The sequence below is a fragment of the Cucumis melo genome, chromosome 6 (genome assembly GCF_025177605.1).
Source record: "Cucumis melo cultivar AY chromosome 6, USDA_Cmelo_AY_1.0, whole genome shotgun sequence".
Lineage (NCBI taxonomy): Eukaryota > Viridiplantae > Streptophyta > Magnoliopsida > Cucurbitales > Cucurbitaceae > Cucumis > Cucumis melo.
Genome location: NC_066862.1, coordinates 6,534,330 through 6,606,418, shown reverse-complemented (window position 1 = coordinate 6,606,418; position 72,089 = coordinate 6,534,330). Strand labels below are relative to the sequence as shown.

The 72,089-nt window shown below is 29.6% G+C and overlaps 8 protein-coding genes across 12 annotated transcripts; 4 read left to right on the top strand and 4 right to left on the bottom strand.

The window, feature by feature from the left end:
- Window positions 1–1,379: 1,379 nt before the first annotated feature.
- LOC103483989 (21 kDa protein-like) lies at window positions 1,380–3,057 on the bottom strand. Its single transcript, XM_008440877.3, has 2 exons — window positions 2,601–3,057; window positions 1,380–1,737 (listed from the first exon to the last, which is right to left on the bottom strand). Exons 1-2 carry the CDS (start codon window positions 3,018–3,020, stop codon window positions 1,549–1,551), a joined length of 609 nt encoding a protein of 202 aa, XP_008439099.1. The 5' UTR covers window positions 3,021–3,057; the 3' UTR covers window positions 1,380–1,548.
- Window positions 3,058–11,691: 8,634 nt separating this feature from the next.
- On the top strand, window positions 11,692–12,636 carry LOC127150020 (21 kDa protein-like). The gene has a single exon (XM_051086670.1). It carries the CDS (start codon window positions 11,763–11,765, stop codon window positions 12,345–12,347), a length of 585 nt encoding a protein of 194 aa, XP_050942627.1. The 5' UTR covers window positions 11,692–11,762; the 3' UTR covers window positions 12,348–12,636.
- A 12,082-nt stretch (window positions 12,637–24,718) lies between these two features.
- Window positions 24,719–25,704, top strand: LOC103504205 (21 kDa protein-like). The gene has a single exon (XM_008468661.2). It carries the CDS (start codon window positions 24,810–24,812, stop codon window positions 25,392–25,394), a length of 585 nt encoding a protein of 194 aa, XP_008466883.2. The 5' UTR covers window positions 24,719–24,809; the 3' UTR covers window positions 25,395–25,704.
- A 6,710-nt stretch (window positions 25,705–32,414) lies between these two features.
- Window positions 32,415–34,766, bottom strand: LOC103483988 (uncharacterized). 2 transcript variants are annotated; one of them, XM_008440876.3, is made up of 6 exons: window positions 34,580–34,766; window positions 34,319–34,374; window positions 33,594–33,717; window positions 33,383–33,489; window positions 32,950–33,019; window positions 32,415–32,858 (listed from the first exon to the last, which is right to left on the bottom strand). In XM_008440876.3, the coding sequence occupies exons 1-6, from the start codon at window positions 34,659–34,661 to the stop codon at window positions 32,779–32,781; spliced, it is 519 nt and encodes a 172-aa protein (XP_008439098.1). In that variant the 5' UTR covers window positions 34,662–34,766; the 3' UTR covers window positions 32,415–32,778. The 2 variants fall into 2 exon arrangements, with proteins under 2 accessions (XP_008439098.1, XP_050942628.1); XM_051086671.1 differs by lacking the exon at window positions 34,580–34,766 and adding an exon at window positions 34,473–34,579.
- Window positions 34,767–41,775: 7,009 nt separating this feature from the next.
- LOC103483986 (pectinesterase 2-like) lies at window positions 41,776–44,198 on the top strand. Its single transcript, XM_008440873.3, has 2 exons — window positions 41,776–42,799; window positions 43,325–44,198. Exons 1-2 carry the CDS (start codon window positions 41,776–41,778, stop codon window positions 44,014–44,016), a joined length of 1,716 nt encoding a protein of 571 aa, XP_008439095.3. The 3' UTR covers window positions 44,017–44,198.
- LOC103483987 (pentatricopeptide repeat-containing protein At5g62370) lies at window positions 43,101–48,625 on the bottom strand. 3 transcript variants are annotated; one of them, XM_051086668.1, is made up of 3 exons: window positions 45,543–48,625; window positions 43,774–44,042; window positions 43,101–43,689 (listed from the first exon to the last, which is right to left on the bottom strand). In XM_051086668.1, the coding sequence occupies exon 1, from the start codon at window positions 48,401–48,403 to the stop codon at window positions 46,283–46,285; it is 2,121 nt and encodes a 706-aa protein (XP_050942625.1). In that variant the 5' UTR covers window positions 48,404–48,625; the 3' UTR covers window positions 43,101–43,689; window positions 43,774–44,042; window positions 45,543–46,282. The 3 variants fall into 3 exon arrangements, with proteins under 3 accessions (XP_050942625.1, XP_008439096.2, XP_050942626.1); XM_008440874.3 differs by lacking the exon at window positions 43,101–43,689 and having other exon boundaries at window positions 43,893–44,042; window positions 45,543–45,617; window positions 45,704–48,625; XM_051086669.1 differs by lacking the exons at window positions 43,101–43,689; window positions 43,774–44,042 and having other exon boundaries at window positions 45,643–48,223; window positions 48,382–48,625.
- Window positions 48,626–56,630: 8,005 nt separating this feature from the next.
- LOC103483985 (NAC domain-containing protein 7-like) lies at window positions 56,631–60,688 on the top strand. 2 transcript variants are annotated; one of them, XM_008440870.2, is made up of 5 exons: window positions 56,631–56,723; window positions 56,834–56,928; window positions 58,645–58,826; window positions 58,922–59,193; window positions 59,890–60,688. In XM_008440870.2, the coding sequence occupies exons 3-5, from the start codon at window positions 58,667–58,669 to the stop codon at window positions 60,472–60,474; spliced, it is 1,017 nt and encodes a 338-aa protein (XP_008439092.1). In that variant the 5' UTR covers window positions 56,631–56,723; window positions 56,834–56,928; window positions 58,645–58,666; the 3' UTR covers window positions 60,475–60,688. The 2 variants fall into 2 exon arrangements, with proteins under 2 accessions (XP_008439092.1, XP_008439093.1); XM_008440871.3 differs by having other exon boundaries at window positions 56,652–56,758; window positions 59,890–60,670.
- A 4,925-nt stretch (window positions 60,689–65,613) lies between these two features.
- On the bottom strand, window positions 65,614–70,359 carry LOC103483983 (monocopper oxidase-like protein SKS1). The gene is made up of 9 exons (XM_008440869.3): window positions 69,986–70,359; window positions 68,951–69,060; window positions 68,598–68,868; window positions 68,377–68,515; window positions 67,605–67,971; window positions 67,013–67,378; window positions 66,820–66,898; window positions 66,257–66,456; window positions 65,614–66,060 (listed from the first exon to the last, which is right to left on the bottom strand). The coding sequence occupies exons 1-9, from the start codon at window positions 70,121–70,123 to the stop codon at window positions 65,952–65,954; spliced, it is 1,779 nt and encodes a 592-aa protein (XP_008439091.1). The 5' UTR covers window positions 70,124–70,359; the 3' UTR covers window positions 65,614–65,951.
- Window positions 70,360–72,089: the final 1,730 nt, after the last annotated feature.

Genomic DNA, 72,089 nt, shown 5'->3' with positions numbered 1-72,089 from the left:
CAATCAAATTGGTGTTAACTTACTCCCTAATGAAACATAAATGATCATTAAAAAAAAAAAAAAAAAAAAAAAAAAAGACACCATTTTTATAGACCTCAAAAGTAAGGGATATATAATTTGTATCTACCACTCTACTCTACTTTATGTTGATCTCTTCTCCATTTCCTTTTTTCCCCTTTATGTTTGTTCTCCATTTTGATTTCAAACTCCAATAATACAAATCCATATAATTGTAATAAAATTACTCTTATAACAAGATACATTCATATTTCTCATACGGTAGCAATAAAATTAATAATAGTGATAATGGATAATGATAATGATAACAATAATATAATTTTAAAATACAATTAGATTGATCACTCACCAAGAAAAATGCATCTTTTATTACAATATGTCAGTATAAGCACAAAACATATGCAAACAACACCGATGTCTACCACCGATCAAATATGAAATTTTAATATATTATTCTATAAAAAATTCAACAATTTTAACATTTATAACGATTTTTGTAAAGACATTTTGGTATGTGATTGGTGGTTGAGCTTTAAATGCTTAGTTTCATAATTCTTTAGAAGGCAGAGGGGGTTGCACACACAACGAATTTTATAAAAAAATAAATAATTAATGAATGATGTTTTTATAATTTTTATGAAAAGTGAGGAGTGATTTTGTAGAAAACTGGGATTATAGGAATTTTATTATATGACATGAAAAATTTGAAGGCCTTATTGCATTAAAAAGATTTTTTAGTCTCAGATTTAAAAAATTAAGGTATCGATAAAACAAATTCAATAAATAAAAATCACTATAAATTAAAGTAAATGATATTATGAGAATTTGAAGACACTACTTTCTACTTTAATATTAGATTAAATTATCAAATATTAATCGAAAAGTTTAATAGGATGCGTTAAAGATAAATTTAATTATATCAATACTTTAATATCTTTATATAGGTTGGAAGGACAAAATTAATACATAACTGTAAGAAAGAAAGTTTCGAACTTAATAGGGCAAAAATGAAAAATTTCTAAACTAACTTAAAATTGAAACTTAAACAAACGTAATTGCTCAAGATGTATGATACTTTAATCTTACTTTTAATTCAGTTCTCATGCACTTTAAAAGGTTTGTGCTCATCTTCTACTTTTTAAATAAAAATATTAAAACTGACAAATATACAATTTAAAAAATTGACATGATATATATGACTTTCCAAAGTATTCAGATCAAGCCACTAATATAAAATTGTCAATTAAGGTTATATATATTCAAAATTATATGTATGATTACCTTGAGCCTAAATCAGTTTTATGAACTAAAATTGTAATTATGTATAACCAAAGTAGTATGTATTATATATAAAACAAAACTTAATAAAAATTAAACATAGATATTGAAGAGTTATAGAAAGATTTCACATGAACAAAGAACACACAAAATTGAAGCCACACACACACACACACACACACACATATATATATATATATATATTATACTTTGAATTGGAAGCTGGAACTACAATGTGTGTCAAATTGAATTTCATTTGTAGTTGAAGTTGTTGATGAGAGATAAGGCATTACTAATCTGCCTTACCACATTTATACTACAATTCTTCACCTCTTTCTTCACCTTCTTGTTCACCTTCCACCCCGAGCCGCCGCTCAACCCGTCCGTGCATGTTATAATGTCGGTCAGTGCTGCGCTCGTCCATGTCTTAATACTATTCAACTGCGTTACGGATATGAAATAAAAGATTATATTTTACTTAACCTGGCTTTAGGGTTAGAAAGTAACGTTATTTGAATTAGCTAGATCATATCATGTGAACATATAATCTTATAATAACAGTAACTTTATTTAAAATGTTTTAAATGCATATAATACTTATTTATAGTTTTTTAAGAAGTTATTTTTATTTCCATGAATTTTTTTAAAGAATATGTGTCAATAAAGACATCTATCCATTATGATTTATTATTATTATTTTTTAAGAAGGCATAAGTTTAAATTTCACTCATGTACATTATTGATATGCACTAAAAAAAAATACCATGCAGTAGATGAACTTTCGTGAAAGGAACAAGTTTAACTTCTAAATTTCAATTGGTTACGATTTATTTTCTATGTTAATTTCAAATTGGTAACAATTTCGATTCCTTTCAACTTTAATATAAAATACAATTTTTAGAGTTTAGGATTAGGATTTGCAACAATTTAATGAAACTTCTTATCAACATAAATTAATCAAAAATTAAATTTATTTATAAGCTAAAAAAAATATGTCATTACATATTACAAATTTTTACATTATATATATGGAAATAAATTATTAGTTTTTAAAGTTTAAAACATTGAGTTTCACTCAAACACCTCAACTAAAAAAAAGATGATCAAGATGTTAGTTTTTAAAGTTTAGGTATTAAACTATTATAAATTCAAAATAATATGAACTACATCGTTATGAAGTTTAGAAAATGAATTATTAATATCATAAAAGTTGAGGATGAAGAATGTTTCCTTTTTAACCCTAAAATGAAAACGAGATTAAAACGTTATATATGGGATTATTAAGCAGTAATTATATTAACAACCTGAAAATCCACATCCTTAGAACGACTCAAGCTTTTGATGGCAGTTGAAGCTCGACGGAGCTCGTCAACAGAGTCCTTCAGGTCATCAATACAATCACCAATGACTTCGGTTTCGTAGGCAGACATCTTTCGACGTGAGAGCTTGGAGATGATGGAGGTGGCGTTTTGTGCAGCTTTGAGAGAAGAGACCATGGCCGCCCTGCATAGTTCTTGCTGGTTTCTTTTGGTTTGTGAAGCGTATAAGGAAAGTGCAGTCTCACAAAGGCGGGGATATGGCGTTGGCTTGCACGCCTTTCTGATGTGTGGTTTTACCGGCCGGACGGTGGAGGAAGACGAAGCCACGGCGGAGGGGGTGAATGTAGTTAAAATAATGAAGAAGAAGAAAAGGGTTAGTGAGGATTTTAGGATTTGAGATTCCATTTCTCTCTCAAGAATCTATTATGATTGTCTTTGTTATAATAATGAAGATAAAGAGAGGTTTTTACAATATTTATAGCCGCAAAAAGTGTGTCAAATGTTTTAAAATATAATTATTAGAATCATAATGTGATGTAAAAGATTTTATACGTTTAAAATGATTAACTACCCTTCAATTTGTGTCAAAGTGGTCATCAAAAGACATGAAAATTGTAGAAGTTAGAGGGTAACATTAATCATCGAAAATTTTTAATTCTAAAAGTTAACGTTCATCCAAAGTTTTTATATAGAAATGATGATCATTCCACATATGATTTCAGGAAAAAAAATAGAGATAATCAAAGATAAATAATTGAGATTTTCAAATTAGGGCTTTCACACATAACTAACTTATAATGAGAATGACAAACACACGTACTTAAATGACATTTTACCAACGAAATAATAAACTTAGATTAATTAATACAATGTAAAATGCTTTAACATATATAATATTAAATACTCTAGCAAACAACTATGAAGTAATCATATCCTAAAGACTTAATTGAAGAAAAATTTGAATGGTTTGTAAGTAAAGGTCCGTAATATATGGGTTTTTTTTCTTCATATGTTTATGATATTGTAAATGTTCACATACATGGCTTTAAGATGCATTGTCTTTGTCTAATATTTCAAGAAATCGGTTCATGAAAGTTTTTTATTTTTTATATTTATCTTGTTATGGAGCCATTATTTAACATTATAAATTTAAACATGAAAAAAGGAATACATATGTTTAGTTTAACACATTTCTTGATAAAATGAGTTTACATATACTGTTTAATGAATCTATGTTTAAAAAAAAATATATATGACTTTCAATTGGGTCAATTCCATATGTTTTGAAAACTAACTATTATATATTATGCCAAAAACTAAAAACATTAATACACATGGGGAGTAATAATTAACTAATTTCAACCCTAATTAAGTAATAATAATTATCCATGCTGATGGACAGAAATAAAAGTGATATAAATATTTTTCTTATGAAATATAATATAATATATTTAGAGGAAAATATGCCGATAAATATGCTGTCCTTCTCCTTCTATATCTCTTTAAAGGAACTAACCTCAAATTTGGTTTTTCTATTTAGAGATTCTTTATTTAAATATTCAATGTATGTTAAAGGATACTAATTTGATTAGGATTGGTCCACTCTTCCAAATCAATGTGAACCCAATATTGTATGATGTTTAGCTTCATATTCATTACAAGCTTACTTCAAAGAAAAATATAAATACTTCTAGAGAACAAATTAAATAAAAAAATTGGAGAGTTTTTTCTTTTTCCTTTTTAATAAAGCTTGCATAATATGATTGCTTCTAATTGAATTCAATCAATTTCCAAATGATCATGGAATCACCTGAACTTGACAGTGGTTTTTATCAAACATGTTTTCCTTTTCTTTTTCTTCTACAACAAATTTGATTGGGTTTCTTTAAATGTTGTAAAAGTGGAGCCTGGTTTAGAATTATGAAAAGAATGAGCTTAAATCCAATTAATTTTTTTTTCTTCATATGGTGAACACTTACGAGAGAAAAGAAAACATATTTGGCACATTAGAAATTATAGTAAAAATTAGGTCAATTATGTAACATTATGGAAAAAGTAAAACTTAATAAAATCATAAAAGCAAATAAATTAAAAGTACAATAAATAACATCTACTAATAACTACGAGATGTATGGTTTAAATTCTCTTAAATCTGAGTTAAACAAAGTCGAGCATATGATAGATAGTATTGAATTGGAATGGAATTGACCCAACTTCAAATTGAGTCGACAGTCATAAGTAAAGTTTGGAGGGGGAAAAATATAAATTAAAGTTGAAGGAATCTGAGACGTGCAGGTCTAGGGAAAAAGCATGTGCCCAACAAGAAAAGTCAAAGGTTATGAGGAAGATGGTGTTAAAAAGTCAAACAATCCCCCGACAATTTAGGGTATCACACGCATGTCACGTGCACTTAACAACACGTGAAACGCTGCCGATCTCACGCTCCCCTTTGTACATCAAGTTAAGCTGTACGGTAACGGTTCGTTCCGTTAATTGCTCTTTCAAGGGTAGTTTCGTCATTCACTTATCACAAATTGAGGGTTGCCAAGTCATCTCTTTATTTTGAGTTTTTATTTTAATTTTCGAAATATTATAATTTTACTTTTATGATTTGTGATTGTTTTTATTTCATCCCTACTTTTAATCCTCTTTTTTACTAAAAACTTATTTTAGTTTTTATTAGAATTAATTGGAAAATTTCAGGTGGAATTATAAATTTTATTGCCTTTTCTCCTTAAGTAATTGTGCGTTTATTTACTGAAGAAAATAATATAGGATCTTCGGGTGGTGGTCATTGTGTGTGGTTTGTGTTTCAAAACGAAGTTCTGACAATTTCTTAACAAAATTAAAAGCAAAATGAGGGAAATGTAGATATATAATATAGTAGATGTATATATATACTACATAAAATTTAATAACATATTAACCTAAAATAAAAGGTGGTGGGAGAATAAAAAAGTAAACTTGTCTGAAAATATAAATCTAGACCCTATGAAAAATAAATTTATCAATATGTATATAAATGTATAGTATAGGTAGATATTATTAAAGGTGATATTTTCAAGTGGTGTTTTCTTTGGTTCAGCAGCTCACATGGGGTTTGATTTTGAATATATATATATATAAACAATTAAGTGGAATTATTTTGGAACCTAAAACGAATTTAATTTATAATTGCCACACACCATAAACTTAAATGCTTTTGTGTCCATCTAAGAAAATCTGTCACACACCAATAATAATGTATAGACTTTTATTTTTATTCATTAATATCTAAACTTAGTTTCTTCATCTCACATTGAGAAATTATTTCCACTTGGGGTATAAGACTATAAATGCATGTGACATGTTAGCCCTAAGATTTAAAGAATGCTATAGTGTTACTCCTAATATTTCATTTTTTAAAATTAAAAAAAAAAATCTACTCTAATTGTTGTTTGAAATTAAAATAGTCATTTCAGTTTTCACTTCAAAGAAATTAAAAAGAGAAAAAAGGAAAAAGGAAAAAAGTCCCATCTACTACTTTAACTACTTATTAAATAAATATTGAAATAAAAATAGATAACATTTATTTCTTTATATGTATGAATTATAAAAAGTTAAAAAAGACACTTCTGATGTAAAATTACGTTATATTTCCATATCTTTTTACCACCACATATTTTTGTTGCTAAATGTTAAAAGAAATTTGTTGCAATATTTGCAAAAATAACTCTTTAATTAGTGGAACTATTCAATTGCCAAAAATAAAAAGTAATACCTTTTTTCTTTTATTCGAATAAATAAGACCCTGTTGGATTTTTTTTTTTTTTTTTTTTTTTAATTAAGCTTAATTATAAACATGGGTTGATTTTCATTGTTTTATTGTTTCAATTACTTTCAAAATTAAAGTAGGTAATTTTGATATTTAGAATATAGGTACCAATTCAAATGTTTACTTTCTAGAGGGTAGAAATGAAAGTAAAGATATCGACAAATTAAAATATCACCGTAGAAATATAGTGATAATGACAATTACATTTTAAACTTTTCAATTATATAATTTTGACAATCAAAAGTTTGAGGATATAATTACAACTACGAGCCTATTACCATACTTATAAGTTTTTTTTTTCTTTTTACAATTTGTCTAAAGAAAACTCAAAAAAAGATGAAAAAAAAACTCTTAAATCATTGTTTGACCAAAAACTTAAACTCGTGAATAAAGGTAGATACGAAGAATGTTCAACAAGTAAAAATCAACATTCATTGGAAAGGAAACAACAACATTGTAGGAAACCTCTTCAAACCAACTCGTTCTGTACCATCTCAAATCATCTATCGAAGATTGACCTATCTTCCAATAAAATCAAAAAAAACTATAAATATAATAGTTATTATATTGGCCTGTCTTTTGGTTAAGGGGTGATCTCACTACTCTTAGTCGCCACTCCAAAAATTTTAAAAAGAAATCACCAATAAACTTTTTAAATCAATTATATTATGAGCTCTAAAGATAAATAAAACTATCTCTAAAGAAAACAAACATAAAACTATTTACAAATTCTTCAATTATATGAATAGAGATATATAAGGTATTGATCTTAAATATAAATATCTTTAATTTGTAATGGGAACCTTAACAGAAAATTCAATACCATACCAATGATTATTAAATTTAAAAAATGATTAATTGTACAATTTAGACTTGTGCTTGCACAATTTAAAAAGTATTTTGAAAATTGTACAAGATGAATTGGTTATATATATATGTTTGGATATCTTCTAAAAATTTGCCAAAATTTCAAGTAAACACAATAAAATTAGGGAAAAAGAAAAAGAAAAACAAAATACAAAATAATTCATTACATTTAACCATTTTTAGCACAATTTATTAGATAGACGTTGAATTTGTTTAGAATACATTTTTATCACTAATAGTATTATATTTGGTACGTATTTTGATTTATTTTACAATATTTGAAAGTATTACTAAAAATAACATTTTTTCTTAAATCAAATAGAACAAGGAAATCATTTTATTATTTCGAAGATGGGTGATTTGACCTCTTAGTCCAATTTTATATTTGTTAAAATTAAACAATAATCTTAAAATATAAATCCAAAAACGTAATTAAGATGGTTTGGTTTACCTACCATTTGATGAATGTTCAATCAAACACAATGGATTGTTAACTTTTAATTATCTTGACCAACCTTATTATTAGATAACTGTATTGATTACAAGAGTTAGTTGTTAGAAATAAAATTTGTCATCTTTCTCTCACAGTTTGGAGGATATTAATCACAGTGTCCAAATCTCTAATTCCTCTTTTTAAATACTTTGTGAAAATCATTTTTTTTTCTTTTTCTAAAATTATAGCTAAAATTTATTCACATTAGAAGGGCTTTGATACAATCTATTTAATATCAAAATGTTATTTGTCTATTTTAATAAATTTGAACAAATTTTAATACTTTTAGTATTTTAAGAAAAAGAAATGGTGTACAAATTAGACTTCAATTTTTTTAAAAGAAATTTTTAAAATAGTCTTAAGTAAAGTATAGTAGCCGTCAAGAAGCAAAGTTGGAAACGGTTAGAAAATCTTTAGAAACTGATTGGTTGCACGTCATTTCAGGGACCCGCAAAAAATGAACAAAAATTTGTCATATATCAGACCCAAAATTGACTCCGTGGAAAGCTCCCTTTCTCAAATAACTTTTCCTTTAATAATACATATCCCATTGAATTTCGGGATTATTTATCCACTAAATTGCATAAATACAAACAGAGGCATAATACACTTTTAGTTTCGAGGGTTGTTTTTTTATTTGGTATGTGAGATTTCAAAAGATATCCTACTGCTTATCATACACCTACTCCAATATTTAAGTGAAAAAAAGCCAAGTAGAAAAATGAAATTACTCTCCTACAATTATAAAAATACATATATAAGAGTTTGATCTAAGTCTCTTCCAGTCAACGTCACATACTAGATTAATATAAGAAATTGAATTGACTCTCCATACGCCTCTTGGGTCACTAGAGATTAGGTCGAAAGGCCCAATTTCCCATTTTTCTCATGACCCAAACACCTCCCTTTTTTTTCAACTCTACTTTTATGTTTGTAGCTTTTAAAACTTCTACTCTTTTGATCTAAAATTATCCGTAACATAAAAAGAACTTGTTTTAGTGAATAAAAGAACCATTCTAATTAAAAATACACACCTTAGGGATAAAATCGATATAATTAATTAAAGACTTTTGTTTAAAAAATAAGTTATGAAGTCCTACGGAAATAAACTATAAATACTACAAGCAGTTTCTTAAATATAATTATTTAAGAAAATAATAATAATAATTTTTTTTTAATAAAAAATGTGACAAATAGAAAAGAAAAGAGAAAAATGCATGAGATGAAATTCATCGTGTCGGACCACCGCGTCCTTTGCGGCCAGTTGCTTGAAAGGTATATGTTGATGATATAATTACATACTTAGCTGCTTACTTTAACAAGACTGCGTCGTATTAGGGGCCACTTTCAAAATAATTTCTTACTCCTGGCCCAAATTCATGTGCTCAAGTTGCTAGCATTTATGTCCCAAAAAAAATCTCTCATTTTTTTTATTTTTATTTTTTATGGAACTTCAATAATATCTTAAACTTTTTCTTTTGATATAAAATAATAATAAATAAATAAATAATATTAAAGGTAGAATTTGCGTACAAAATCAAGTTGCAAGTATTGACAAATTACATTACATTATTTAGAAGATTGAATTGGGGGGGGGGGGGGGGGGGCGAGGGAAAGAAGTAAAGAAGAAAAGAGAGTGGCAACACAATTTGAGAAGTAATCACCATCAACTCTTTATCTAAACCTTCAATACCATATTCAAATCTCGAGGAATTAACTTACATATCGTTTTATTTATTTATTTTTCTTAAATGAAGGATTTTTTTTTATTATTATTTTCTTTTCTTTTTTCATTCGAATGGATTGAATTCTTATTCACATTCTAATAAAGTTTGTTTTAAAAGACTACATATATTCTTTTAAATTTTCAAAATTTGATTTGATTTCTAAAAACATTGGTAAAAGAAATTTAGGGGTGGAAGAAGTTTTTATAGGTTTAATTTTCAGAAATAAGAAATTTAAAACTAAGGTCTCGTTTGTTGACCAATTTGTTTTTCATGTTGAAATTTAAACTTATTTTATCACATTTTCTTACTATGATTTGCATATTTCTTAAGTAAAACCAACTTTTTAGTCAAATTTTAGAATACAGAACAAATTTTTTAAAACTATTATTTAATCTTCAAAAGTTGACTTAACTTTTGAAAATATTGATAAAAACTAGATAAAAAGGCAATACATTTAGAAGTATAGAACCAATGTTATTTATAACTTAATTTTTTAAAAAAGACATCATTTTCAATGACAAAACAACTAAATATATGTACATTTATAGCTAAATATTACAATCTATATAAGATAAAGATAGATTGTATAAGAAATAATTACGTATGAGAGAATGAATAAGAGGAAGTTGCGTGAAATAGAGATTAATTTAATAATATATAGACCACACAATATACTATAATAGTGTTAGAAGCAAAATTATAGTTTTGGTAGAAGGATTAATGATAATTAATTAGGACATCACATCAACTAAAGGTTGAAATACATTCTCAGGGTCAGCCAATGAGTTTAATTTTGCAAAAATTGTAATATTAAAACAAAACTTAACGTGAAAAACTCTTCGACTCTAGAAAACCTCGTAATCGACCAAAACAAATGTGTTTGTACATGCATACATTAAAAAATTAAAAAGAAAAAGAAAGGAAAGAAAAGTTGATGCAGAACAAAAATATCTTTGTTCATGCATTGCAATATTAAAATTAAAATTAAAATTAAAATAAAATAATAAGTAAGGAAAATGATATTTCTTTGGGTTTTTTTGGACCCTCATGTTGTCGGCTATTGAAACTTTATCTCTTTCTCAATACTCTCTCAACTTTTATTTCCCACTTTCCTCTCTTCATAAATTATTGGAGGAGACACCTCCATTTTTTTTTTAGTAAAATGCTACAACATCATTCTCGTCCAATTATTTTCAACGTTAATTCTTTTTTGAAATATTTATAAAATATAGTAAAATATTATAATCTATTTATGATAGATTACAATAAACTACCATTTATGTGTATTAATGCATATAGTAGTTTATTTTGGTCTATCATAATTCGTTGTTGATAAACTTAAATATTTTACTATAAAATGGCTCAAGATTGTCATGTTATGGAAAGTGCATACAAGTATTAATTACTACTTGTTTGATAACCATTTTGTTTTTTGTTTTTTGTTTATGTTTTTTAAAATTCTACTAACACAACTTCCAACTATAAATTTCTTATTTATTATGTGCTATTCACGAGAGATTTAAAAAACTCAATCAAATTTGAAAAGGTTTAAAATGTAGTTTTTAAAAACTTGTTTTCGTTGTTAGTAGATCGAAGCGTAGAGGAACCACACCAATCCATCCTGAACTCAATGGTTAAACTCTACTGCGATAACATTGTAAGGGAGGTCATGCCGAAAAATAGGTCCACGTCAGGATGATAAAAAGCTTAACACATTTAATCCTTATTACTTTACACTATCAATATGGAAAGAAAAAAAAATGAAAAGGTTGTCTTATTTAAATTTTTTTTGTCTCATTTAAAATTCATTATCTCCCATTTTTTCTATCTCACTACTACCTTTTGGAACGCAGTTCTTAGATAGAGAATTCACTAAGATTTTAACTATCATACCTGAACGATCATACAATTGCTAGGAGAGAAAATAAATTTAATTTTCAAAAACTAAAACCAAAAAACGAAATAGTTACAAAAAGAAGAAAAATAATCATAAAAGAAAACTTAAATGATTATTTATAGTTCCATATCAGCATAGACAACGGATAGATTTTTGAATTCACATCCTATTGGATGATGTGACTATGGCCAAATTGGATGATGACTGTTTATGTGGGACTCCTTACACAACCCTTTACACCTTTTTCATTTGCTTATATATACAAAACCCATTTCACCTCTTCCCTTCATCACTTCCCTTTCTTTCTAAATTCCTTCCATTTACATAAAAAAAAACAAAGAAAACAGAGATGGGTATCTCAAATTCCAAGAAAAGTATCATTTTTTTTCAATTAATTCTCCAATTAACTCTGATTCATTCAGCCATAACTCCACAAAGCAGCACAGAGTTCATAAAAAGCTCTTGCAGTTCCACCACTTACCCTCGTCTCTGTTTTTCATCTCTTTCAGTCCATGCCAATGCCATCCAAACAAGTCCCCGCCTTTTGGCCACCGCCGCTCTCTCCGTTTCCCTCTCCTCCGTCAAGTCCACCACCACTCAAATCCTCAAGCTTTCTCACTCCCATGGCCTCTCCTCCAGAGATGTCTCTGCTCTTAACGACTGTTTGGAAGAACTGAGTGACTCTGTCGACTCCCTCGCTGCTTCCATTTCCGAGATGCCGAAGCTCCGTGGCAGCAATTTCGATCTCGCAATGAGTAATGTTCAGACATGGGTTAGCGCCGCTCTGACCGATGAAACCACGTGTAGCGAAGGGTTTAAGGGGAAGACGGTGAAGGGAGGCGTTAAGGCTGCGGTTAGGAGTAGGATTGTCAACATTGCGCAATTGACGAGTAATGCTCTGTCTTTGATTAATCGGATCGCTGATTTGCATTAGCTGTATCTTGAAGTGCACCACCTGTCTCAAAATATGACGATGGTAGGTGAATTTGTGTGTACTATATTTTATTGGTGTGTGAGATTTGAAAGTTGCAATTGTAAGTATGATATTTAGGTTAGAGGGTGGAGTTTTTGTCATAGTATTATTTTATAATTGGTAATATATAGGTTTAAGTAGTGTTTACGTGTGGGGATTGGAGTTACTTTTGCATTATTAATTGCAAGGAGTATGTATGTATTATATTTGGATTTTGATTTTATTGAAGTTAAATTAGGCTTTGTGTGGAGATGGTTTTTATTTAGCATTTTCTGCTTCTACCTTGTTTAGAAATTTTGTACTAAAAAATTTAGAGGTATGTTTATTTGATTCCTAAATGTTTTTAAAATGATTTTAAATGGTCTCTCATCTAACTGACCCCAATTGAATGGTGATTAGATCCTTATATGGGGACTTGGTTAGATTGACATATCACTTTTGGGCATTTGTGTGATATTTTACATTTTGTATATATGGGTGGACTTTGTTTTTTCCATTTTTGTAAACAATAAATTATGAATTTAATTATTATAAATTGTTTTACCTTTTTTTGCAAGTGTCCATTTATTTGTCACATCATCAAATAAATAAAATGCTAACTCAGCTACGTCAGCCAGCGGATAACAATATACTCAAAAGTGCATTTTACCCTAAAATATATATATATATATATATAGAAAAATACAGTAAGAACAAAATAAAGTATAATATATTTGTAATACACTTCATGTGGGTTATTATAATCATGGGGGTGTGTTCATTTGGGTCCAAATCAAGGATCAATCGAACCCCTCGATTTACAGATGAACCATTAAATAGAAGAGTCCTTAGTGTATAGCGTGTTAATGATTCAGTTTAAACCCATTTTATTTATCCTTGAAGTTTTCCCATCCCTCAATAAAAAGGAAAAAGATCCTCCACCCCATGTGGCTTTTAAAGTTTTAACTGATTTATCAAAGGGATGGTAGAGTTTAAGAAATGGAAGAAAAGGAAAAAGAATGAGGCTGGGAAGGAAAAGAACATAAAGTTCGTCGAAGTATAAATAAAACTGGAGAGGAGTGGGAGGCGTGAGGTTTTAGTTTACTTTTAAATTGGGCTGAGGGTTTGTGCTATGGATTGGGCTTAACTTATCAACCTACTTAGACAGGACTGGGTTGGGCTGCATTATTATAATATGGGCAGCAATAATAATAATTAAATATAAGGTTGACAAAGAAGAATAGCAAAATTAAAGATTTACTTTGGATAAATGATAATTTTATTTTTAAATTGACAAAATAGCAGAAAATGCTTTAAATGCCCCTACCTAATTGACAAATGTGATGTACTAAATACATTTGTAATAGAATCCACAAATATCCTATAATTAATACAAACTATGCACCTACATCCACAAATACCCTATAATTAATACAAACTATGCACTCACACTTGGGACATGAATGCTCGAGAACAGGGGCTTCTTCAATGGCGAGGAGAGCATGTCCTGGTGCGGCAACGTGCTACAGAGAAGAATGGATGGTGCAACAAGCTCCATGCGAATGGGAGATTGTGACGGTGGCAACTGGGTTCGTGGAGATGCGATAACGACAGTTGGAGCTTCGTGGACAAACACCGGTTGGAGCAGACACAATCCACTCACTTCAGATTTGGACATCACGACGCAGAGGAGATGGTTGACGGAAAGGGGAGCGGCTCGTGGTGTGGCGGTTTGGGCTAACGATGAACAGAAGCTTGACAGAGAACTAAGGTGACGATGGTGGCTTCAACGGATGGAGGGAGATTGTCGTCGGAGATCTCGATGGAGAGAAGAGAGGCAGGGGCGGCGATGGCGGCGGCCATATGATTTCGAAGAAGAAGAAGATAAAGGGGGGAGGGCTGAGATGAAAAAGAAGATGATGAATTTAGGGTTTTAAAAAAAAGAAAAAAATATAATTCATATTATATATATTATATTATAATATAATATTATAAAATTTGTATCTTTTTTTTCTTTTCCTTTCCAAACTTAAATAACTTTAACACTCAACAAAATAAATTATCTAAAATTAATGAATTGTACATTATATTTGGCATAATTTTAGAAATTCAACTTAAGAATCTAAAATTAATACATTGTATTTTGTATCCTAATAATTAAGGATGTTAAAACTAATGACATATCTTTATAGATTGTTCAAACAATATAATATTTTTTTATTTAGTTAAGAATTATTGTTTACAAATACACTGTATTCGTGATATGTGATATTTTGTTTGATTTCTTTTATCTCAACAAATACACCGACATGGCAGAAACTTAACTAGCAAAGTCTATCCGTGATAGATTCTAGTTTATCAGCGATAAACTTCTATCATTGATAGACTTTAATAGATTTTGTTATCTCTACAATTTTTTTTAAAATATTGCTATATATGGAAATATTTTAAATCTAATAACTATATTTGCAACTATCTCATACAATTAAAATTAGCATATTGAAGAAAGAAATGATAAAATAAAATGTTTCATTTGAAAAAAATTAAATAGCAAAAAAAGTTTTAAAATTATAAATATGGCAAAATGAATTTTAAAATTATTAATTACGAATTAAAAATGGACCAAAATACTACCCCAAACTAATTCAACGTATATAAGATTCAAATCCTAACCACTAAGGAAGGATATGTTTGGAGCTAGAAGTGGAACGGGCCTTGTTTGGAGCAATGTTTAGTTTTAGTTAGAGATTAGGATTAGAATTTAAAATATGTGAAATGTTTTGCTATTTTTCAATCTTAGAAGTATTTGTTTTAAGGGTTAGGAAGTTTATCGATCAACTTTCGGATACCACGTCTGGTGATAGTCACTAGTCAATCTTTGACCACCACCTCTAGTGACTCTAGAGGCGAACTTCATCTGACAACCAACTCCGACGACAACAGCCAACCACCTCTGATCGCTACTGATCAACCTTGCAAATTTTTAATAAAAATATTTTTAGAGTTTAGGCCAATCTCTAATGGTCGTCGTTGGTCAATCTCCGACCACTACCTCCGTGACTCCACCGGTGAACTTTCGACAACCAACTCTAACGACCATCACCACCGATCAACCTTGAAAAATATTAATAAAACATTTTTAATATATAAAACAAACAAAAGAAACTTTGTATATACAAATACTTAAAAATTAAAAGTTTCTAAAACACATTTGTGTTTTTATTTTAGAAAGTTTTTATCAAAAGTTTTTTCAATAAAAATGAATTTTTGAAAAAAATTTGTTCGAGTCATTCTAAATACACTTTAAGTTTAATTATAATAATATTTTTTAAAAATATCCTTTCTTTCTCCCTTTTATCCTTTTTGAGGATTTTTCTAAATTATTATTAATTATAAGGTTATCTTTTAAAATTATCACTTTTTCTTTTTCTTTTTTTTTTAAATTAATATTTTCTCCATTTTGGAGGATAACGCTAGTATATACATAGTGTTGTGTGTGTATATATCAAATAAACTTCACACATGCTTCTTTTTTTGTACTAATATATTTATTTAGCCTATATGTGTAGGATCTTTAATTTAGTTTAATAACATATTTTATTTTTTTTTGATTAAATTTAACTGGCTAGAAGACATAAAATTATCTTTTAAACTTAAAAATCACAATGTTGAAAAAAACTTAGTAGCCAAATAAAAATTAAAAAAAAATACTCTGATTGTCTTTTGGTAACCGATCTTTCCCTCACCATCTAATTAAAATATCATTATAACTCCACCATCGAGTATGGTAATATAAATACTCGTTTTTGTTATGGTTCCACAACTTTATATAACTATCAGTAGTAGAAAAAGGACCTACAATGATAGTTAAATGCTGTCATTAAATGTTTTTGTGACAATTTTTTGCAATCATTGATGCGAGAGTTATGGAAAGTATTTGATGACAGTTGTAAAAAACTGTCACAAAATGCGATTTTCGTGACATATAATAAATGTCACGAATGATATATTTTATGACAAATTATAACTGTCATTATTTACTTACGATGACAGTTAATAACTATCACAATTTACATTTTATGACAGGTTGTAATTATCATTATTTGTTTTCGATGACAGTTAATAACTATTATTGTTTATACTTTATGACGGAGGATAACTGTCATAGTTTACATTTTATGACGGAGGATAACTGTCATTGTTAATATTATACGACTGATATTAAATGTCATTATTTATGATTTATGACACTTTTTAAATGTCATTATTTCACTTACCATGACTTTAATTAAATGTCAATAAAACTTTTTCGATGACAGTTTTATTTTTCAATTTAAATGTCATATTTGTGTTTTTAGTCACTGTTTTCAATAGCCCTTTTTCTTATCAAATCTTGTATTTCTTGTCGCCCTGTCATTACACATACCATTACAGACCAATACAATCACATATGGAAAAACGGTGCACGCTTTAATAGAAAGAAACACACTTTGTAATATTGTTTTAATTGTTGGTACAAATGTGTTTTGGTACGAACAAACTATTTAAATAACTACATTTAAACAAAAAAATTTCTAACAACCTACAAAAAAGCCTATACATCAATGAATTGGCGTAAATATGGCTTCATTGCTCAAATGGATTGTGGCAAAACCTAATAAGATAAGAGAAGGAAATAAAAATGATTCAACAAGACTCATTCACCCAAATAAACTCATCACATTCACTTCATGACGAACAACACACTTCAACAACATAGAGCACATACACATTTCAAGAATAATAACTTCTAAGCTTAGGTAAATTCATCCCACAAACTAAGATAAATTACATACACACTTCAACAACACTTCATGATCAACAAAACATTTTAACAACACTTCATAATCAACAACACACTTCAACAACACTTTTATAGATAGAAGTTTGCGTAAAATGAAAATTTATAGATAGAAGTTTGCGTAAAATGAAAATTTTAACTATACAAAATAATATTTATAGATAGAAGTTTGCGTAAAATGAAAATTTTAATGGTTATCAAATGGAGTAGTAGCTTTTAAAAAGTTTGCATAATTCTCATCTTCCTCTCATTTCTCATCTTTCCAAATATTATTTTAGTAACGACGAAATATATGAAAACATTTTAAAAAAAATTGTAAAGATTGTAAATATTGATATTTTTCTTAAATTGTTGTTATATGTCAATGTTTTGACTATAATTGTTATATTTATAACTATCTCTATAATATATGCTATGATATTCTACTAATATTTCATTGTTACGAATTAAACAAATTATAAACATTAAAAAAAAAAATCATTCTTATTTGTCTATTGATCTTATATTTTATAGTCCTTTATATATATATATATAGTTTCTAATGATTGTTAAAGAAAGAAAAGAAAAGAAAAAACTATAGAGACACAAAAACAATTTAGTTTGACATTTTACATTATTATACTATGTTTTAAGGAAGAGTTAGAATGGTTTTCGCAATTTAGTATAAGAATACGATCTTCATTTTCATTCAAATTATTTAGATATTGTCTGATAATTATTGTTTTTTTTTTCTTTTTAAAATTTAAATTTTATATGTTGTTCTTTTAATAAAATTTATTTGTTTAGCCAAAGAGAAAATTTTCCAAAAGAAAATACAAGAGAAAAACATTGTAACGATGAAATAGAGTTGTAACACAATAAAAATGTCTATTATAGAGAGAAATATGTATCAGTATAAAAAGAAATGGATTAGAACCTGAGTATGCAGTGAAGGATTGGGCTGGTCGGGCGTCGGTGGAACACTGGGCTGGTCGGCCATCGGTGGAAGACTAGGCTTGGCGTCGGCGGAACAATCAAAACACTCGGCTGGTCTATGCGATGGAAGAATCAGAAGAATGGTCGGGCGTCGGCGGCTTGGCGTCCGCAGAAGAATCAGGCGTCGGCGGCTTCACATCCGCGGAAGAATTGGCCATCAGCGGCTTGGCATTCCCGGAAGAATCGGAAGACTATTGGTCGGCGTCGGCAACTTGGCGTCTGCGGAAGGAATGGGAATAGTAGTGGTCGGCCGTCGACGGATGGGCGTCTGTGGAAAGAATGGGAAGACTGGGCGTCGGCGTCGGCAAAGGAATCGAAGGAGTTGGGATGGACGCGCCAATGGGATTGAAGATGAAGAGAAAAATTACGGATTTGATGTTTTTTTAATAAAATTGAGTTTTTTTTATTTTAATAAATTATATTAAAAAATCCTATACCCTTTTATGACACCTGTCATGGAAAACAATATCTGAAAACGTCTTTTCTCGCCAAAAAAACATATTTTCACATATTATGATAATTTTTTTCTTCTCTCCTCTCAATTTTATTTCTTTAGAAATATCATGGAAAGTCACTCTTCTTGTAGTGTATGTAAATAGACAAGTACTATATAGTACTTTTGAACGTTCAAACAAAATACAAAAACAAATAACAAAAAAACAATACTTGGTATTGGGAAATTGATACAAGGTTGAGTTGTATGCCAAAACACCTTCAATTTTTAGACTTTCACATTTCATCTACTTACATCTGCATGTAATTTTTAATAGTCGAAATTCCTACTCACATCACATGTACTGCTGTTAAATTTACGTATTTTAAATTCCTAAAAGATTTATGATGATAGAATGAAGAAACCTTGGAAGTAACTACTATTGACTTTTACGAGTAGTTTTATACTTCAACTCAATCTGACATATCAAAATGCTACCTCCAAAATCTCATTCAATTTCTCCATTTCAATCGCTAAAAGAACATTTTTCAATCATTAATTCACATCACTCTAAAAGATTTTCTAGTCTATTTTCGCATTCTCTTTGTTTAGAATTTTACTTTACTGTTTCCTGATGCGGTCCATATTTCTCTATTATATATCAAAATTTCAATAGTTCTTTGTTCTGTTGAAATATCATTGAATCCAATGGAGACGGTTTCCTTTTCTACTTGATCCCCTTTTTTTCCTTCCTTAAACAATAGATTATGTTTCTTAATCAAAAGACATATAGATGAACATTTACGATAGAAAGGTTTTCTTTTTAAAAGAAAATATGTAACTAATTTCTTAGTGGCAAATTAATTTGTACTTTCACGTGAGTAGAAAAGACTTCAAAGATTTAAATTTTAGTTTACAAAAGATTTGGTTATAACCGAGAGAATTTTTTAAATACAAATAATCTAAATCACTTGCTCCGCAATAGATTTGCCCACAGTTTTGAAAACATATATAAATATTGAATAGCATTTTCACTGCTCTTCATTTTCAACGTTATTAAATAAGACAAGCAACTAGTATTAACAAAAATTTGATGTTTAATTTATATTGATACAATTCTCAGAATTTATGGATACAATTAAAATCTTCTTAATAATTTTTTTTGATAAAATACAATAAAAACAATTAAACATTTGTGAGTTTTGGACGAATATTAATATAAAATAAAATAAATACATTATCAATTTCAAAATACTATTATAACTACAATTTTAGTTTTCAAGTTTTGAAGGAAGGATAAGTTCCTCTAGTTTTTAAGTTTATAAGAATATAATAGACCCATTATTTGGTTATTAATCTTCTGTTTGTTTTTTTTTTCTAAAATAATTATATAATATTTAAAAAAATATATGGTTTTTAAAAATTATTTTTTAAATTTAAAATATCATAAAATTATTTTAAATAAAAAGCCTATGGCCCAGGCTAGTTTGAAAAAAAGAAGAAAAGGAAATTAAAAGATCAGATGTAAAATATGTACGAAAAGAGGCGATATATATTGTTTATTGTTTCAATGCAATAACTAAGATATTGACATTTGAAAATTATGGTAGAGAACGTCCAGACCTTTTTACCACCCCACATTGATTCCCCTCATTTTCTTGCTAAATGCTCAAAGAAAATTGTTTCAACATTTGTAAAAACAAAATAGAATAAATAAAATAACTATTTTGTTTATTTTTTTTTTTAAATTTGACAAAAAAAAAAAAAAATTCTAACCATTGCAATTACAAAAGATACAAATATACAATAGAGAGTAAATAAACTCGAATTCCAAATCATAAAAAAAAAAAAAAAAAAAACATTATCGAAAGAGATTTAAGATATTTTAAATAAAGTAGAAACAACGTTGTTGGAAACGGTTAGCCATAATTTCAGAAGTTGATTGGTTACGAGTGATTTAGGGCTCACCAAAATTAACAAAAAGAATTGTCAATTGTTCATTCATTAAGACCCAAAATTGACTAGTGAAAAATTTCAATTCTCAAATATTCTCTTTAAATAATAGCCTTTGGTTTTTGGGATTACTTAACAAACTAAATTAAGATTTTGACTAGTGAAAAATTTCGATTCTCAAATATTATCTTTGAATAATACCCTTTGGATTTTAGGATTATTTATCAAACTAAATTAAGATTTTCTTTTTGTCACAATGAATAATATAGCTTGTTAAGAACCACAAGCTTTCTAAACGAATATTTATTTCAAATTATTTTAGGTTAAAGTTTTAATTTCAAGGGTTAAAATGATAGATAAAATCTTTAATGTTTTTTTTATGTGTCAATAATGATGCATTAAAATGAGTTTATTTGACGAGATTTATTTAACTTAAAATTATGAGAGGATTTAATTGTATTTAAACATATGAAAACCGTAAATATTTATTTGAGTTAATCAAGTAAATGATATATTTGATATGAGTGAGAGGCGTGGGTTTGGTTTCCATGAGGGAGAGAGATTGAAAAGGGTAGGTAAGGAGAAGTTTGAGCAGAAGAATAGAAGTGCAACCCCTAGGGGTGAAGTTATAATTAAGGATTTGTTTATTTATTAAAAGTTTTTAGGGCGGTGATCTTCTCCAAGCTAAGACTCCAACCACATACCCAGGGTCGTCTTTTCGGGTCACCTTCTTCGCATATATGTTAGGTTTAATTAAAGGGAGAGTTGAATTGTGATCTCCCCATGGGTACGAATGCATATGGACATCTCACCCCCAACCTACCTGCTGGCCACCGATGTGGAGGTTGAGCAAAACGCCCAATTCCCTCTTTACCATTATTCCCTCTTTAATTTTCTCACTATTATAACAAAATTTAAAAAAAAAAAAAATTCATATATATAACAAAATCAATCAAATATTTCCAATTTTTTAAATATTTCAATTTTTTTATTCTATTTGATTTTTTTCATTGTCTTTCTTCTTTTTTTTTTTTTTAAACCGTCATTTGATTCAATATGTTATATCAAATATAAATCATTTTTTTCAAACTTTTATTTGATTGTTCAATTAAATATAAAATATTTAAAAAAACGTCGGTTAAAACTATTGTTATAAAAAATAGCCAAATCTAAACGATACCAACTAAATCTAAAATAAATAGTTTTAAACAAAAATCGTTTACCAAAAAAATCTTGAAAAAATAAACAGTCGGTCATGTAAACAAAAGAATTGTTTAGCCAAATCTAAACAAACAATTATATATCCAATCTAAAAAAATCGTTTATATTTGGTAATCTCAACAATCAAAATCTAAAGAACCAAATTTAAAGTCGATAATATCGTGGTTGACGGAACAAATGTATTTTATATTGTAGGTATATGGATTTTTTTCATTTTCGAAATTGTTTTATACAATGTCCATTTGTTATATTTTCGAAGAGATTAAAAAAACTATTTTCATCTATAATAATAATTAAAGAATTAAATAGAAATTTGGATAGATTTGGTTATATTTCTAAATAGTTTTTTTTACAAAATAATAATAAAATATTAAATCTAGTATTTCCGTACAAAATCAACTTGGAAATTGACTTTGGACAACACAATATGAAAAGGACGAGTAAATGAACAATAAATATAATTAGAAAAAAATCAATATGGTTACAGTTATATCAAATTCAGTTTGGTAATCTCTTAATTTTTAGAAAGTTTTATATTTTTTTTAATTTCTTATAATGATTTGTATTTTCTTCGATAAAAGAGATTAAAATTTTAAAAAACAGAAGCACGTTTTATTTTAAATTACGTTTCTTTGATTTTTAAATTTTGTTTGGTTTTTTTCCCCTTTTTTGTTTTGAAAATAGTAATAAAAATAAATAAGAAAAATTGAGAGAGAGGAGAGAGAGAGAGAGAGAGTTATGGCAATAACAATAAGGAAGAGTTGGAGTGAAAGAGACTAAATTAACAAAAAGAATTTCCAGTAACCACATTAATGACAGATCAAAGATATCAATCACACCATTGTGCTCTAATCATCTTTCCTATGAGTTCTTCTCTTTTCTTTGGAACTTTGAAGCTGAGTTGAGTTAGTCGTATTTGTTATCCAACATTTTTAATAATCAACATTCTTTTTCTAAAATATTGTAATATTTGAATATCACTAAATAAAACTTTTCCATTGCGTATTCATCTTCCCATGCAAAAGTCCAATTGTTTAGAAAAGGAACAACGTGAAGAACTCCTGAATTCAGAGAAAAATCCAATTTATTAAGTAAAAGAATTATTGCAAACATACAAAATGCTTTTACCCATCCGATCAAATCATATAATCAAGAGTAATTAATTTTAAATGTTTGATGCATTCCGATTGTAAAATAAAACAAATTGTGTAAAGCAAAAGTAATATTTGTTGGGTTTTATTTTTGTCGGTTATGAATACTTTAGTTTTCTTCCCTCTCTTATATTCTCGCTTTCTCGACCTTCGAGAAATTGTTATTGGATGAGACCCATCAAGAACACACTGTTAATATTAAACGAAGATATTTGAGAAATTGTGGTGAATAGAAAAAAAAAATCTTTTAAAACTATTTACAAAAATATAACAGAAAAAAAAATGAAATAAAGCGAGTTTGATGATTTTTTTATATTTTATAAATAATTTCAACATTTTACTATTTTTAAGAATGTTCAAAGATATTTTAGCATATAATAATATTTCTTTCTTTTGAATGTGTAGTATAAACATCATACAAAAACTTGGTTGGTGTAACTTAAAGTGTACCAAGTATACGGAAAAAGTTTATTCGTTTGATAATCATTTCGTTATTTGTTTTAGTTTTTACAAATTAAGTTTATTTTCCATCCATTTGTATGATTCATCTTTCTTTAGTACAATGGTTTGAAAGCTTTTTTTTTCTTTTTTTTTTTTTTTTAGTTTTTAAAATTTGTTCTTGTTTTTTAAACTATGAGTAAAAAGTAGAAAATAAAGCAAGAAATTTGAAAATATAAGTAAGGTCTCTAAGCTTAATTTTTTAAAGCAAAATCATCCATTAGAATCTTAGTTTTTGGTTTTAGAAACTTAACCCTATAAACACCTCTTCTATCAAACATAGGACTCCAACCATCACTTGCTTTGATACTAATGTTAAATCAAACTATTTTTACAATAGCCTCAACTCATAGATAAATACTAGTGTTATAATATTTTTTTAAGAAAAGAAATATCATATCATATTTTATTTTTAAGAATTTTTTAAAATTTAAAATTTGGTTAAGAACTCAACTATTTTATTTGAAAAATATGACAATCATTGGAAAAAAAAAACAAGTTTACTTTTAAGCTTACTTTTAAAAAGAACACAAATAGTTTCTAAACAAGCCTAAACAACATACAAATTTTTATACAGAAAGAAACCAACTCTTGCTCCGCCCCTCACGATTTTGGTGATTGAATTGGGCTCAAGCTAAGGTGTCTTATTTAGGCCGAATGAGTACTCATAAGCGTAAGGAACGAAGATCAATGCACTTAAAATCCCCATTGGGATATGTTAACTGAAATAGGGCTCAAGCTAGAGTGCCTCCTTAATTGGATTGAATGGATACTCTCAAGTATATGAGCTTCCTAGAAAGCAAATGTGACAGAAGTGAAATGTTATAATTCTTATTTACTCACATGAAGTTATGAAACTGAAACACATTTAACAATGGGTCATCAATACAAAAACCTCTAAGCTTTTTGGTCAATTAGTGTTTTAAGATGATATTAGAGTAAATGATGCATGAAAGTCCTACGTCAAATTCTTTGAATCTTATTTACTTCTCAAATAAAATTGATTTCTATTTGTTTAATCTTTTTTCATATTTCAACCACCCAAGTAAGATGTAGTATTCAATGTCATATTAAATTTATCTTTATTCACTTACTCAAACTTAAACATTTAAATCAATCAATGATTTAAAAATATACAAATTTAATAACAACTTTTTTCCCCCTAATTTTCCCTCTAATTCCTCTTAGTTTGTGACTTTGAGGTTTAGAGCTTTTGTGTGTAAATGTAAAGGGTCATTTGCTTATAAATACAAAATCCATTCACCTCTTTCCCTTCATCAATTCCCCCTCTTCCTAAATTCCTTCATCAATTCCCCTTCTTCCTAAATTCCTTCCATTTGCAAAAGAAAAAAAAAAGAGAATAGAAAGCAGAGATGGGTATCTCAAATTGCAAGAAAAGTTTGATTCTTTTCCAATTAATTCTCCAATTAACAATAATTCATTCAGCCATAACTCCACAAAGCAGCACAGAGTTCATAAAAAGCTCTTGCAGTTCCACCACTTACCCTCGTCTCTGTTTTTCATCTCTTTCAGTTCATGCCAATGCCATCCAAACAAGTCCCCGCCTTTTGGCCACCGCCGCTCTCTCCGTTTCCCTCTCCTCCGTCAAGTCCACCACCACTCAAATCCTCAAGCTTTCTCACTCCCATGGCCTCTCCTCCAGAGATGTCTCTGCTCTTAACGACTGTTTGGAAGAACTGAGTGACTCTGTCGACTCCCTCGCTGCTTCCATTTCCGAGATGCCGAAGCTCCGTGGCAGCAATTTCGAGCTCGCAATGAGTAATGTTCAGACATGGGTTAGCGCCGCTCTGACCGATGAAACCACATGTAGCGAAGGGTTTCAAGGGAAGACGGTGAAGGGAGGCGTTAAGACTGCGGTTAGGAGTAGGATTGTCAACATTGCGCAATTGACGAGTAATGCTCTGTCTTTGATTAATCGAATTGATGATCTGCATTAGCGACGATGGCAGGTGGGCTGGTGTGTACTATATTTTATTGGTGCGTGAGATTTGAAAGTTGGAATTGTACGTATGACATTTAGGATAGAAGGGTGGAGTTTATTGTCATAGTATTGTATACTTAGTAATATATAGGTTTAAATAGGGTTTATGTGTGGAGGTTGGAGTTATTTTGGCATTATTAATTGCATTGAGTATTTATTGTTTGGATTAATTAGGATTTGGGTGGAGATGATTTCTGATTACTATTCACTACCCATTGTAAAAGCAAAAGTATAGTGAGATGAAATGGAGTATGGTATTCTTAAAATACACATCCCTAAAATACATTTGATGTAGCTTATTATAATCATTAGCGTAATGTATAAATGGGTCACGCTTTAAAAGAGAAACAAAATAGGGAGGAAGGAAGATGTGAGGGAAAGAAAGAGGAGAGAGATCATCTTACGACTAACAATTGATAAACTATAAATTAATTAAAGACAAATATAATCCAATACTTCAAAAATATTTTCCAAGTTGTCCAATATGCTATTAACATTATTGTAGTAAATTATTAGGAAAAATATCAATCTACAAGTTCATCATACAACTAGACTAAACATATAAGGTATAATTTAATTTAAAACTTTTTATTGAAACAATATATATTTCACACGATATTTCTCAAACTTCGTCTAAAGAAATGTAATTAACCCAAGTTTGGAGTTTACACAATTGTTAAATATGAATTTAAATTGAGACTATTCTTAAAGTTTGTAGATTTAAATTGAAATTAGAAAAAAAAAAAGGGGTTGATTTGTGAAGGCACATTATTATAAAATAAATAAATATTTTGTTAATTAAATTGAGGTTTTAACGAGACATTTATTTTTATATAATATAGATATCTAAAGGAGAGTATTGTAAATATAACGATATATTATAAATGTAGATATCCATAACTTACATAGGTTACAATTTTCATATAACTCTCACATTCAATTCCATATTGTAACATTCATCCAATTGAATTTCATAATATAACATATACCATGATATGTCCTATAAATAGAGAAGTGTGGTGTCTTTGTAAGACGTACCACAATTGAATTCAATTGTCTTCTCTTCTTCTTCTATTCTCGATTCTTCTTTTGTGTTCTTATCTAGTTTTTGGTTCTTTATTTCATAACACGTTATCAGCCCGATACTCTACAATTTTATTATTTGCAAAAGGTAGGTTATAATATTAGTTTGTTTTTATTGTATTTGTGAATATTGCATGAAACAATCTATGTATACATCATGCATAGTTTAAATGTTTGAGAATGTAATATTTTATACCTATAGCATGTTGTAATTTTACATATTATGTTTACATGGTTATTGTTTGTTAAAAAATATTTTTAGTTCATGATAAGATTATGATTTAGTTTATCTTTAATTTTTTTATGATTTATGTGATTGTTTATGTTTGGTTCTTATATCAATTATTTTAAGATTTATGTATAGTTTATGGGTTATTTATAATTTGTGTTTATAATTTAGTTGTTTACTTTCTATTAGTATAAGTTTTGCAATTGTTTTTATGATCTAAATGCTTTTATCAATTTACTTAAGTATGTTGTTTTAACATATTATGTATAAATATGTTATAAAATTAACATTTTTGGTGTGTATTGTTATTAATTTTTCATAATATGTATATGTAATTTTTATTTGTAATTTTAATTATTGTACATTAACATGCATATTTTGAATTATTATATATGGGTTGCATTGATTTATATATCATGTGCATAATATGATATTTATCTAAGTTATCTTAGAATGCATGTTTGACATGTTTATTAAATTTCTAATATAAGTTAGTTTATTTGTTCTTTGTTATAGTTTTACCATGTCAAGTCTTACCAAATTAGAATTTCTAACTCTTGATATCAATGGTGATAATTATTTATCATGGATTTTTTATGCTGAAATTCATTTGGATGCCATAAATCTTGGAGAAACGATTAAAGAAGGAAACACAACTTCAAGTCAAGAAAAGGCGAAAGCCATGATTTTCCTTCGACATCATCTTCATGAGGGACTAAAGATTGAATATTTTACGATAAAAGATCCCTATAAACTATGACAAAGTTTAAAAGAAAGGTATGATCATAAAAAAAGTATGATTCTTCCTTGATTGGATGCACTTAAGGTTGCAAGATTTTAAATATTATAATTCCACATTATTTAAAATTTGTTTAAAATTATTGTTATGTGGAGAAAAAGTTACTGATGAAGATATGTTAAAGAAAACCTTTTCAACATTTTATGTCTCGAATATGCTCTTACAACAGCAATATTGAGAAAGAAGTTTTAAAAAGTATTCCGAACTCATATCATGTCTTCTTGTGGCTAAACAAAATAATGAGTTATTAATGAAAAACTATGAATCTCGACTAACTGGAGCAACACCATTCCCTGAAGCGAATGTTGTATTTTTAAATAATATTAATGGTCGAGGTCGAGGTCGTGGTTGTAATCGTGGCCGACGTCATGTTGTATTTTTAAATAATATTAATGGTCGAGGTCGAGGTCGTGGTCGTAATCGTGGTCGAGGTCGTGACCGTGGTAAAGGAATAAGTAATTATACTTTACGTGGTAATAATCATTTAGATTTCAAGAAAACCACAAATGATGATCATAGAAGGAAGACTCCACAAAATAAGAAAATTAAAAGTGGTGAAAATCAATGCTTCCGTTGTGGTATGAATGGTCATTGGACTCGTACTTGTCGTACATCTAAGCACTTAGTCGACCTCTATCAAGCCTCATTGAAGGAAAAAGGGAAGAATGTGGAAGTAAACTTTGCCTATCAAGATGATGTATTTAACCCTTCCAACATGACCCATTTGGATATGGCGGACTTCTTTGAGTCTCTTGAAGAGAAAAATGATGTTAATGAAACTTATTGAGTTTAAAAGATATACGTCAAAATAGTTATCATATTGAAACTAACAATAAAAATAATATAGAATATCTTTATATTACATTTATTGTTTCACATGAGAAACGTATATTGGAAACATTGCCTGCCTTTTTTTTCTGAATTATATTACTCATATACGAGTAATTGAAACATATGCGACCATGAACCCAAAGTTCATGAATTTAAATATGTTTACTGTTTGGCATGATCGATTGGGTGATCCCGGGTTAATAATGAAGAGAAGAATTATTGAAAATTCTCACGGACATCCACTAAAGAACTAGAAGATTCTTCAATCCAATGAATTATCGTGTATTGCTTGCTCTTAAGGAAAATTAATTATTAGGCCATTACCAGCCAAAGTGTGAGTTAAGTCACCTACATTTTTAGAACGAATTCATGGTGACATATGTGGACCAATCAATCCACCAAGTGGACCATTTAGATATTTCATGGTTTTAATTGACGCATCAAGTAAATGGTCACATGTGTGTTTATTATCAAATCGAAACCTTGCATTTGCACAATTACTTGTTCAAATAATCAAATTAAGAGCACAGTTTCCAGATTATACAATAAAAAACATTCGACTTGATAATGTTGGTGAATTTACATTCCAAGCATTTAATAATTATTGCATATCAACTGGGATAAATATTGAACATCCTGTAGATCATGTTCATACACAAAATGGTTTGGTAGAATCATTTATCAAGTGTTTACAATTGATTGCGAGACCATTACTTATGAGAGCAAAACTTCTATTATCTATATAGGGTCATGCTATTTTGCATGCAGCGTCACTTATACGCATAAGACAGACATCTTATCATAAGTATTCCTCAACACAATTAGCTTTATGGCTAGGAACCAAATATTTCTCATTTGCGAATTTTTAGTTGTGCAGTATATTTTCCAATTTCTCCACCACAACGTACTAAAATGGGACCTCAAAGAAGGTTAAGAATATCTGTCGGATTTAAATCACCATCAATTATTAGATATCTTGAACCCTTGACGGGGGATATATTTACTGTACGATTCGCTGATTGTCATTTTAATGAGACAAATTTTCCAACATTAGGAGGAGGAATTAAGAAGTTGGAAAATGAAATTGCCTGGAATGTCTCATTTAGATCCTCGTACAAAGCAATGTGAACTAAAAGTTCAAAAAATAATTCATTTACAAAGTGTAGCAGACCAAATGCCAGATGCATTTATAGATATTAAGAAAGTGACCAAGACATATATTCCAACTGCAAATGCTCCATCTAGAATTGAAATACCAACTCAGCAAGTTGACACAATTAATGAATCAGCGCTGCGCCAAAAGCGTGGTAGACCGATGGGTTCAAAGGATAAAAATCCTCGAAAATGAAAAGTGACCAATAGTTGAAATGACTTAATTAACAATAGAAACATTAAAAAAAAAGTCATGGACACGAATAATGGTAAAAATTTAGAAGAGACTCAAGTATATGAAGATAACAATGAGATCTCGATAAATTATACCATGACAGGAAAAAGGTGGAATAGAATTAATGTAGTTGTGGACAACATTTTTATGTATAACATAATATCATTTATGAAAATGAGGATTATGAACCTAAATCTGTTGACGAATGTCGTAATAGAAAGAATTGGCCCAAGTGGGAAGAAGCCATCCAAGCAGAACTAAACTCACTCACGAAACGTGAAGTTTTTAAACCTATAGTTCATACACCTAAAGGTGTTAAACCTGTGGGATTTAAATGGGTATTTATGCGTAAACGAAATGAAAATAATGAGGTCACTAGATATAAAACGCGACTTGTTGCACAAAGATTTTCTCAAAGACCAGACATTGATTTACTAGTTTGAACATATTCTCCTGTGGTGGATGCTATTACATTAAGATATTTAATTAATCTAACTGTATGTGAAAATCTTGATATACATCTTATGGATGTAGTTACAGCATACTTGTATGGATCTTTGGAAAATGAAATCTATATGAAAATCCCTGAATGATTTAAGATACCTGAATCATATAATTCAAACTCTAGAGAATTATGTTCAATTAAATTACAAAGATCATTATATGGATTGAAACAATCAGGACGAATGTGGTACAATTGCTTAAGTGAATATTTATTGAAAGAAGATTATCAAAATAATCCAATTTGTTCATGTGTTTTTATTAAAAAATCACAGTCAGAATTTGCAATTATAGCTGTATATGTTGATGATTTAAATATAATTGGAACTCCTTAAGAATTTTCAAAGACAATAGAATATCTCAAAAAGGAATTTGAAATGAAAGATCTTGGTAAGATAAAATTTTGCCTTGACTTACAAATCGAGCATTTAGCCGATTGAATTTTTATTCATCAATCAACATATACAAAAAAGATTTTAAAAAGATTCTACATAGACAAAGCACACCCATTGAACATTCCAATGGTGGTTCGATCACTATATGTAAAAAAGGATATCTTTCGACCTCGAAAAGATAATGAAGAATTACTTGGTCCTGAAGTACCATACCTTAGTGCAATATGTGCACTAATGTATCTTGCTAATAACACAAGATCAGATATAACATTTTCAGTAAATTTGTTAGCAAGATATAGTTCTTCTCCAACAAAAAGACATTGGAATGAAGTTAAGCATGTACTTCGTCATCTTCAAGGGACAATTGATATGGGTTTGTTTTATTCAAATAAATCAAACTTTGATCTAGTCGATTATGCAGGTGCTGGATATTTATCTAATCCACACAAAGCAAGATTTCAATTAGGTTATTTGTTTACATGTGGAGGAACTGTTATATCTTGACGGTCTGAAAAGCAAACCATGACGGCCACTTCATCGAATCATACAGAAATTCTTGCAATTCATGAAGCTAGTAGAGAATGTGTATGGTTGAGGTCAATGACTTATCATATTGGAGAAACACGTGGTTTATCTTTAAGTAAAATTTTACCAACAATATTATTTGAAGATAATACCGCATGTATAGCACAAATCAAAGGAGAGTAAATAAAAGGAGAGTATATAAAAGGAGATAGTCATCAAAACTCTTGTATACGCATGACCTTGAAGAAAATGGTGACATTAGTGTTCAACAAATTTCTTCAAAAGACAACTTGGCGGACTTATTCACAAAAGCATTATCCACATCAACGCTTAAAAAGCTAGTGCACAACATTGGAATTTAACGATTCAAAGAACTCAAGTGATGTATCCATAAGGGGAGTAGAAATATTAGCCTCAAGAAATAGGAATACTGCACTCTTTTTCCCTTAACTATGGTTTTTCTCATTGGGTTTCCTAGCCAAGTTTTGAATGAGATAGTTATTAATGTATAAAAATGATTTACTCTTTTTCCTTCACTAGGATTTTTTTCCATCAAATTTTTTACTAGTAAGGTTTAAACGAGACATTTATTTTTATATAATATGAATATCTAAAGGGGAGTATTGTAAATATAATGATATATTATAAATGTAAATATCCATAACTTACATAGGTTACAATTTTCATATAACTCTCACATTCAATTCCATATTGTAACATTCATCCTATTAAATTCCATAATGTAACATATACCATGATATGTCCTATAAATAGAGGAGTCGTACCTTCGTAAGACACACCACAATTGAGTTCACTTGTCTTCTCTTCTTCCTCTATTTTCTATAGCTTCTTTTGTATTTTTATCTAGTTTTTAGTTCTTTATTTCGTAACAAAACGATATTATTTAATTTAAAAAAGAAAAAGAAAAGAATTAGGTTCAAAAGTAGCACGTGAACTGCAAAATCATTACTCTATAACTATTCATGATTATGAAATAAATAAAAATAATTGTAAAGGAAAATAGTTTCAAAGAAGAAAAAGATCTCCCATAATTATTAGGAAACGTCCTTTCACAATAGATTTAAAGACTCTTAACAACAGATAACCTAATTCAAATTTGAAATTAACGAAAATATTTCCACAAGGAAAAGCAACATGTGAACAAATATATATATAAATGCAAGTGGCCATCTTAATTGTCCAAAAGGAGGTTGAGAAAAGAGAAGTAGATTCGAAGAGATTTTTTAGACACAATAAAGCAATAATTCAACGTAATTGAATGCGCATTTTCAGCAATTCAAGTATAGGACAGGACTTTAGAAATTAACATATCAAATAGTTCAATCATTGTCAATCCTATCAAGTTTTTTCTTCCTAGAAAATTTTGATTTTTCTTTAAAATTTTACTCGAGCAGTTTCAACGTACAAAATTTCATCAAATTCCCAATAAGACTCCCCAAGGGAAACATTTCTTCAGAAGCGATCAAGGGAAGACAAACTCAAGCTGTCTTTTGGATGACAGGATCAAGGAGAATCAGTACAAAAATATTTCCTGGTGGTTAGAAAGAAAATAATTTGGCTCACAAAAATTTAAGAGGCACGTTTTGGAGGAGACATGTTACCAACGAGGGAAATCACTGTGCTAATTGCAAATATTTGAAGCAGAGCCCCTATATGAACAAATCAGAATCCCAATGTTAGTCTTTTGTACTTGTTGACTATATGAAAACAAATGAAGGTCATATGTGATGGAAAACTCACCAAGAGAAATGCGGATCATCTCGAAAAGTTCAAGTTGCTTTGTTTGCCAATTACTTAGATCCCCAATACTCTACATGGTTCATGAGATTCAGAACTCGGTTAGAATGATGAATAATAGACATTACCACATGGAAGCTGTGATCAAAGGCCATAGAGTTATAAATACAACAATCAACCAAATCAAATTGATGCTTCCCACCATTTTATAGAATAGATGCCAATGGTAACAAAGCTAACAATCAAAATCTCTAGAGTCTCAACTACTATACGAAGAACACGTGCTTATTAAATAGAAAGGTAGATGCCTATTTTAATTTATTGTCAACTTGTCAGCATACAAAACAATTCCAGTTGGGATGTTGTTTGATAACATTTACATTTGATTTCACTCTTACTCGAGTAGAAAATTAGAAAATGGATCGGCTTTTCTTACCTCAAATGTATAATTACCCTGAGAGACATCAACAAGAAGTAGTAGAAGTGAAAGAGATGACGCGATCACATATACTTTCAAAAAGCTTGTGCGGCTATGCCTTTGGCCTTCAACAAAACATTGGGAAAAAATAAACCATTACTGTTGAGACAGATAAAGATGTGTAAGAAATTTGGTACAAAAGGTAATAGTATCACTAGTAAGTAGCAACCTAATTCTCCAATGAACAATGAAAAGAAACCAGTGATGGCAGATGAGATAGCAAGTTTATCAGGGGTCTCTTTCTTTGATGTCAATATAAACAAGTATGCCACTCCACATAACTGAATAACAATCTGCAATAGAATCAAACAGTCCAAATTAAAGTACAACATTAGACATCCACAAGCATTGGCTCCAATTTTATTGAACAAGTAAAAACCAACATTACTAAGGCAGCATGCACACGTTATAGGATCATTAGATGAGGTAATGTTTCATGTCACTACCAAATCCTTCCAGTTTCAATTGGCCTGATTTCAAATAGTAGAGAATAAACATTCATCAATTTCAATAAAGAAACTGGGAAGCGTGTGCGTTTCAGTCAATCAAATCAAAGACGCGAGAACTTGAAGAAATTACATTAGAGCTTTACTAATCGCACAAACTTTAGACCTTCATGATACTTACTTAGGTAACAATCATAGAAATAATATGGTAGATTCCGGAATTAATGAATCTTTCTCAAGGTCAGCTGTAGAAAATTATTGATCTAGACGTGCTTGGAATTTCATTTTATTCACGTAAAGAAGCAGAGGCTTCATCGTCATCACACTATCTAATGGAAAAATGTCTCACTACTTTCATGGGTATTAATGAAACGAAATGTCCGTGCTTACACACTCATCGCAACAACGAAATAAAAGACGGAAGAAGATATGAATTTAATGAGTGTACCTGAGCTAAAATCAGAGTATGGAAACGAGATTTCCCCTTGGCAACCTTTTGATACCCTAGAATTAGAATAAACCATGATAAGAACTGAAATTTTGATTCCAATAAGAAAAACAAAGTAGGTAAATGAATATGATTTGGTAATGCTGTTCTGTACCCATGCCTGAAAAGTTAGGGCTAGGGCTAGACGATCCCCTCAAAAGAAAAACAGGGAAGTTTTTTTGGTTGGATAAGAATTGAGGAGAAGGAATTGAGGGAACTTACGAGAATCGACGACCATACGATAGGAAAAATCAGAGCCATCAGTTCCAGACGGCCTTCCGGCTGCCGATTTTCTCTGACTCATCTTCTTGGCCGGAAATGGGCAATCGGAGAATTCGGACCTTTTTGACTTGAACCCACTGACCCACAATAGGCGTTGTTAATTTGGAGAGATGAAATGTCCACATTGCCCTTACTTTGATGAGTCCTTTATCAGCATTTTTTTAACATCACTCTACGAAAAAAGACGGGAAGTTTGCAGAATACTCATTACGGATGTTTTTTTCACCGATGTCCAATTTTAATTTTTCTTCCTATCTTTGTAAAATTACTATTTTTGCATCTCTTTGTTTAGGAAATATCATTATTTTTCACTACACTTGATGTAGAATCTAAACCAAATACTTCTCTACATAAATTCTCTATGACGCAATATATCGACACAAATGCAAAAACTTTAATTATTTCCTTTTCATATGTCTACTTTACGAATTAAATTTTTTCCTAACATGACTTACATTGCAAAGCTTCTTATTCCTATTGTTCTTTTAGTTATGACTTTCTAATCCACAATATATGCAAGTCAAGGTGATTTGGAAGTGAGCCTAACAATACTAACTTAGGTTGGATGACATGGCATTCGAGAATGTTAGGGATCTCTATCTCAAATCGGGACATGTATCAATGATGTTCGAGCATTATTTCGTAATGGCCATAAATGAAAATTAAGTTTAAACTATAGCAATACAATTAAGACCATAGAACGTGAGTGTTGGCCAAAATTGATGAATCTCATGGGCTTCACACCAAAAGAAGTCGGAATTATTGAAGGTTATTGCAATATTGGGACCAATATCAATTAAGCTTCATAGCATCGCTCATTGGGAACCAAAGTTATCTTTTTAAATAAAATAATATTTGTGGGTTTTTGTGTTATTATATGTTACAGCCTATATGTGTATTAGAGTGTTTGAAGTGCTAAGGAGAGGAATGAGACCTCTTTGTGTCAAATTTAAATCATTTTAATACCCTCAATACTTCGAGGGTTTGAGCTACTTTTATGATTATATTTGTCATGAGTGTTTAAATTCTATAATTGACTCGTTCACTATCTATCAACGCCTTCTTTCTTTCTTTTCTTTTCCTTTTTACAAAACTAGTAAAAGACATGTGTATGACACGTATAATGCGTAACAATTTAGATTATAGTAAATATTGCATGTATATATTTAGGTTATACTAAATGTAAAGATACGAAATTCAAAATGTAATAGAATTAGATGTAGATGGAAAGAAGTTATAATAATTAGATTAAAATATAAGAATTTAAATGTAAGACTTGCATATATCAAAAAAAGATTTCTTTATAAACAACATTTTTTTTTTTTACAATTTGAAGATAACTTATTGTCACTGCCTATGGGCTTGATCCAAACTTTTGTTGTCTTCACTAAAATTTCTCTAGATAATGCAACATTTCTCTTATCTATGAGAAAACACATTTTTCAAGAAGATATATTCAGACATTAGAAATTGTTTGTCCTTGTGCCTTGTTAATTGTCATTGCAAAACATAAATGAATGGATATCAATTGTCATTTGGTGGGTTTAATGGTGTTCGTGGAAGAAAAAACATGTTTTCATACATGATCATCTATTGTTATTCTAGCATGTATAATATTTTTGCTAAATGTTTGACATACTAATCTTGTCTCATTACACAATCCATTGAAAGGATCCAAATTTCTCAATAACAATATTAGTAGAAAAAAAATGTTACAAAAACTTTTCAACTTTTAAGTCTTTAAATTTGTACTGTTAATTAGAATTAATTTGTAACTAATTTCTAAAATGTAAATGAAAAACCATTTAGATTTCAACTCTTCACATCCTATACTTTAATTCCACTCAACCTAAGTATAATTAATCAAAAAAGTAGTAGATAAATGAAAAACTATTTGCATTCAACTTTTCACATCGTACATACTTTAATTCCACTAAACTCAAGTAGAATTAATTCAAAAAGTAGTGAGAGAATGTGTGCCTTTTATAATTATATATATAAAAAAAAGAATAAAAAATTAAAAATGAATTTACTATAAAAGCAAACAGTAATTTGAAACATAGAAATAAACTCAAAGAATAATGAAGAGAAAAAAATTTCTCCACGTTGATGCTTTTATATATACTATAGATTAATTTGAGTGACACATACCTAATGTGATCAAATTAATTTTGAAAATTATTCACCTTTTTTTTACTTGTTTTGTGAGAGCAAAAAAAAGGAAGAAAGGCAGTAAAGCCCAAATTTGAAAATTGGGTCGTTTCTTTCATAAATATTCAAAAGAGTAATTAGAATGGATAACAATTTTTAGAATAATTATTAACTATATAACAATATTTTAAAAAAATTGTAAATATAGCAAAATCTATCAATGATAGGTTTTATCGTTGATAGACTCCTATGGTTTATCAGTGATAAACCAACATTTGCTACATGGTCTATCAGTGATAGACTTCTATCATTGATAGATTTTGACAAATTTTGCTATATTTGCAATTTTTTTAAAATGTTGCTATATACTTAATTATTTTGAATATAATTGCTACATTTGCAATTATCCCTATTCAAAAATTGGGAGTTAGGAATTACGAGATATTGCAACATACAAAACATCTATAAAAGATGATTTGAATTTAGGTTTTGTAAGTTTGGAAATTGGAACATAATTGCGTGATTTGCTAGCGATAATTGTGAGATAGTTGTGATCAAATAACAAGCGGTAGCTAAAATATTTGCACGATCACGTGTGAACCAATCCTAAGTTACCTAAAACGTGTATAAAAGGTGATTTGAGTTAGATTTTTTGCGAGTATTTGGAGGAAGAAAAGGAATAAGGAAAAGGGGATTATGAAAAAGAAATTATTATGACAATCTTTGTTTGAGAAAGGAATAAGTGAGATGATTATAGGAGATTATTTTTTATTCGAGGGAAGGAATATGATAATTTTTTTTATTATTTCCTTTTTTAAAAATTAGTACAAATTTATTTTTCTTTTAAATTCATATTGTAAATTCAATACACAAATATTCGTTTTTTATTTATCAAATTTTGAATTTTTTATCGGAAAACATGTTCTATTAGCTTTTGTAAATATAATGTCAATTTTGAATATTTTGTACGCAATTTTTCTATACTAAAAAATTAATTGATGTGTTACATGTGAAAGAAATTACATATATTTTCTTTAAATTGATGTTGTAAGTGCTATATCGGAAAATTGCGTAGCGTTAACAATCAATTTAAAAAATGATATTATTTCTTTTAATTCGTACAAATGTATTTGTTTTTAATTCGTATTGTAAATCCAATATACAAACATTCATATTTTATTTACCGAAATTTGGATTTTTTTATTGGAAAACATGTTTCATTAGCTTTTGTAAATACGATGTTAATTTTGAATGTTTTGTACACAAGCTTTTCATTCCAAAAAAATAATTGATGTGTTACATGCAAAAGAAATTACATGTATTTTTTTATAAATTGATGTTGTAGGTACAATATCAAAAAATTATGTATCGTTAACAATTGATTTAAAAAACGACGACCAACGTCATAACATTGAAACGAAATGAAATATGGGAAACAAATATTCTTTTTTCGAATGCACTTAAACGACGAACATCAATTATATCGTACAACTCTATTTTGAAATATAGTATTAAAACAATAAAAATATTAATAATAAGAATAATAATAAATTCCTTAATTTAAATAATAATAATAATAAACTTTTTAATTTAAAATAATAATAATAATAATAATAATAATAATAAATTTTTTAATTTAAAATAATAATAATTATTATTATTATTATTTATTATAATAATATCACACCTTTTTGAGTAAGAAAGAGATAAGTAAGAAAGAGAATGATCAGGAAGGAATAAGAGGATTAAATATATTCCTTTCACTCCCCTTATTTCTTACTCCAAACATGGAAATGATTATATAGTCCTTTCATTTAATTTACTTTTCCTTTCCTTCTCCCAAATATAGTCTTCAAGTTTGGATGTTAGAAGATAATTGTGAGATGGTTACAAGATAACAAACAATAGCTAAAAACTTGTTTAAACATGTACATGTCTATTTTAAATCACTTAAAACATCTATAAAAATGATGTGGGGTTATACATTTCAAGTTTGGAAGTTGAAAGATAATCGTCACATGTTGCGAGACAAAAAAGATTAGATAAAAGAACTTGCTCAAACATGTGTAGATCCACTTTAAATCATCTAAAACAAGTATAAAGGTTTATTTGTATCTGGTTGAATATTTCAAGTTTAGAGGTTACAAGATATTTGCAAAATGTCTACGAGATAGAAAAAAACAAAAGCCAAAAAATTCTATAAAATATGTGTAAAATCACCCTAAATTACCTAAAACAAGTATAGAATTGATTTGGAATTGGAGATTTCAAGTTTGAAAGTCACAAGATATTTGCAATATGTTTGTGAGATTAAAAAAAAACACTAGCTAAAAGCTACCAAAAACACGTGCGGTAATAAACCTAAATCACATTAAACAAGTAAATAGTTGATTTGAGATTAATCATTTGGGGAACAAAATGTTTGTAAGATGAAAAAAAAAAAGACTAAAAATTTTACTAAAACATATGCAAAACCACTTAATCACCTAAAACAAATATAAAATTGAATTTTTCAATTGTACATTTAAAATATAGAAGTGGTACCAAGATGAGAAAAAAAAACTAACCTTAATAAACCCAACATCAACATAACATAAGAGGAAGAGAACCAAATTATAAACACTTACCATAATAAGATTAATAAAATGCATACACTTACCATTAAATATATTAAAGTTGAGAGAACGATGAAAAGTGATTAAAAATTGTAAGGCATTGGCAAGGGAGATTTGAGGGATGCGAAGTTAAAGAGAAATTAGAGAGAGGTCCAACAAAAATGGAAGAAAACATGCTTACGTTAAAAATCACTTTAACTTCCCAAAACCTTTCTAAACTTTGATCTCTAACCATTTGCTTTCAATCTTATAACATTTTAATCCATCCATAAACTTTATTATATAACCATTTAGTTTTTATAATCTCTATATTTTAAAAATTAGTGTTAAAATTTAATAACATCTTTTTCATAAATAAATCAATAAACTAATTAGAGACTAACTTTCTTTTTACAAAATACATAGTCTACAACATAAAATAATAAAAGCTGACACCTAATTTTTTTTTTTTTATTTTTTTTTACGTTAGAGATTAAATTATTACATATTTGAAAATTTAAATTGTTATATATTTGAAAGTACACTAAAATATTAGATGCTAAGGTTCGTTGATTAAATTATTACAAAATAAAAAATACGTGGACTAAATTGTTATAAACCAAAGCCTAAGAATCAAATTGTTACTTTCATAGAAAAATAGGAACCAAAAGTATGTTTTAACCTTTTTAGCTAAAATGATTTATGAGTTATGTTAAAGTAAGATTTTTGTCTTGGAGGCTTATGACCATGTTTGCTTTACTATAGTCTATAGATCTTGAGATTACTTGGTGAATAGTATGTTTGTGTTTGCTCTACTATACATCTTTAAGATTATTCGTATTCGACTGCTATATATATATGTCTAAGTTCCTATGTATATATAATAATGGACTGTCATTGCTAATTAGGCTTTGTAGCTCAATCTTTTTAATCTATTAAAAACTAACATCAATATCATGAGTTTACTGCAACTTGTAGCTAAGCTTTAGGATTTTTTTTAACCTAACATTTGATGGTAAAAAATTCAAATTACAAACCTCAAGATTTAATAAGGTTGAATTGGTGAACTATGTAAATATTGTATTTTAATTCAAGTTCAAAGAGAATTTTAACGTCAAGATATATTGCACGTTCAAATTCTACTATGATCGTAACTCATTGTAGATTCATTTAGAGTAATTTGGAATTACTGCATTACAACTAACCATAAATATATTGATATAAAGGTGGGACTCTAATCCTTACTAAATTTGAATTAGTCGTTATACTAACTTTGATAAATTGACATCGAAGTTGGTGATAAGCTTTGATGACACAAAAGTATTTAATTTATTTGCAAACCTATATATTCCTGGACTGTAATAAATTTCGATGTAAATATTTACTTTTGTGATTAGTGTAGTTATATGTCAATTGTCAATAACCCTCCATTTGGCTAATTTAGCGAACATTATTTGAAGGAATCAAAGTTCAAACATTGTATTTTAAGCATTAATTATTAATGTTTGACAAAGATTTGATATTTTAAACCAACACGGTTTTTGGCTTCTCCATCTCCATGTGAGAAACATTACTAACAAAAAAAAAAAAAGGTCAATATATGGAAAGAAAAAGTCAAAGGTCTGTATTATTATTATTATTTCTTTGTACAAAATGACATCTTCAATATTAATGTCAATGCAATGATGCATATCACTAAAATGATATATTGATAAAACTAAATAACTAATAAACTATAAAATAAAAATGTATTGCGGTGATTAGAAAATACATATATTGTGATGGATTAGAAATGGTAGCAAAATGATACCAAATTGAGGAGTATATTGTGTCATTCATGACGTTTGTCCCAAACTTTATACAATACAGTTTAAATTTAAACAATGTTTTTATTTACACCAACAGACATTTTATTCATAAAACTTGTGGTATTTCTGGAAAAAAAAAAACAAATAATAAACATATTAACTAAGTAAAGAAGTTTATTTAATAACTTAAATAATTTCTTTTTTATTTTTTTGGTTTTAATATATATATTTTAAATATTCATGGATAGATTTTCGTAAAATTAAGACGACTTGGATATTTTCATCAAATCAGTATCTACCATAAAATAATAGGCATGACAAAATTTTAAACTAAAGGTTTTAACATAGTGGCAATGGCATATATAAGCCTTGAAAATTTCTCTATATATCATTTTTATTATTGGGAGAAGGAAATTAGAGGTTAGGCAAGAAATCTCAGCTAAGTTAGTCAAAGTCAACTTCATATATACAACTGTTTGCATGAAAGCTCAATACAATATGAAGTTTAATCGTAATTCATTTTTCTCAACGTCTAGGTAGAGAGGGAAGGAGAAGGCCTGTGAAGTGTATAGATAAATGGCACATGGATACAATACAAGTTTTGGACTTTGATTATTCAAACTCTTATTATTTTCACATAGCCAACCTGTCTCCTCTTCTTCCCCTGTACTATATAATCAAACCTAAGAGATCTATCTTAGCTTCATCAAACCAAGAAATGGCTGGTCTTTCAATGGAGACAAGCCTTGTTGGAGTCTTCCTTTTTCTTCACTTCTTTCTACTATCTTCTTCAGCCTTTTCCAAGCCTGCCTCTAATGGCATTGATTGGTGGTGCAAAAAAACCACATACCCCGAAACCTGCAAGTACTTTTTCAACCATGGCACCAAGTCTCCTCCCAAAGATATGACTGACTTCAAGAAAATGGTGATCCAATTCGCCATGGAAAGAGCTCTGAGTGCCGAGAGCCATACTAAAGGTGTTGGTTCCAAGTGTCGAAATGGAAAGGAAAAGGCTGCTTGGGCTGATTGCTTGAAGCTTTACCAAAATACCATCCTTCAGCTTAACCAAACCCTTGATTCCTCTACTAAATGTACTGAGTTTGATATCCAAACCTGGCTCAGTACTGCCCTAACCAACCTTGAGACGTGCCGCACCGGGTTTGCTGAGCTTAATGTTTTGGACTATATATGGCCACTGATCATGTCAGACAATGTCACTAAGTTAATAAGTAACAGTTTGGCTATTAATAATGCTTCAGCTGGGGTGGGGAATGGGAAGGTGACATACAAAAAAGGATTTCCAAGTTGGCTTTCGGGTGGTGATAGGAGGTTACTGCAGTCGGCTTCAACAAAGGTGGACCTTGTGGTGGCTCAGGATGGATCCGGTAACTATACGACGGTAGGAGCTGCTCTTGAGGAAGCTGCAAAAAGGAAGACAAGTGGGAGATTTGTTATACAAGTAAAGAGAGGAGTTTACAGAGAAAATCTCGAGATAGGAAGTAAGATGAAGAATATAATGCTCATTGGAGATGGAATGAGATTTACCTTCATTACTGGTAATAGAAGTGTAGGAGGAGGCTCCACCACTTTCAATTCTGCTACTGTTGGTAAGCCTCTCTCTCTCTCTCTCTCTCTCTCTCTCTCTCTCTCTCTCTCTCTCTCTCTCTCTCTCTCCCTCTCTCTCTCTCTCTCTAGGTTCATAGGTTGACTGTTTATAAGATAACTAGCCTGCATCATAACAACATTTGAGCATGTCAACCTGCATATTTGTCCCATTCCAACTCCACCAAACCTACTGACATGACATGGCAGCTTTGTCATCTAAAATAAAGTTTCTTCTATTTCAAGACACGGTGATTAGACTTTTCTCCTATCCTCCAGTTCCAAATAAAAATTATAAAATATAAGTTTCTCAAAGCTAGAATTATTTGTGGCCAGCATCCCAGCTTTCTTTGTCAACATCAATATAAAAATGGCAACATATATATACCGTATTTCATACTATACATCATATGGCTGCAAAAGTCAAATACTTGTACACGTTTTCACTTTTATTTATACATTCCTAAAACAGCATTGTGAAATCAAATATGAATAACGAGAAATACTTGTTTGTATTTCGTGACAATCAGCGGTGACTGGTGAAGGATTTATAGCTCGCGGCATCACATTCCAGAATACCGCTGGTCCGGAGAACCATCAAGCAGTTGCACTCCGATCTGGCGCTGATCTTTCTGTTTTCTACCGTTGTGCCTTTGAAGGGTATCAAGACACCCTTTATGTCCATTCACAAAGACAATTCTATAAGGAGTGTTATATTTACGGCACCGTAGATTTTATATTTGGCAATGCTGCAGTTGTTCTACAGAATTGCATGATTTATGCAAGGAAGCCAATGAATGGTCAGAAGAACGCAGTCACTGCTCAAGGACGGACAGATCCAAATCAAAATACTGGCATTTCAATCCACAATTCACGAGTCATGGCCACAGATGACCTAAAACCAGTGGAGAGCACAGTGAAAACCTACTTAGGAAGGCCATGGAAGGAGTACTCTCGAACAGTTTTCATGAAAACTTACATTGATAGTTTGGTTGATCCAACAGGTTGGTTGGAGTGGGATGGTGACTTCGCGTTGAATACCTTATATTATGGAGAGTATAACAACATTGGTCCTGGATCACCAATTAGCCAGCGAGTGAAGTGGAAAGGTTACCATGTTATAAGCAATTCAACAGAGGCATCAGAGTTCACCGTCCAAAATTTCATTGCAGGGCAGTCGTGGTTGCCAAACACAGAGGTCCCATTCACTCCTGGACTCTAGAACAAAAAGTTTTCTTCAATCTTCCTCTGAAATAAATATAGCCAAATCATTTAATTCATCATTCATGGTCATATATATGTCAAATGAAAAGTTATATTAACCAATTTCCCAATTAAACTGAAAATCTATATTGATGAACTTCAACATACTTTTTCTAATGGGAAACCAAGCAATTTTCATTATATTGTGTAAACAAAATAACTACTGAGACACCCGAGAGTAAATAACTCACTCAAATCTTTACTAATAAGATTATGCATATAAATAGCTCCTTAGTGATACAAATTGATATAAGTGGACTCCAACTAACTAATAACAGAAAAATTACTACAGTAAGAGCACAAGGAGAATACATTAAAAAAAACAAAATGAAAAGGAAAAACTCCCAAAAGGAGGCAACTAACAAGGCAAGGGGATTTAATCAAGCAAATAAGAACGTACATAAAGCTTCACACAGCTTCAAAAAGAAAGAAAGAAAATTGAAAGCACAATATTTCGAAATGAACATCATGCAACTCTCTTCTATTCGTTGCAAAAAACTAGCGATGCACTTCTTACAACACATTTATAACATGAGCTATGTTATAGCATAGGCTCCTAGAGGTAAGCTTGAAAAGGCCAGTTGTTTAGTGGATGAAAATGTTCATTCTTCACAATGAATGCAGTTTCATATGAAAAATTAACTTGCTGTGTGAATTGCAAGAGACTTCACTTGACCATGGAAAAGCTTCGATACTTGAGTTCAATTCAACTAACAAAAAAATTCTAGAATTAAAATATCAAGCATCAAAAGTCGAAATTAACTAACACATTTCCTCCAAGCTATTCCATGCTTAAGAATATGCAAATTCAAAACGAGGGTAATATATAGAATTTAAATTTTTTGAAGGTTTCCAATAATGCAAAAGGATTACCATTCGAATTCTTCTGTTATTGTGGGGTTGCCGCACACTTTAGAATAATCTTAATTGCACAATTTAAAGTCATAGTTTTATTTAATTATAACTGTTTACTGAATTTATTGAAAACAAAGCTGTAAAATAAAATAGATATAGAAAGAACATATTATGATGCATAAACTCTAGAAAAATTGGGTTCTGGATTAAAACTTTGAAGCAGAGTGCCTTCTAATCTAGTTGATGGTGTTGAAGTTGATTGAACCTTCAGAGACTACAAAGGCCCACTAATTCTGACAGTACCAAAAAATTCGTACTCAAGCAAATAAACAATCTAATTTCCACAGGGACAAATTAAACAAAGTTAAACACCCTAAAAATACTTCGAGTGAATTGTGATGTGACAACACTAGTAGGGGATAGAGATCCGCGAGAACAAACAAATTGTGAATAATTTGTTGAAAGTATTTGTTGATAGATGAAATTGTAGTGCAGAAGGAAACGATGCGAAGAGTGAATGAAAGAAAATGAAAAAGGGAAAACCAAGGACTGGATGAGAAAATTTTGAAGAACAATAAGTTTGCTTCACATGAAAGAAATATTGACCGAACTACAGAGGAAGACTATTACCAAGGATGTGGGCAGCCAATTTGCATCATTTCCAATGAGGTAAGAGTTGATCATGGGCATCAATTCCTCAGCAAACTTGAAAGCACAGCCACTTGAATCACACGCTCAAGAAAAGTTTTATTAATTATGATAAGCTAGTATAAATGGAGTTGGGGAAAAACCTTCTTTTACGCATTGTATGTGAGAGTGATAATCCATCAGAGAGTCTCTCTCCTTGAGAAAGGCCTTTCAGAAAGGTGTTAAACGCAACTTTAACCGAAATACACCCATCTACATGCATCTTATCAAACAACCCAATAAAAGAGTTAACATCGCCCACAAGAATACGCCCGTTCATAAGTATAGTGAAAGTAACATGCTTTGGACGCAACCCTTCTTTTTGCATTAATTCCAAGTGCTAATTGCCACCCAACATCCCATCTGTCTTACAATGTACACATATGCAAGTTAGGCATAATGCTTACATCTTGAAACTTCTGAAGAAGTTTCAATGCCAAGGATTTCATTTCCTAGGTAGAATTTGTGGGAACTATCTTATTATTATCCTTGGGAACAATAATTGTTTCATGGAGCAGATGAAACAACGTAAATTTTGCCTTTTCATTATCTTTCTCTAGCAGGCACCATTTTTTCTTGCTGACACTTAAATTTTTGCAAACATCACTGACCAATGTGATATAGAAGATAACAGCGGGTTCAATGTGGCTCCTTTCCATCAAATCAACTAATCAAAAGGCATATTAAACCTCTCCTACCTTTAGGTAATGGTTGATAAGAGAGGAATACAATACAACATTAGGTAAAAACCCATCTCTTAACATCTTGCCCAGATATAAACATCCCTTATCAGTCATATTTTTCATAACCAAGCCACGAATCAGCGCTGTATAAATATGAGAGCTTGGTGGGACAGAATTCTCAACCATTTGCTCAAACAATTCACATGCTTCAAGAATCCTTCCATTTTTACTATAGCCATTAATCATCGTCGAATAGAACTTCTTATCAGGATCCACACCAGCCTCAAGCATCATCTTGAAAACAACTTCGGCTTCAAAAATTCTCTTTTCCCTACTTAAACACCTGATTATTGAATCATAAATAGCAACACTTGGTTTCAATCCACCCTGTCTCATTTTCCTTAGAGTATAGTATGCTGCTGTAACATTACCCTGCCTACAGTATTCGTTTACGATAATCAAATATGTTGCGGTATTCGGAAACAAACTATAGTCTTTCATGTGATCGATTAGAGACATGGCATCCTCAAAAAGCCGCTCCTTGCAAAGACGCCTAATCAAGGAATTATAAGTAAAGAGCAGAGGCTTGCATCCTAGGCTTACCATATCATGCAAGTAATCCAAAGCATAACCAAATTTTTCTGTCTCACATAAAGCACAAATCACAATACTAAACGCCACACCTGCTAGGTTCAAGTCGCTATTTGAAATTTCTTTCAGAAGTATTTCAATTTTTTGCTCCAGATTGCTTGATGTTTGCCACTCTGTACTGGCTAAGATTACAGAAGGATCACACCCACGCTCATTCTTTACAATTGTCTCTAAAATATTTAAAGCAAGCTGAAGTTCATGTCCCTTTGGATACATCTTCATAAGTGTTAAAAACAACACATGATCAGGTATGATTCCATTGTCCAACATACTTTTAAGCAATCCATTGACTTCTTCTAACCTACCATTCCTGTAAAGCGCACTACTCAAAACTGTATAACAATGAACGCTAGGAGATAAATTGGAGCTGACCATACTATTCAAAATCATTAACGCAGAGTCAACCTTCCCTACCTGACAATACTTAACGATCATGATGTGAAAAGTTACTACATCAGGCTGGATTCCCCAGTCTTCCATAAGCTTATATACCAACCAACCCTTCTCAACTAGACCCAGCTTCGCAAACCCATGGATCAATGAATTTAATGTAAAAGTATCGGGCTTACAGCCTATTTTTACCATTCTAAACAACGCTTGCATTGCCATTTTCATTTTCTTATCTCTGCAATATCCATGAATTAAAGAAGTATACATCGTCTTGTCAGGATATAGACTTCGAAACTCCATTTCTCTGATCAACAACTCTGCCTCCACTAACCATCCACTCTTACAAAGGCCATAGAACAATGTCTTAAACAAATGCAATGTAGGAGGATAACCATTAGTGCTTTGCATTATATCAAACAATTCAAGAGCTTCCCCCATAAACCCCTGATTGCATAGCCCATCCATCAAGACATTAAAACACCAACATCCCAAGTAAATACCAGCTCCATTGACTCTCACGAAATAGTCAAACGCCTCTAAAACCCTTTCTTGTGCGCAAAGCTCTCGAAAGATCGCATTAAATGAAACTTTACTTGGGACATAATTCAACGAAAGGAGTCGATTAAAATGGCTCAGTGCCTCCTCAAATTTTCCTAGCCTACAAAAGCAGCTTACCATAGAATCCAAAAGTAACACATCTGGCTCAGCACCTCCAACTACAAATTTCCTATTGTACAGAAATTCAGACAACTGTGGTTTAGAGTAAACAAGTTGCCGGCAAAGCAAACCATGGGTAGCCAAATCAAGCTCCAAACCCCATTCGGCAGCAAAATTAACAATCGAAATAGCTTCAGAAATTGAAGAAGATTGTGTTACAATTCGTTGTATCACTTGTTGCGCCTGAAAAAACAAGCCACGACGAATTAGCTGCTCCACTAAGGAAAAGCACAAATTTTTATGTTCGCTTGCAGAAGAGAAACTAGAAGTAGTTGGAGGATCAAGTGGGACAGTACAAGTCGTAACCAAGTTTCTGAAGTTCAGAGAAAGATAATACTTACAGGACGGTCGTCCCCGTATCATTTCTCAATCGGAATGCTATTGACAAGAAGCAACAGCAAGAAGACATAAGGTGAAGACTCTTCTTTCAAAACAGGACGAAATTGCAACACTAACATTCGGTACAAATGATGGGTCTGAGGGATGAAGTAAAACAGAAACTGAAAGAGAACGAGAACGAGAACGAGAATACAAGAGTACATGGAAGAAACTCCGGCAGGTCTTGACCGGAGATTGAATAACGAATGTGGGAGAAAAATAGATAGAGAAGAAAAATAGGGCAAAGCCCAATGGAAATTTTAATCCAATACCCAAATTGAGACCAAAGCCCAATGGGCCTTCAAGATAAACTACATAAATTATTGGGGCAATTGTTGGGAAAATATACAAACAATAAATATATATATATATATATTGTAACATGGATAGAAAATTGTTGAATACTAAAAAACTAATAGAATGCAAAAAGAGAGAAGAATAAATAGTTAAATCACAAGTTTAATCCATGAATTTTTGAGTTTTTGTCTCTGAATCTTTAATTTAATAAATTATTGAACTTTTATTTTTGTGTCAAGTTGGCCTAACAACGTGAATATAAAGAACTTATAGAAATTTTTTAAATGTGTTTATTACTTTATCATAGAATAAATGTTTGTAGATATCTAAGTAGTTTCTAAATTGTTATATTACCAATGTCTAATTTGATACTTATTAAACACAAAATATAAGAAGAATAATGGTAATGGAGTAGATTGAGGTATGGAGTTAAAAAATAAAATGAGTGAGGTGATAAAAAGAAACATCTATCCTAAATTGAAAGGTTTAATGTTAAAAACAAGCCAAAATTGGTGGAGGCTGGATTGAAATAAATAAAAGGGTTGATTAGCATGCATTTACGAATGTTGATAGATCATTATCATTGTTTTGAACCAACAGGTTGATGTTGAGATATATTTAATTTTTGATATGATCATTAACATGCATACTCTTGGTGGTGAGATGTTTGATAACAAAAAGAAGGGTTTGGTCCCTTACATCCACATCTCAATACAAAAATGTTTAAATCGTATTGATATGCTTACTATTGGAAGTTGAGTACTGATGTAGCAATTTATGGTTCTAAACTATTGAAACAAATTCAGATGTCTAAGGGGTGCTTCAAAACCATTTGAGGCAAATGTGTTTGGTCGATTTAAAGTCATGTCTAAATGTTAGGAATTTCTTGAAGATATGAGAATATATGTCATGGTCTTGAGAACCTATATCTTCCCTCCACGTTTCAAATATTATGGTTGAACCTAACTGTCTAGAGGATACAAATTTGCTAAACAATGAAGTTGTCGTTTTGATTGAAGTCTTAGCTTTTCCGTTATTGAGGGTGCTAAAGTTAGGGTCAATGATCTAAGGTTGCATCCTCCTCTCATGCTCGCCATTGTCAAAATGCGTTGGTGCATATATGAAGTTTTGGAGGATCAACTCTTTATTCTTCTTATTTTGAATTCTTTAATTATCTATTTGGAGGGATTTTGTGGTCTATAATTATTTGGTTGTTTGTATTATTTCTCCTTTAAAAATATTGAAAATATTGTACTAAACAAAATAAAGAGATCATCCCAAGTAACATTGCCTAATGGGGTCTTATTTATGAAAGATAAATGTAATTCTTATCCTTTAATATCATTAATGAGGTCATAAACAAGAGAATCACGTCTCCAAAGTAACCCTAATATGTAAAATCAATTAAGTAATTTTGTAATGATTTAAGATATATGAGCACTTTCTGAATTAGCTAATTTATTTATTATTTATATATCTAGATTATATAATCCATATATATAATCGCAGTTATAATTGGTATAATTATTTTGAAGGCGACCCATAAACCAAAATGCAATCATAAATCCTCCTATTTATGTCATTATTTTAAGTTTAAGTAACAAATCCCATTTCACTAAAAGTGATCCAAACTTTATATACATTAAACTTGGATTTACTTAATTCTCAATTTCATTCATTACCTCAAAAGTCAACACTATTGATTTTAATTTATAATTAGTGATGTTTAGATATGTATTCTCTGATCTCATAAACATTTATCTAATTCGATGTGTTTTAATGTTTTCAAAAATAGCATATTGTATTCTTCTTTCTAATGATATATTAAAATAGACATTTAAAGAAAAATTAAAAGTTTGATTATATATATAGAATGTATATATATTGAGAGAATGGTTGGCAAAACATATCATCTTTTTCCCTCTCCATATCACAACAACAATAAAATATTAAATTAAATTAAAATATCATTTTTTTAGATTTTAAAATTTATTTAATTTTAGTCCTCATCTCCCTCCTTATAATTTCAATAAATCTTTAGATTTAGTCCGATCACCTCCAATTTTTATCAAAATAAAATAAATTTTATGTAGAAGAAATCCAATATGAGTTAGTAAATAACAAAACGTTTTTTTAATCGACTAAAATTAGGAGTAGGAGATTTTTTTTATTGAATAAGAGTCACCTACCATCGTACTTTTTTAAGAAGATAATTGCGAAATTTTATTTAAGCACCCGCACGGAATAAGATGATTCGAGTGTATTAATTTAGTTTAATGTATTTAAATTTTAACTTAAATTAAAATATTGTGTATTTAAAATTAATTTAAATTAAAATCGTACAATATACTCTTGGTTGGAGTATTCTTCAAAAAATACATACATTTCCACATTTGTACTCCTTCTCTTCGTTTCCTAAGAAGATTCGAGCGTTCAAACAATTACCTTTTCTTTTATTTTCTTTTCTTTTCTTTTTTTTTTTGTAAAGGTTTTTAAATAATAACTAAAGTCTTTGACATTCTAGAGAGATTATCTCCTGTTTAATCAATCAAATTTTATTTATCAAAGGTATATAGCTTGGGATTGGATCAACTCATTTTTCAATCAATGTTGTTACACTTCATTTAAATAAATTCAGTAAAATTATTATTGTTAAAAATAATCCATTAATTGCTTTGTTGTTGTTTCTCAATTATTTAAAGCATAATTTAACCAATTATATGACATTAGTAAGTTCTATTTGTTAGAGATTAAAATCCCTTAAGCTTTTTTGTCTTGCAAGAAAAATATAACATGTATATATGTTATTAATTTGTTAGTTATATATGATATTTTTTAGCAATGAGATAAAGAACTTCGTAAACCAAATAAAGGTAGAAAGTTCATAATTCCAATTATTTGAATCAAACCCTCTATTAAACTTTAACTTTTAAAACACACTAAAATTTAGTTTTAAAAAATGGTTTGCGATGATTTTATCAAACATAAACTATTTGTAAAACCTTAAAAATGTTTAAAACCAAAATTAAAAGAAATACCTAATTACTTTTCAAATGATAGAAATTAAATTTAGTACCTAAACTTAAATTAGGACTAAAGTAATATATGAAAATAGCAAGGGGGGAGTGATGATGTTGGCGGAAAACATGTGATGTCACCATGGGTCCGACTGAAGATGGGGTTTCAATCGGTAGCCATCCAGAAGATGCCACGTCATAAAAAGAAAAAGTGGGGCCGCCCAAAATGTCGGGCACGGAAACTCATAATGCTCATAATCCTCATCATTCCTACCCTGGGACCGCCTTCATTGGATCCTTACCCCACCACGCTACCCTAAACTTTGTTTTGTACTTTTAACACTTTTTTTTTTCAATTTTATTTTATTTATTTATTTTAATCATTTCTTCATTTTCTTTATTATTTGTTCATAAGTAAGATATGATAATTAATTCATTCAAATCAATGTCTCTTTTCTTTATTTAATATTTTCTAACTTTTTGAAGTTTTTGATTTTGTTTTCCTTCCTTTTTGTTTCTTACCTTCCAATTTTAATGACTTCTATATTTTCATTATATATGGATTATATTTTATGCTTACTTGTAATTAATAAACTCAAAATCAACCTTGATTATTAATTATCATGATTTATTTACAATATTTAGCCTAATATAGTTTTAAATAAACAAATTTAGTAGAAGTGATATTTGTTTATATATAACACAATTGTATGCATCTATATAAACGACAAATTTCCTACTACTTGTATTTACCTAACTTATATATATATATATATATATATATATATATATATATATATATATATATATATATATATATATATATATAAAAGAAACTATGTGTATATATTTTTTTGTATCAATTAAATTTGTAATATGATGGTAATATTAAATAGAGAATTTGTACTTTTATTGTTTGTGTTTAGGTATTTGAGTTTGTTTGAAACTTATAGTTTCACATATAAAATATTAAAAAAAATTAATAAACAGTGAAATTTGCATTATTCTTGAAATTAGAAAATTAGTGAAGAAAATTAAACTCTAACAAAACTATGAAGCTTAAATCCTTAAGTTTTTCATTATAATTAATCTGTAAATTTTGAAAGAAATGTTTATTTATTCAATTAAACACAAAAGTAAAAATTATTAAATTATTAAAGACTAAAATTTATGAATTTATTTGAGACAAAAAAAAAAGTTGTTCATTTTATGAAATTATTTTTAAAATTTGTTTACAATATTACAAGTATAGTATAAAGATTGAGTACAAGCAAAATGTAACAGACTTAGCAAATACATCTCTCAACATGAATAGACTATAAATACATACTTTTTTTTTTAAAAAAAAAATCATTTTTATCTATTTTTATATATAAAAGGGTCGCAAATACTTCAATTATTTAAAAAATAACTTATTTTAAAATTAAACAAACAAACCCCTTAAACTTATTGTTTATTATGTTTTTGATATAATATAAAATTAGAAAAATGGGGGAAAGAAGAAAGAAAGAGAGAGAAAAAGAAAAAATTAATCCCACGTGTTAAGGGGGCTGCCGGGACCTACTTAGAATGAGACAACAGACGAAAGAGGGCACCACACGAAGAAGCCATGTGGCGGACCCCGCCAGCTGGGACAGACAGAAAACCTTGCTAGTTGCGAGGTCAATGATTAATGGCTAGCCCACGCCGGACCCGTTCCCGCCACGTATACTCAATAATTCCTTTCTCTTACTGGCTCCCACCCCCCACACACACCATTTCAACCTCACCTATTCCAAAATTTATTATATACCACCTCTACATACCTTTAAAACTTTGGTAAGGTTCGCTGATATTAACCTGAAATGGAGTAACATTTATGAAAACAAATTCAGTGTGTGAGTTTAGAGAATACAGTGCTCTTACAGAATTAGAAATTTTCTAAAACTTGTTTTAATTTAAGATCAAAACCTCTCCAATTAAAAATGGTTGAGTAATCAAAAGATCGATAAAGAGACATGAAAATTTTAGCTGATAATTTAAATCTCATACTCTAATTATTTTGTATTTTAAAAAAGTTTAATACTGTATTTTGAACTTTAATTTTTAGTAAAAAGAGAAATAAAAAAAATAGCTAGAGCTCTCACAGTTGATTTGATTAAAGACATTGCAAAGATTTGATAAGCAAATAAAACGTGGAATATATATAAAATATTTTTATTCATTTATTAAAATTATCCTCGAAATATAGTGATTTTGAAATTGAAATAAAGCAAAACAAAAAGAGTCTGTTAATCATTTCCACGACATACATATTCTATACTTTTTAAAATATTATTGAATAGTTCGCACATAAATTTAAAATTACTGTGAATTAATTATACTCAAAATCAGGTCATGAAATAATTTTTTTTAATACTATTACAATATTATTTAACATATTTAATTTTGGAGAAAACAATCAAAAGTTAATTATATATTATTCTCTTTCTCAAAAAAGAAACAAAAAATTTGTAAACCAATGCATGTTTCATGTCAACATGATGGTTGCTATCTCTCCTTTCTATTTGGGAGATTAAAGAGATATCGTTTTGGTTTTCTTTAAGCAAATTTATACTTTCTTAGAAAAAAAATACAATCCGGGAATTTTCTTAAATTGTGATCTAAATACGTTATTCTCGTATAAACATACTTTAATCCTACAAAGTTCTGATAGAACAAGAACAACACTGCTCAACGTGAATAAGAACATAAGTTAACTATTTTGGTTGTTTTTCCTTCTTCATTTTGATTGTGCAGTGAATATTTACAAACAACAAAAATCTAAGTTCTTTTTTCTCACAAACATATAAATAAAATACATTTTTTCTGATGGTTTGCTTATAAAAGGCATCGCAAATATTTTACATTTTCATATATATCAAAATGGAGCACACCTTTAGATATATTATTGATAGACAATGATTTTGTTATATTTTTAATATTTTTTTTATTTACAATAATTTCTATATTAAAAATATCATGATATAAAATTATAAAATTCTTAAGTTTTAATATTTAAGAGAGAAAAAGACGTTTCCAAGATCTGTTTTTATTTTTTACTATAAAGTATTGGGGCACACACACTACCCTCCCATGCACAAGGTCGCATAGATGGCTTAAAATTGGGTACTCGATGCTTATTATCGCTACACTATGGTAGACGTTTTTTTTTTTACTATAAAACCCAAAAACAGTAAAGACATAACCAACCAGGCCCTAAAAATTCATGTACTTTATGGAATAATTTTGCAATTAGGTATGAGTTATAAGTGCACTAGAGATCAATTCCGACTCTCACGATTCCATTCAATAAAGCTCTCAATGAAAGAATAGAGGATGTTGTTGTCAGATAGCTCAAAAAACACAGAGAACAAAAAGAGGTGGCAGAAGGATAGTCATAAGGAAGAGGAACATAAGATAAATTACATAAAAGCATCCCAGGTTCAAAGAAATCTTTAAAATGTCATCTAATTTCCTAACCTAATATGGTTAACTTTTTATCTTTTATTTTTAATAAGTACGTTACTGAAGAGATTTGAAAATAACTTGTTACATCGTTAATATATATATTTTTAACTAAATTGACATTTCTATAATTATTTTACAATTTAGGGGTTTCGTCTATTATAATTAAAAGACGATTGTTAATTTTCAAATTAAAAACAAGTTGAATATGACATGATGAAGATGTTAAAGAGATGCCAACTTAGTTGAGATATGTGGTTGCATCACATCGATTCCTCTTGTCTTATAATTATTTAAAAAGAAAAAAGAAAAACATTATACAAAGAGAATGAATGATGATAGCTTGTAACAGAAAATGTAAATGTGGTTACTAAGATATTTTGTAGTGATGAGACATAATTGAAAGAGGGCAATTGTCACACTCATAATTTTGAAAGCAGAAAAGCCAATTAATATGAGGAAGACAAAGTAATGAGACCACCTTAAAAGCCAATGAAACTTCATAGGAACATCAAAACAAATGGGAATTGAGCCTCTCTCATCACCCCTTCACCACCGCCATCATCATCACACCATTTATTTCTCTATGTTTCATTGTAGTTTGAGACTCAAAGAAGAAGATATCGATGGTGGGGAAAAAATGGTAGGGACTAGCAGGGATATCAAGATTATTTGGGCCATCTTTCAGGGCCACTCGTTCCATATTATCACTTTAGTTGAAGATATATCTTTAAACTTCTAATTTTTTTGGTTGAAGAATCAGTAAAATTCTGAGAAGAAGTTTGTCAAGTTCATGAAATTTGTAAACTAAAATGGACGTATATAGACCGAGATATTTAAACTAAAATTTTAAAGGTGTTCTTGGTCGAAGTAACTTGAAAAAACTCCTCCTCTAAACTCAAAAGGTTTTCCTATAGCATATATGTATGTACGTATGTGTATATATATTTGCATACATATATGATATGTGTGTATAAAAATCTCGTACCATCCCACCAATGAGAACTAAACTCAAGTTCTCAAACTTAACTTTGTTGGCTAGCTGTTCCATTACGTCACACACCTCAAAAAGAAAAAAGAAAATCCAATTTAAAAAAGGGTTATGTTTTGGCAAATTAAAGTTTTGTCCTGTGACTTCCTATAACACCTTCCAATTTGCTTAAACTCTCTCTATCTTTCATCTCTTCAATACAAAAACACCTTTAAAATTCATTCCTTCTTCATATATATTTTCTTTTCCCTCTCTCTCTCTCACTTGGGTCTTTTTCAGCTTTCTTTTTCAGCCTTCACCACCAATTCAGCTATCTCTCTCTCTCTTTCACTCTCTTTCTCCCTAAATATTTTTAATATATCACTTTCTATATATATATATATATATATATATATATATATATATATATATAGACACATAAACAAACCCTAGCTTGCTTGTTCTTCTCCATTCTTCCACCCCTCTCTTTCTCTCAAAGATCTGATCCAACAAACGATCACCCAACCGCCACACGGTGATCAAATCAATTCCCCTAGCTAGAATATCTCTGTTCGTGTTCTTGTTTCTTTTCTTGTCGGATTTAGGGTTTTTCTTAACAAAATCTTTGTCTTTATATCATTGCAGAAACAAAAGCTAGGGTTTGTATTCTTCATCTCTGGGGGTTCATTTATCACCAAAAAGCTAAGATCATTTCTTGGTCATCTTTTCTTAATTACCTTGTGAGCTCTCTCTATTTTCTCTCTTCTTTTTTTCCTTCTCCTTTTTCTCTTCTGCCTCTTTTTTTTTTTTTTTTAATGTTTGGGTTAAAAAATAAATATATGAGATTTGACTTTTTGAGAAAGACAACAAATTAAAGTCAATTACCACAGTTCAATTTTATTACATTTTATTTTTTTTATTTTGTTTTTGGAAGTTTTTTTTTTATCAAACAAAAATGTTGGAGAAGATTCCTAGAATGTTTTTTTTTTTCTTTTTTTTTTGGATGATTGATTGGCAGCCAAGAAAAATCAAGTAGGTCATCACCTAAACTTCTCATTTTTAGAATTTTTTGTAGCAATAAGATGAACTTCCATGATTACATTTTACTTTAATGATAAAAATGGGTATATATATATGTGAGTGGATGACACATTCTCTTCTCTTAAATGGGCTTTTTTTTTTTCACTTCACACATTATGAAATTAATTATGCCTTATAATCCAAATGTAGCTTACAATTTATTACAATCTTAGGATGTGTGTGGAATATTTAATTTTATTATTGTTATTCATTAAATACTATGAAATTAAATTAATTAAAGTACTTTCAATTGAATTACTTGTTTAAACCTGTAAAATTATTGTGTGAATATAATTGATGTTTCAAAACCTCTATTTGTTTGAAATGATTTTTAAAATTTAGATTATTATTTAAGATATTGATTTTGTTCGTTGTTATACATATATTCATCATAAGAGAACACAAACCCTATCTGAAAACTATAGGGTGTAAATATTATTGCTAATTATGAATTGTACAGATAATTAACTTTGTGTTATTCTCTTGCTCTAATTCCTCAAATGATATCCATGTCTAATTTTTCCTTGGTTGTAGTATTTTCTAATTGTCTTCTTCCCCTTCTTATTTATTTGTATGTCATTTTAAATATTTAACTCAATTGACATTAATAGAAATTTAATTGAAATTAAGCTAACAATTTTTTTTAGGTCACCTCAAATGCGGTATAAGTGTGAGGAGATGAACTTTCAACCTCCAAAAACAAAAACTATTTATAACTTATATATTCGTTAAAGAAAAATTTAAAACATTACGTATTATATATCTATTAAAATATCATTTTGTTCTATATACTTTAAAATTTGTTCTACTTTAATTTTTGTGACTAAATTTAAGATTTATTGATCATAAAATAACTAAAATTCGATAATGGAAGATATGAGCGCTAAAATTGAACAAACTTTTGAACGTAAGAAAATAAAATGATATTCTAATCAAATATAAAGATACTAAAATGGAATGCAAATTATTGACTTCAAAATAGGATAAAGTTGTTAAGGAAAGTGTCATTCTAGTTAAGATGTCACAGTGTATCTTTGACGATCCCTCCCTCCCCTCTAGTATCATGTTAAAAAAAATCAATAAAATAACATGCAAGACATAAAATGGAAACAAATCCTTATTAAGTATAATATTATTTGGCATAATGTAAACAATATTTTAGAGCAATAATATAATACTACTTTACGTGGGTTATTGAATTTAATTTCTTGTTAGAGAACTTACATTTTTTTTTAGATTTGAACTCTTAGCCTCATTAAACTCTTCAATGTCACATGTGTGTATGAAACCAATCCTAGCTAGAAAAATCAAAATTAATTAACTTTAATTAAAGACAAATATAAACATTTTAACGTTGTAAAAAATGAAAATTTCAGGATTTATATAACAGAATATAGAATGAACACATTCATACATGTTCCTCCTGGTTTTCGATTCCACCCAACGGATGAAGAACTTGTGGATTACTACCTTAGGAAAAAGATTTGTTCAAGAAGGATTGAATTGGATGTCATTAAAGATGTAGACCTTTATAAAATTGAACCATGGGATCTCCAAGGTAATATTATATATCAACTATTTTTCTTTTACCTTATAGAATATTCAATTACAATAATTAACTATATATATTTTGATGTTTGAATATATATATAGGGATATGCAGTCTTGGGACAGAAGATCAAAATGAATGGTATTTTTTCAGCCATAAGGACAAGAAATATCCAACAGGAACAAGAACAAATAGGGCAACTGCTGCTGGATTTTGGAAAGCAACAGGCAGAGATAAGGCTATCTATTCTAAACACGATTTGATTGGTATGAGAAAGACTTTGGTCTTTTACAAAGGTCGAGCTCCGAATGGCCAAAAGTCCGATTGGATCATGCATGAGTATAGGCTTGAAACGGATGAAAATGCTACACCACAGGTAAAGTTTAAAAAACCTGATCGAATAACATGTTTAAAAGTGATTTTAAAAGTTAGCTAGATCATGTATTCAAAATCACAAACATGAAAAATATGTCTTTAATTATTAATCGTTCAAGATTAATTAAATATAATTTGATTGTTTCACTTTTAAATATGGTTTCCATGGAGTGATTTTAAGCATGAAACACAAATAATTTAATTGTTTCAAGACAGTAGTAGGGATTATTTGGAAGTTGAATAATTAGTTGTTATATATATATAGTTTGTGGCTTATAATAATATGTGTTTGTGATGTATATTTTTTAGTTTTTGTTATAATAGTCAATTTCTGAGTGTAGAATATTTAGTTTAGGTTACATAGGAGAGGACGAATATGATTGCAAAATAGTAAATTTCCTAGATAACAAGGATTATTTTAAATAGATTTTTCACCGTAACTAAATGTATTACGATTAATAATTTGAAACTTCAACTATTATTATACAGAGGAAAACTCAAACATTAGAGTGACTCTAATTTTAATATCCTACTATACTTAATGCAAGTTGGTGACCCAAATAGTCCCGCAACAAAAACAAGGACTATTAATATTTCTTTAATGTTGTTAGTGTTCATTTGTGTTTTCTTATATAACTTTATAATCTTGTATATTTCTTGCCTACTTCGTATCATTTTTCTCGATTCTTTCATCCAGGAAGAAGGATGGGTAGTTTGCAGGGTGTTTAAGAAGAGAATAGCGACAGTAAGAAGAATGAATGAGCACGAATCACCGTGTTGGTACGAGGAACCGATGTCGTTTATGCCTGACCTAGACTCTCCAAACCAAAGCTCACATTCAAATTTCCCTCACCATGTTTCTAACTTCCCATGCAAAAAGGAGGTAGAATATTTGCCCTACCAACAAGCTCAAGTACCCCAAGACAACCATAATTTCCTTCACTTACCCCTTTTGGAAAGCCAAAAGTTGGCCAATACCTTTGCCCTAGACGTCAACTTACAAACCCCCAACTTCCAACCATCAGCTCCAAAACAACAAAACATCCCACAACAACACTCAGACCAAAATTTGTTGTTTTTGTTCGACAATAACAACAACAGCAGCGATGAACAAACAATGGATGAGCTCACAGATTGGCGCGTGTTTGATAAATATGTTGCTTCTCAGCTCAGCCAAGAGAATGTTAATAATAATAATGCTTCTAAGCAAGAAGTTATGGTTCCACAAAATGCTCCCACATCCACGACTTCAACTTCTCCTATTGATCAGCTTTGGAAGTGAAACCAAAAAAACTTTTTCTCTTCTTATTAAAGGGTTTATTTCATATTATTATTATATTATAATTAATTATAGAATGTTATTAGAGTTCAAAAGGGTCTAATTTGAAGTTGTTTCTAATCAAGATTTATGTACATAATAAAGACTTATATATATTGTTGTACCATTCGATATACAATATACACACAAGTATACGTAACAGCTCTTTTATGTGTCTTATGTTTTGGCTTTTTGGTTTGCCTAATTAATTTTACCTCGTTTGTGGTTTTATTTGGTTAGAAAGAAATTAAGAAAACAACCCTTTTAAAACATATTTCGGAGTAATTTTGAATATATTCTCAAAGTTCTAAAAGTTAGAAAAATAGGTAAAATGATTTACTTGATACTCATGTTTTTTAATTTTTATCTATTTAGTTTTTGAAGTTTTAAAATTAAATACTTCAATCTTTAAGATTTTTAGGGGAAAAAATTCTAAATAATCCCTTCACGTTATTATAAAGAAAAACAGATAAAATGGTACTAAGAATTAATGTCAACCTAGTTCAAATGTTCAGGTGCGCTTTTCCGCGTTTCTTTTTATTCTTTATTTTCTTGCTAAAAAATCTCATGGACTACATGTTGATCGTAGCCTTATTCATATGAACGGATCACTTTGTATGATTTGTGAAAGTGTAAAATAGTTTGTAACGTGGATTTAAAAAAAGCATAGAATTTAAAAGGTCGTTTTTATATTGACTTAAGAAAAAAATTGTTTAAAATACACTTTAAAAAATATTTGGCCACCAAAACACTCCAATATATTTTTCTTTTCAAAATAAATTATTTATTAAATTAAATACTTGAAAATATATTCAAAACAAATGTGAATAATTATATTGCCTTAAATATACTAATGAGGAGCCACAAAACAATACTATTTCCTCTTTTTTTTACTGATTTTTCTATATTCTATATATTAATACTAGTGCATGTCCATTTTTCTTAATCATTTCATAAAATTTTTCTCGTGCAAACCAATCTCTAAATATATTTAGATACCAAACAACATACAAAATAATACACTTACCGATATTGTAAATAACTCAAATAGGTAAGACAGTTGTCTATTTAACTAAGAGATTTTTGGTAAATCTCCACACCCATGTTATTGTTTAAAAAAAAAACTGAAAAATAATGAAGAGGAGAACAAATGGAAAATAGTATGAAATTACCCATGAATATATATATAGAAAGGTTTTTTTTAACTTAATTTTATAAATATAGAAAAATAAAAAGTACATATAGTGAAAGATGTATAGTCAATGCAAATAATGAATTCTATATATATATGAGTATATGGGTATATACAAGGGTTATATATTCATATATATATATATATGGGTATATATAAGGAAACTATAAGTGAGTTTTGCTAAAAACAAAAACAAGACAAGGAATCAAAGTCTTAGAAAACCCATCTTGCCTTTTAAGCCAAATATCCAAAGCTAACAAAAGCATAGAAAAAAAAAAGAGAGGAAAAGTGGAAGAAAGTAATAATATATAGACCATTCATATATATGGAGGCTTTGCAGTGAAGTTTAAACTTAGGCCTAAAATTCCCTTTAGTCTTAAGCAATCATGGTACACCATATGTAGTCTTATATCTTATTCATAAATATATATTTAAAGTAGGGCAACACGAGAACTTTTTCAAATCACAATCATCTTTTTAATGCTACTCTCACCCGAACATGTGCTTAGTTGTAGAGTTATATGTAGGATCTATTAAGAATCACAGGTTAGAAAAAAAAAACAAATTAAAGGATGTCACACTTTTAAATAAGAGATAGATGAGTTACTTCCCTCGTTAATTGTCAATTAGTTTTGAGATGGAGTATCAAAACCTATACCTATAAAAAGCCTAAATAAATATTTAAAAACCAAATTACCTCATACTCTCAAATATTAATTAATTTAGAGATTAAATCTTATATTATTTAATAAAATTTAATGTATTAATGTTGGTATGATTGCACTCTAAAAATTATGTGTATATGAGAGACCGTGTACATTTTTAATAGGTGCATCCTATCGACCATCAACATTTAAATACAACCATATAACTAATTAAAAGAAGAAATGGCAATAACATATAGGCTTCCTCTCTTCTTCTAACAAAAGATAAAAGGCTTGAAGTATATTTTAATTGAGAAAAAGAAATATAAAAATACTCTATTGATATATAACTTTAAAAATAAGTAATATAAAGTAGATAAAATCATATCATTGCAAAAATATGCGGAGAATGAATGGAATGTTTTAATAAGTAAAATTATGGCTTAATAGTACATATGAATCTCCACCGCCGTCCTAATATATAAAGAAAAATTGGAAGAAGAAGAAAATATTGGCAACAAGAAATTGGAAAGGGGAGAGAGAGCTTTAGCAAGGGAGGAAAAAATGAAAAGAGGAGGAGAAATGTATGGGTTTGGCTATGAATCTTCTGGTTGTTGAAGTTATTTATATATATATATATATATATATATAATCTAAGACAAACAGAGACACACTTGAATTGAATATTTGAAGAAGTCAGAACCAGCTTTGGGATAAACCTTTTATCCAATGAATTATATGATATATATGTGATAATTTAGGGGACATAAACTTTATAGCCATTGTCTCTCTCTCTCTCTCTCTTACAAAAAGACATAAAAACACAAACATAATTATTTCATATGATGAACACAAGCAATCCCAAGTGCAACCCCATGACCATAGAACAAACTAGGGTTTGACATTTTTACACACACACACATATGAATTTCCAAATTAATTAGAAAAGAAATAATGATTGTGTGAGAGATTTTGGTCATTAATGAAAAACAAATTAAGAGATTATTGTTTGTGAGAAAAGCAAGATAAAATATGATGGATTTTTGCTTAGTAAAAACACACTAAAAAAAGGATTTATGTCCATGTGAATGCTATCATATTATATATAATATATGTCCTCTTGTTTGATCCTCACAACAAAATGTAAACAAATTAAACTAAATCCTTCTTCTTCTTCTTCTTCTGTCCCACATAATCTATAGTCTCATCATGTTTAATTATTACTTCTTTTTCCAAAAAGTATATAATTTAATCCCCTCTTGTCTTATCGAGATTTGTCTAACTAAACCCTAAAATGTAGGTATATGTATATATATATTTGGGTAGAGTAAAGTATTAGAGCAGACCTCATATTCGAGTCTTTCGATTATAACAATTAGTGCTTTCAAGAATGGTAATCTACAAAATTAATTACAATATTACTATTTCAAATACTTCCATGTTTATAATCCAATTAAGATAGTTTGTATCCAAAGACATTGTTATAACTAAACTAAATTAAAATGGCAGGCATCCAAACACATATCATTATAATTTATAAACTATAGGATAATACATTTATTATAATAACTAAACCAACCCCGCTTTTGAATGCTTCTTGAATAACTTTAAATGTGATTTTAGTTAGAAAGAAACTTGGATGCGATTGGGAATCTCATTCGATGAAAAAAGTGAAAATCAAAAACATTTTATTTGAGTTCTTTTCATCGTGGTTTTTTTTTTTTTTTTTTTTTTTTGCACTTATTAAATAAACACATTTGAATTATAAGTTGTCTTTAAAAGTGAAAAAAAAAATTATCTAATTTTTGTAATTTTCAAAACATTCACTCCGACCTTAAAATACTCTTAAAAAATAAGCAACAAAATACACTAATGAAACAGATGAGAGAAAACAGTGTCTATAATTATTTTTTTTTAACTATTTATAGCAATTCTCGTGTTAAATATGATTATTTTATGTTTAATTAATTTGACCTAACTTAATAATTATTTGAGTTCGATTTTTAGTTTTTAAAGATTAGACTTAGAAACTTACTTTCATACATCCATTGCTGCATGAATTTTGAGGATTGTTTTCCTGCCCTCTACTAACTTGAGAAATATATATATATATATAATTAGTTAAGAAATTTACGTTTTAAAAAACATGCTGAGTTTTAAAAACTAAAAAAAAAAAAGAAAGAAAGAAAGAAAGAAAGAATTCAATAAATATTTGTTTTTTCTTTAAATTAAGTCCATTTCCTTTTATTTCTAGTTTATATTTTTTTTAAGGTATAATAGTTGAATTTTTAGATAAATTTTAAAACAAAAACTAAATTTTTTAATTTTTAAAAAATTTGACTTAATTTTTAAAAAATATTAATAAAAAAGTAAACAATAAAGTAAGAAATTTTTTGAAGTAAAAGCTTAATTTTTAAAAAGTTAAAAACTAAAAATAAAATCGTTATCAAAAGGTTCCATAAATAATATGTCATGTCTTATATATATATAAAGTCAGCTACTAAGGGTAAGTTGCTTGAAGAAATGGTAAAGGCTCTCAAATGAGCACATGCCTGTTTAAGAAGATCTATCATAATTAACTTGCTCTAATAATTAATTATATTGTTTTATGTGTGGTCTCTAATTTTTCGTTTACAGTTTAATTGCCTCTCCTCCCAACAGAATAACATTAGAAAATATAACTATAATAAACGGTGGAATTTCTCTTTCTATATTTGTTTGAAAATAAATATAGTAAAATTTTAGATTCAATTGGGATTGGTTAATAATAGATCTAAAATTTGGTTACATTTTGGGCCCTTTTATAAATCTAATTTTCAAAATTCAAAATTCAAAAGCCTTAGTAACATTTAGACAAGAAGAATTTGATTAGCAAATTTATTTTGTTTTTGTTTATTTAGAATTCAACATATTTATATTGTTGTTGATCGGATGAGAGGAACTTTATAAAAAAAACCATTCAACATATATTATTATGAGATCGAGAAATGTTTAGGGTTATATATTTACTCTAATGTTCAAGACTATTTTAAAAGTAAAGAAATAAATATGAAAACATTTGAAATTACAATTACTAAGATTTGTTTCTTAAGAAAATGAATGATTACACTAAAGTGAGTGGATATTAATATAACTCTGATATCTGTGTATTAGACATTCCACCAAGTGGATAAAATCAAACCTTCACCCTCACAACAACTTTGGATATAAGTTGAAAATAAACCAAAAGTAAAAAATGAAAGAAAAAAAAAATTAACCAAACAATCATTTGATCACAAGAGGCAGAATTTTTATCAAATTTAAATATAGCAAATATCAAAGTTATGACAAAAAAGAATTCTCAAGGATATCATGACTGCAAATTTTTGCTAACGTTACTAAACTATTCAAATTACAATTTTACTAAGTTGAGGAAAGGGCAGAAAAGAATGTCATTTAGACCAATCTCTCTATGAAAAATACTCATTCACACACCTAACTGACTGCTGTATACAAAACAAATCAGATGACAATCCCAAAACGAAACCAATGATGTCGATCCCGAAAAGGACGACTCTGATGAGAAGTAAATGAAAAACAATGTTCGTCGATCATAAAAGTTACTTTTAGCTAAAGATGGAAACCAGATTTAGAAGTGCCATCAGAAGAGCGATGAAGAGTTTTGAGTGTCCCTTGAAGATTGATTTAGCATTATTGCTTTTGTGGTGCTGTTCTCTGAAAACCAAAACAAAAGCAAAAGAGTGAGTAGATGATGGTTTGCGAAAGGCAGAAACAAAGGAAGAAGAATAGAATTGCTACAGTTCCGTTTTGGTATTTTTCGTTATTCTCAATTTCTTACGATGGTTTTCATTTTTCTTAAAGAAAACAAAAAACTAACAACCAAATAGTTACATACGGGGCTTTCACATACTTTTGCAAACTCTGCAATGCACCGCAGTATAGAACATTTGAAGGAGCTGCCATCTCGGTTTTCCCATTTTCCTCCGGATTGATAATTCTCAAATATGTTTCTTGACCTAAATACCATCTATCCAAATTTTCTGCTCTAAGATTCCATGATCCAACATTGTCCAGAGAAATAAGAACAGCAGTCCAAGCCCCAGGATAAACCTGAAAACCGATACATATTTACCAAATCAGAATCTAAGAAGAACTAATAATAATGTCAATATACCAGTGCTCCGTCCTAATACAATACTATCGAAGAGTAACATTTTTCAAATTATTCACAAATTTTATCACAAACATATAAGAAAGTAGAGAACTCATAGTCAATCAGATCTTAGATTGTTCCAGCCTTGTATTATAGTATTTTAATCTCCACTACATTAATTTTAAATCAAATGTGGTAAAGAAGAATAAGGAACCCGGTTTACTTTGCTTTGCTTTTTGCTTTAATAATAACATTCATTACACGCGTGTTTCAAATCAATCTTCACATGACAACTTGGAGAAGAAAAAAGAAAAACAAACCTGAGTCGTGCATCGGGTAATGGCATCCCATTTATTGTAGCTACCTCTTTTGTCTTCTGACCAATCACCATAACCCATACTGCAAGATTAATACACATCGAATTAATCAACATTTTAAAGCAATTGATGCATAAAGTAAAAGAATAGCTTCTTGACTGAATATATAATGGGGAAATGGAGGGGAAAATCTCACCCAACCACAAAAAATGAATAACCATCCATATGAATACTGTGGATGATAGAATCGTTGTTCTGGAATATCACTTCAATGAATCCTTTATATGTCGCATTTATAATAGATATATCTGCCTTTGGTGTTCTGTTCAATGGCCTATCAGGAAAATCAAGCTTGTATGCTCCCTTAACTTTATGTTGGTCAGCAAGCCTGATTGGTGTTTTAGGAGGAACAAATGAGATACCGTTGAAGGTTGCGCGAGCAGTTTTGTTGATCGTCACCAATGGTTCACTCTTCAACAAATATGTACGAGTAACATTTATCTGACCATAGTGAAAAGATCCCTGTGGATTAGGACGGGCACCACTAGCAGATACATTTTGCCTGATTCATTAAATAGGACATTCATAAGAAATCACCAGTTCCAAAAAAAATCCAAGAATAGAACAATTCAACTCCAAAGTGCCAACAACTTTATCGTGGTAGAATTTGTTTTCAGAAAAAATTAAAGTACGGAAACATGTTCATTAATCACAACTCTGATATGACTCAAAATCCTTTATCACAAGATACCAAGAATATGAAGAAAGATACTGCTTTTAAAACGAACCTTACACTCCTGGCCTGGTTCATTGATCTCTCCTTGTCGTAAAAATCATTGGGAGGATCTGGAAGAGGGCCAGTTGCTGGTCCTTTGGAGTTGGAGTAGTGTAAGATGGCAACACCTGTTACCTTTTGCCAAAGTGATTCATTCACAAATCTAGCACTTGCAACAATGTAGTAATCGGTACTGGCATTCTGGTCCATGGTAACTAAGAAAGAGTATGATTGTCCAACATGTATATCAAAGTCTGTGAAATTTTGCATAACTGTATAATGTCCCTCTGTTTCTGCTAGGAGCATATAATGACTTTGGATTCTAAAATTCAAACTGGTAGAAATCCCAACGTTGTGTACACGAACTCGATAAGTTTTTCCTGAACGAAAACAAAAAACTTCAGTGAAAGAAAACCAAACAGTTCAATATAAAAGCCTGAAATTGGGAATTTGCAGCAAATAATGCCCTTTAGCATCATCTGTCCTGGATTTTTTTAACTCAATATTACCAAATTTGCCTACCTATGTTATGATCTACTCATCAGACAAATCTAACATTGGTTTCGAGTGAGTGTAGTCTAAAATTTGTCAATTAAACAGTCTTTTCCAGGACAATCAGAAGTTGCATAAGAAATCACCATACTTCTTGGAAAAATTAAAAGAAAGTTATCATGAGGAATAGAACAGTAACATTCACGGAAGAAAGATCTCATAAAGTACAAACTACACTTTCAAACTGGAATGTGACAACTTATGCATGGGTAGTTACAAAATAAGAACATTACCAGGATGCACTTGAATAGTTTCGTACTGGATACCGGCAGGTACGAGAGTTGTGTTATACTGGTAAGGCCCCTTGCCATTGATAAGAACTCCATCTGGAATTCCAAGTTCCTTTCCAGCATCAAGATCTGCCCTGAGTGCCTGAATTCAAAAAATTCGATATAATAAGACTGGTTTAAATTTGAAAAAGTTCAATGACACCACAAATAAAGCAGAAACTAACCTTGTGGTTTCTTGTATACCAATCACCAATCATAATGGAAATTTCCCCATCAGGTTCAGGAAAAGGAATCGGGATAATCTCTCGGTTATTAATAACAATTGGGCCAAACCCACCAGATGCTCTTTGAAAATTGAGTGATGGAAAGTAATAGAAACTTCCAATCTGATCCTTCACTTGAAACTGGTAGGTCCAGTTCCACTTTGGAGGAATTGGACAATTGGTTCCCAGAACACCATCTTGCCAGGAGTTTCTCCGCATTTGAATCCCGGACCTGCCATAGTTAATACAGAGCTCTTTGAATCATACAGAAGCTAATATATACATATAGAAGTCACTTTCTCAAGTAAATATACCAAGTCAGTAGAAGATTTTCGTCCAAATCATTCCATACATTAACAACCACATTGTAATTAGTGGTGGCATTGATTGGAGGACCAGGAAACTGTTCATTCACAGCTATAACCTGCAACAACAAATTTTAAACCATCAATAATCATAGATAAATCCAAAATCTTAGAAGTCAGTAAAGACAAATTTAACTTTTATATGATCTAACATTCGCACAACAAGTGAAAATCAATGTCGGGCGACTCTAATATCATCTCAAGTCATTTATCATCAACTCAAATATTTATACAAATGGATGAAATCAAATTTAATGTTATATCATATAACAGCAAATCATATCTAAAAAACTTCAACCAATTTAGTTTATATTATTTAAAAAACTAATAATTCATTTACCCAAAAAGATATTCTCAATTATATTTTTCATTTTTCATCATTTAAAAACGGTGTTTATTGTTCATCAAATTTAAGAAACAAAACCAAATTATTAGTTATAAATATTATACACAGACATATATATTTATAGATTTTCGCGTCAATAAAACTTTCTCGACAATCAAAATGAGTAACTTAAAAGTTGCATATTATGCTCCTGAACGGCTGAAAGCAATCATATTTAAAAAAAAAGAAAAAGCCCTAAATTATTCAATGCCTCAAACCGCGCGACCCGGTAATTAAATAAAAATTTAAAAATATAAACACACACAAAATTTTAAAAATATAATTTTAAAAATCCAGGAAACAGTCTTTCTTTTCTTCTTTTCTTCTTTTCTTCTTTTCTTCTTCTTCTTTTTTTTTTTTCTTAATTAAACTAAGGTTCATTTTCTGTTTGGGTACGATACAGTCATACATACCAAAAACATAAACCACAAACCAATACTCGAAGAACGTAAACGTACTCCTAAACTTGAAACAAACTAAATTGGAGAACCAAACAGTGAAGAGTGGTATTTCATTTCAAAATGAAAATAGGCAAAAAAAGAAAAAAGAAAGAAAGGAAAACGGAAACAGAAACAGAGAGAGACAGAGAGAAAGAGAACCTGCTGGGGAACGCCCAAGGGAGAGGCGGTGATGTAAGAGAGGCGAAAGTCATAAAAGACGTAGGGATCAGCGGCGGAGCAAAGGGAAGGAAGAAATATAATAGGAAAGATGAGATGGAAGAGTGAAAACAGAGGCATTGTGTTGTAGAGTAATGAAAGAAGATCAGTCTTAGAGAGATGACTGAAAGAAGGATTTACATAATCAGAATTAGAGAGACAGAGAGTCTGTTGTCGTTGTTATTGTTCTTCCTTCTTGTTCTTGTTCTTTCTATGTGTTCTTGGGGATTTGGGTTTGGGTTTTTGTGTGCAGAGAAGAGAAGAGAAGAAAAGAAAGGAAAGGAAGGAATTATAAGAATGAAATGCAACGGTTATACGGTCAATCACACTGACCGGAAGCCTTGCCCTAAAATCCACTTTCTTTTTTTAAGCAACCTGACCACTCACTGCTTCAACCGGTTTCTTTTTCTTTTTCTTCTTCTTCTTATTATTATTATCATTATCATTATCATTATTATTAAATTTCTTATTTATTTTGAGATTTCCACCTCACCAGACAATTTCTTTTTATTAATTATTTTTCTGAAACCTTGGACTCTCTTTTACTCAATATACCTTATTTGTTTTTTTGTCAGAAAATAATAATAATAATAAGAAGAAGAAGAATATCCTATTTGTATATTTTGTTGTTTTCCAAATTTTTGTAAGAGAATGATTTCACACGTTGGATACCAATTTAAACCATTATTTATGAACCTTGAGATTTTTTACTTTTTGAATTTGTAATATTTGAATCATATAGTAATAAGATAGTTTTTAGAAACCGGATTTTATTTTGGTTGTCTAACACAAATACTAATTTGTTACCTTAAATGATTGGTGTTACAATCTTATTTGTGTTAAGTAATAAAGCAAGCAAGCAGGTGATTGCATAATATTATTAGGAACATGAATAAACCTTGGTTTGTATATTAAAATTTTGTTATATAAATAAATAAATAAATAAATAAATAAATAAGAGGAAGTGAGTGAGTGAGTGAGGGAGGATAATATATTTTTATTTAAAATGGAAAGGGTCGGAAAAGGGAAAAGTTGCTTGGTTGTCGGTTAAAAAAGGGAGAAGAAACGGGGAATAGGCGGTAAAGGGAAGTTGGGGGAAGTGGGGCCGAGAGAGAGAGAAGGTAACGCCCCAAATTTCGGCGTCTCATTCTCCATTGAAATGGAAATCATTTTTTTGGTGACCTTCGGATTTGACGGAACCGTCTTCACTTCACTTCACGCTCCCCGGCCCTTTCCCCCACCCATTACAACCCTTTTTCTTTTCTTTTCTTTTCTTCCTTTCCTTTCCTTTTATATATATATATATATATATAATAATACCCATTTCCTTTCGGGGTTTCATTTTCATTTTAAAATATTATAATTTTAATTTTATTTAAATTTACTCCACTTTCACCTTGATTAACATTGGCACATTAATAGCAACCTCTATCATCCAACTCAAAAAAAAAAAAAAAAAACCACGCTTACACAATCAAGTATGATGACCATATTCATCACTTACGACTAGCTCTAGCAACAACCATCATCGATGATGATATGTTCCAATAGCCACCTACGAGCGAATGTTACCTTCAACAAAACCACATCTATTAGTCAATTACAATGACCACACCCAACTCTAAAACTTTGATGACTGCCTTTTGTGGATATTTCAACAATCAATAGTCAACTTCAACAACAACTAATGTTGTCTCACTCAAGGAAAACTCATTGCTGACAATATTCTTAGACGACCATATTTAGTGAGACCAACTTTGGTGATAACTATTTTATAGTGGAGGCTAAATCTAACAAAATCGATTTGGGTGACCATCTTTGATAGCAAACTTTGGTGAATACCTTTATTTACCAACTTTGATCCTTGCTCTAACGACCAACTCAGATCATATACTTGAGAAAAAACTCAATTAGTAAAAGTATTGAATGAAATTACTAGTTTCGACCAACCTTCTCTTAACCTACTTTTTTAAAAACAACTTTCTTTTTATAAGTAATCCAAATAATTCGTAATTAAGTTTTTTTTTTTTTTTTTTGTGAAAACAAG

Coding starts and splice junctions, on each gene's coding strand:
- LOC103504205 (XM_008468661.2), top strand. CDS start 24,810: ATGGGTATCTCAAATTGCAAGAAAAGTTTGATTCTTTTCCAATTAATT.
- LOC103483987 (XM_051086668.1), bottom strand. CDS start 48,403: ATGATACGGGGACGACCGTCCTGTAAGTATTATCTTTCTCTGAACTTC.
- LOC103483983 (XM_008440869.3), bottom strand. CDS start 70,123: ATGCCTCTGTTTTCACTCTTCCATCTCATCTTTCCTATTATATTTCTT. Junction 69,061..69,985: donor CCTTGGGCGTTCCCCAGCAG/GTTCTCTTTCTC, acceptor TTGTTGTTGCAG/GTTATAGCTGTGAATGAACA. Junction 66,061..66,256: donor GCATTGCAGAGTTTGCAAAA/GTATGTGAAAGC, acceptor TTTGGTTTTCAG/AGAACAGCACCACAAAAGCA.
- LOC103483989 (XM_008440877.3), bottom strand. CDS start 3,020: ATGGAATCTCAAATCCTAAAATCCTCACTAACCCTTTTCTTCTTCTTC. Junction 1,738..2,600: donor CTAAGGATGTGGATTTTCAG/GTTGTTAATATA, acceptor TCCGTAACGCAG/TTGAATAGTATTAAGACATG.
- LOC127150020 (XM_051086670.1), top strand. CDS start 11,763: ATGGGTATCTCAAATTCCAAGAAAAGTATCATTTTTTTTCAATTAATT.
- LOC103483985 (XM_008440870.2), top strand. CDS start 58,667: ATGAACACATTCATACATGTTCCTCCTGGTTTTCGATTCCACCCAACG. Junction 58,827..58,921: donor TGAACCATGGGATCTCCAAG/GTAATATTATAT, acceptor ATATATATATAG/GGATATGCAGTCTTGGGACA. Junction 59,194..59,889: donor ATGAAAATGCTACACCACAG/GTAAAGTTTAAA, acceptor TCTTTCATCCAG/GAAGAAGGATGGGTAGTTTG.
- LOC103483986 (XM_008440873.3), top strand. CDS start 41,776: ATGGATACAATACAAGTTTTGGACTTTGATTATTCAAACTCTTATTAT. Junction 42,800..43,324: donor TTTCAATTCTGCTACTGTTG/GTAAGCCTCTCT, acceptor CGTGACAATCAG/CGGTGACTGGTGAAGGATTT.
- LOC103483988 (XM_008440876.3), bottom strand. CDS start 34,661: ATGAGTCAGAGAAAATCGGCAGCCGGAAGGCCGTCTGGAACTGATGGC. Junction 33,718..34,318: donor ATACTCTGATTTTAGCTCAG/GTACACTCATTA, acceptor ATTCTATTGCAG/ATTGTTATTCAGTTATGTGG. Junction 33,490..33,593: donor ATTGTTCATTGGAGAATTAG/GTTGCTACTTAC, acceptor GTTTTGTTGAAG/GCCAAAGGCATAGCCGCACA.